Source organism: Papio anubis, chromosome 1 (genome assembly GCF_008728515.1).
Source record: "Papio anubis isolate 15944 chromosome 1, Panubis1.0, whole genome shotgun sequence".
Classification (NCBI taxonomy): Eukaryota; Metazoa; Chordata; class Mammalia; order Primates; family Cercopithecidae; genus Papio; species Papio anubis.
Window position 1 is genome coordinate 45,050,709 of NC_044976.1, and position 61,375 is coordinate 45,112,083.

Genomic DNA, 61,375 nt, shown 5'->3' on the forward strand with positions numbered 1-61,375 from the left:
GTTGGAGGTGGGGTCGCCCTCTCCCACGCGGCTGGGTTTCCGGGCGGGCCGGGGGGTGGTCCTGGACCGAGCAGCTTGGAGACTCTGGATCAGCAGGTGGATGGGAGAGGGCACCCCGTCCTGGACCCCTAGCCGGTGCGCGCAGGGCAGAGACGCGCAGACCCGCTCCCACTCGGCTCGGCTCCCCTGGCGCAGCCCCCGCAGCGGCGGCGGTGGACTGGGAGGGGCCAGCGCGCTGGCCTGTGCAGGTCCCCAGCCGCCTCCCGCCACCCGGAGCCCCTCTCCTCCAAGCGTTGGCCGCCGACCCTCAGCTCCCCTTCAACCCTGGGCGAGCGGGGTTCTTACCATACACCTCCCCTCTCCACTCCGTTCCGTCCTCCCCTTCTCCTCCAGGCTTCGCGGTCTGCAAGCACCCTTGCAAACAACTCCTAGCCCACCCACACCGTCTCGTCCGCACTTTCCGAGAGCCAGGCACGGATATATTGCAACTCACTCTAGGGCACGGGTACAAGTCGAAGTGGCTCTGCCTTCAACTTCAAATAGATTCTCCACCTTTGCAGGAGCGGGCTGGAGCTGTGGGGCGGGGGAGAGGTGGAATTTTTCCGGGGATGGGCTTGTTTCCAGCATCCCTTCCAATCAACCACCAATCCTGCACCCTAGAAAGGGGTGTGGCCACGAGCCTGTCTAGCGGGTGACTCTGTCTCCTGGTGGTGTGTGTAGGAGCTTTTTGGTTTGAGGGCTGGGGAGGGAGTGCTGGGCAGCAGGCCCACCTCCAGGCTGGGTTGTGTGGGAGGGAAGACTGAGGTGCTGACTTTTCAGACCCTGGAGGAGTTCAGCTGAAAGAACATCTCTCCAACCTCTGCCTTCATTCATTCACTTATCCATTCATAAACCCTACTGCAGCCTTCATGCTGACAGTGGCCCTGTGGGGAAGGGCTACCGTATCCTCCCTTTGCATCCGGGGAAAGCCAGGCTCAAGGCCCCACAGCCTCTTGCCCCAGCCCCTGGGAACCAGGATGTGAGTCTTATCTCCAAACTCCAGCCCCAGCCTAGGCAGTCCTCTTCCAGGTTGGCCCAGCAGGCATGCGACTTCAAGGAAGCTGCTTGGACCAAGCACTCTCCACCTTTGGGTCACTTGTGTGTTCTCAGCACCCAGCCCAGGGCCAGGCACAGTCATAGTCACAGTCCTGGTGTGAGAATGGCTATTGGAAAGAACCAATTTCTTTTCTTGAACAGACTACTGGAAGAGCTTGGTTCAAAGACCTGTCCCTGTCCACGCCCCTGTCCCATGCTGAAACATTGGAGGGTTCTACTTCTCCCTAATGCTACCGTACTACCCATGCCAGCTGGGCCTGACCTCACCTTTTCTCAAAGTGTGAGGGGGAGAAGCCACATGTCTCCACATTGACTATTCCTGTGACTATGGGAGTGGGGAGGTTGAGGCTGGGGATGTACTTGAGGAAAATGTATTGGGACATTCACCTGGGCTGGAGGGAACATGTTTCAGGAAGCCCACAGCAAGGAAAAAGAGGAACTAGAGGACCAGGCTCAAGAATGTCCACTCAGTTTAAGGGTCCTTTGAAGCCTCACCCAGTTCTTCCCTGGTGGACATAGCTCTTGCTGTTGTATGTTTTCATTCCTTGATTTACTGCACCTGGCCCCCAGCATCTGTCTGTGCCTGGCCCCGCCAGGCACTGGGGATTCCGTAGCCCCATCCTGGGGAGAGCTTGGCTGAGAGGGGTTGATGGGCAGGGGGTAGGGAACCACCCTCTCCACAGCTCAGGCTCCACATCCCCCACTCCCATCCCCTCCACCCTGGGGCATCTCTAGGGCACTGAGGTGAGGATCGAAAAGATGGATAGGAGGAAGGGTCACCTCCTCATTGATTGAGTAGGGACCAGCAGCCTGAGCTATTGTTGAGGATAATGAAGGAAAAGAGAAGGGGCAGGGAATAGGCAGCAATTGGGTGGAGAGGAGAGAAATTCAAGGAGAGAAAGTTGCTTCTCTCAGCTGAAGGAACCGAAGTCTCTACACCTGGCCAGCATTTGTGGAAGGCAGCCCCTTCGTGGAGGTCTGTCACACTGTGGTCAGAGAGCTGATCCCTGCCGCCCGTGCAGAGGACAGCAGAAGATAGAGCCTTGGATAGGGAGAGATAGACCTGGCTGCAGGCCTGGCCCCGTGACCTTTCACCATGGGACTCGATGAGTCCTTTTTCCAGTGGGGCCTCAGCTTTCCCATCTGAGATGGACTCTGCTGCTTCAGAAAACTTCGGTTTTCCCACATCCACTGGGGTGTCTTCTGGGTGCCTGGCCCTCTGCTCCCACTCTCAGGAGGGGAAACAGAAAAAGGCCACTCAGAGTGATTGGGCTGTGAAGGAGGGAAACCCTGGGGCTGGGAAGCACAGTAAAGTCAGGGGAGGCGTCTAAGAGGAAGTGCCACCTCCACTGATCCTGGGAGAAGGACACTATTTCTAGCTTGTCTTCTGCTCACTAAAGCAGGCCAGAGGCCATATGGACAGGGCGTCTCTGTAGAGGTCACACAACTCTGCCTGGAGGGTGCAGGTGTGGAGGGAGGAGCAGGGTTTTCTGTGAGGCCACACCTGGGCCTCCTTGCTCCACACTTGCTCTACCCATGGTAGATGGGACTTTGAAGTGGCTTCCCGGGGAAAGCCTAGGGAATTGTTTTTACATTAAATTGAAGCCGTTGGCATTTATTAAGCACCTACTGGTCTGGTGCTAGGCACTAGAGCAGGGGCAATGTTCAGTAGACTTAAGTTGGCTTAATAGTTGTTTTGTGAAAAGGAAGACTTCAGCCCTGCCTGAAAGGTGGCAGCAAGACAGAGACATTGGCAGAAGAGAATGAGGAGAGCACGTGGGTAGGAGATTTTTTGAATGGGGCCTTTAAAAGTGGGGAGTCTGATAGGCAGAGAGAAGCAGGGAGGGCCCTGGAGAACACAGGGCAAAACTTGGAGACAGGAATATGTTTCGCTTCTTCAGGGAGCAGTGAGAAGATCGGGGGAAGAGAGAAGTCAGATCACAAAAAGTCTTGAGTGGTGGAGTTAGACACCAGGGGTCACAGGGCCGGGCTCAGCTGAGAAGTCGCCTCCTCTGACCCCCAGGCAAGGTTGTTTGTACCTGTGCCTTTGTGAGCCCCCCAGAATCCCCCATCTGATTTGCTGCTGCTCAGAGCCTGCCCCTGAGGAACTGCCAGGAGATTTGATATTTGAAAAAGAATCTTGTCTAGCCCCTCTATTGGGCTAGTGAGCTCTAGAGCTCCTGGGCTAGACCGTGGGGGTGGAGGGTCCTTGTCTGTGGTTCTTGTGGGCCTGTGGTTCACTTCTGAAGCCAGGTTAGAGCAAGGGACTGGGGCATCCTGGTCATAGTCAGGGCCTTGGACCCCAAATTCCAGAGAAACCAATTAGTAGATCGAACAGGCAACAAAGCTGAGCTGTAGTCCAGAAAGAAAGGTCAGGGCAGGAGCCTGAAACACGGGAACCCTGTGGGGGCATCCAGCAACACCTTGCTCCAGGCCCCAGCCCACACCAGTGGAATCCATTTTCGAGAGCCTTGGCCAGGCGAGTGCAAAAGGCTCCATTCCAGACGCTGTTCCCAGCTGCTCTGGGGTCTGCAGGGCCTGGCGTGTCTCCAGTTCGGGTTTTCTAACGCAGGAGGGCACTGAGATGGGGCAGCAGGCAGGACGGGAGGGCAGGGAAGGGGCAGCCCCTCAGACTTTGCCTCAGCATTCCTCAGCCCCCCGGGTCCCTGGCTTCAGCTTCTCCAGGGTCCTGCTCACGGTAGACAGGCTGCTGCGGGCTCCTGGGGGAGAGACCAGGGACAAGAACTGCCTCAGTAGACAGGTGCCCATGGAATTGTCAAGGTCAGAGGAACTCAAAGGGACCCAAGGCGGGGGTGCCCAGTGAACCTAGGCAAAGCTGGGATAGAATGGGGAGAGGGGAACATCCCAGGTGACAGCTTCAGCCCAGTTTAAAGAGGTACCTCCAGTCAGGATGGCTTTGAAGAGGACAGCAGCATGGGCTGGGGGTAGAGGCAGGACCCTGGAGCCCACTGCCTGGTTTGAGCTTCGGCTGCAGAACTTCCTGGCTGTGTGGTCTTGGGCATGTCATTTAATCTCCCTGTGCCTCGGTTACCCCATATGTAAAATGAAACTAATGACAGTACCGCCCTCATGTGGTTGTTGTGAGACTTAAAAGAGTGAATAATAGATGAACATGGCTCAGAGCAGTGTCTGGAATGGGTCCTTTTGCTGAGTATTAGCCATCCTGCCACTGGTAGCAGAGACTGGGCTGGGGCCATCATTGAGAAACTCCTGCCCTGGAATTTTTCCAGGTGTGGGGTGGAGGAACAAGGAGATGCCCAGTTTGGGGTACGAACTTTAAACTGGGGTGGTTAAAACTAGTACCCAAAGCTGGTATGCATGGGTGCCTCTTTAAACTGGGCTGAAACTGTCCCCTGGCACATCCACCCCTCCCCATTCTATCCCAGCTCTGCCCTGGGCACTGGGCACCCCAGCCTTGGGTTCCTTTGAGCTCCTCTGACCCTGGGGGAGTTGGGAGAGGGGAGTGGGAAAATAAATTGAGGCATGGGACCTGGGGGAGGGGGAGGGGAGGGAGGGGAAGCAGCAGGGAGGTGCCCTCATCCCAGTGTCCATGCTGGGCAAGACAGAAGCCCTCAGGATAAGCAAGAGAAGATCAGTTCAGCTTGGAGCAGCAAGGGTCTGACTGCGCACATGGGGAAACTGCCAGCAGTACCATCCCCCTGCACTGACGAAGCCCTTTCAGGACGCCGCTCAAGGCTCCCAGGCCCCACAGAGCTGCTCAGTCAGGGAGGGGAGATGAAAGACAGACTCAGGCTGGGTGCGGTGGCTCACGCCTGTAATCCCAGCACTTTAGGAGGCTGAGGCGGGTGGATCACCTGAGGTCGGGAGTTCAAGACCAGCCTGACCAACATGGAGAAACCCCGTCTCTACTACAAATACAAAAATTAGCCAGGTGTGGTGGCACATGCCTATAATCCCAGCTACTTGGGAGGCTGAGGCAAGAGAATCGCTTGAACCCGGGAGGCAGAGGTTACAGTGAGCTGAGATTGTGACATTGCACGCCAGCCTGGGCAACAAGAGCAAAACTCTGTCTCAAAAAAGAAAGATGGACTTGGGAATTTCTGAAACTTACCTTCCTTGTTGCCATTGGTGCTGGATCTTCCTTCTCCATGGTCTGGCCCTGGATGGGGATGGATTCTTAGGCTTCCTGCAGGATGAGAACACCCCAAGCCCTCCCTGGTTACTGAGCCATTCCCCAAATCAAGCCCAGGTTGGGAAGGGAAGTCCTTCTTGCTGTCTAGTTTCCATCCCTGATGCTGTCTTTGCTCCACTGCATTCCTTGAGGTCTCACATGATCTGGGCTGATTTGGGCAGGAGAAAAAGAACTGGGCCCTTGAAGGAGAAAATGGCAGATCTTTTAGGGAAGTGAGGTCCTGGGGAGAACTGGGGCCATGGAAAGCCCCATAGGATTGGTGGAGATGGCAGCCTGTATTTGGGGAGCTGAAATGAGGTGGGAGCTATGCAGAAGCCATGGGGTCTTAGGGGAAATAGAGGATCTTTCATGGGGGCTCAGGGATGAAGAGGGAGTTATTTAGAGATGTTGGACGCTTTGGGGAGTCATAAAATCTCTCAAGGGAGATGGACTTCCCGGCTCTGAGCTGGTTCAGGCACCTTTGTTGCAGGCACCGGGCTGGATTCTGCTGTGCTGTAGTCATGGCAACGCCTGCACAACACACACACACACACACACACAGCAGCTCTAACACAGACAACTAGAGCGGTCTCATATATGGGCTCAGCCCAGCCGCACAGTGGATCACAGACGAACACACAAAGGGTCTGGAACAGTCCTTGGCAGAGGGGTCTGCTGGGGTCAGGGAGAGGCCTCACCTATGGTAGGCAGGATGTGGTCCAGGTTGAACCGAGCCTTCAGGAAGGGGTAGGCCAAGATGAGGAACCCTGAGAAGAGACACAGGGGGTTCTGTGATGGGGAGGGTCTGGTGAATGTTGAGGCTGTGGGTGGGCTGGGAGCCTGAGGGGTGGTTTGTGAGACATGGGTGTGCACAGGAGGAGCACAGTGTGCAGAGTTGGGACTGTGAGTGTGTAAATGTGAGCCCGTGGGTGTGTGCATCTGGATTGTGGGGGGCAGTGCCTGTCTGGGGAAGGGGCTACAGTCTGTGAAGGCCCCAGCTGCCTGGCTCCACCGTGCCTAGGTGAAGAGCAGGTTGCTGGAATGAGCCTGGCTGACAGCACCACTGCCTCTCTGCCGTCCCCATGCTCCCCCAGGGCCCCCAGGGCCAGACTGGGCGCTTGTCCTCAGCATGCTGCTCTCTACCCAGACCTGGGGAGCAGGAGCAGCAGAGCCAGTCCTGCCTTGCCTGCCCCGACTCCATCCCCCGATGAGCATCTGTGCCAGAACCTGCAGGTGTAGACACCCAAAGTCCCCTAGCCTGGTGCTTCTGGTCCTGCTTTTGGCCTGGGAGGGAGGGGTGGGGTAAGGGATGGCATTCAGCATCACTGAGGGGCCATCAGTGTGCCTCGCCCACACAGACAGATAGATGGACACAGCTGCTGTGGAGGCAAACAGGGAAAGAAGAGGAAACCCTTTTTCTGAGCTGGAGCCTGTCTTGGCTCAGAGTCCTCAGGAGCTCTGTCCTTTTACCTGCCACCATCAACCCCCTGTTCTGCCCAGATAGGCTGATGAATCCCACCACAAATCCAAGAGCCTAGAACTTGGGGCTGGAGAGCCAGTGGGAGCAGCCAGAAAGGAGTGTGACAGCCAGCTCCCCTTCTTGTCTCCTCCCCGTGGCTGGAAGGAGCCCCAGCGCATCCTTCCTCTCCCACCTGTGCCCCTGATGGCGGTCTTGCTCACACCTCTAGCTTCCATTCTCCCCAACTGATTCCTGCTGACCCAGCCCTTCCCTGTTCCTTGTTTACCTGACCATGCCCCTGCCCCCACCTCCAGAATCTCCCCTCCTTATCCTAACCCAGCCCCTGCTCACCCAGAACAGCAGCGCCGATAAAGACACCGCCCATGGCAGCTGCAGCCTTGGATACGGAGATGCCGATGATGACGCTGCCAGCCACCAGCCCGAGAGCCACGCAGGCCAGCTGCAGGCAGTGGAAATCTCTGCTGCTGATGGGGATGTCCATGCAGGCCCACAGGGGCACTGCCTCCAGCAGGTGCAGTCTGGACCCAGAAAAATCCTGGAAGTTTCTGGGCTCTTGGATGTCCCCTTGTTGGCGCTCCAACTTCAGGGTGGGAGTTTCTGGGCAGTAAGATTATGGGCGGGGAACCCTGGGATTTATCTGAAGTCCTATCCCACTGCTCCACTAGGGGCCCCCCAGTCCCACCTTGACCAGGGATCTGTACCAGGTCACCCAGCTTACTCTTCCTCTCTTAAAGCCCTCTGAAGCTGAAGCCCACCCTTGGGACTCCTGTCTGGCTACATTTCTGCTTTGGCTGCCAGAGTTCTAGGGAGCTGGGCCTGCTCCATAGGATCCTTCCCTGCCAGCTTCCACCCAGGAGAGTTCAAGCTCCCCTGCCCAGGACATCCTGCCCCATCTTCCTAGAGCCACTCACTTGCCACTGGGCCTCAGCCTATGAAAATTTAAAGCAATGAGAGGCGGGGTGAAGGGGGAGTTGGTCCAGGGGCCACAGGCTCCTCAGAGATGTAGGCAGCAGGGAGGTGCTGAGTTATTCATGAGGTTGCAATGTGAGCGGCTGTCTGGGTCCCAGGGCCCAGCAGGCAGTCAGCCCAGGTTCCACTGCTGGTTCCTGAGGGAGAAGAATGAGCTGGTGACTTTGCATGTCATTCAGAAGCCAGGGATGTGAGGAGACTCCTGGTCACATACTCAAGGCCCACTCTGCTGTGCTCTGCCCTTTGGCCTGGAGGTGCACCTGGGGTCTCTGCTTGGAGTCTGAGATAGACACACGGCAGGAGGCTCAAGAGACAGGAACTGCACCTGGGACAGAAAGCAGGCAGGGAGAGGCATCTCTCCAAGTCTGCTCCCTACCCCTGCCCATCACATCCCTATCCTGTTCACCTCTGGGCTCCCAGGCAGGGCTGAGGGCATTCTAGTTTGAAGCTTGATCTCACGGGACTTCCTTGTCCTCAGGTGTGGGCTTGGTACCCACCCCCCTTTTAGTGGCCAGTGGAATGGAGGGTGAACCCTTCTAGCCACCTTGGGGATCCCTGACTGGGAGTGACAGGGAAGAGCAGTGGTGGCACTGGTGTGGGCAGGAGGAAAACACCTAAGGGGTAGGGTAGGGAAGAGGACTTGGTAGGGGCTGGGTCATGGTTGGTGCCTTCCCACCCGCTGAACTGAGCATCTGCACCCAGCCCGTCTGAGCTACTTGCAGGATCCCCCAACCCAAGGCTGGGCAGTGGTCACCAACCCAGCCCAGCCCTGAGCCCTGCCCCAGCCCCTAATTCCAGCCTTCATCATTCATTGCATTATTTGACTCTTTATGGATCGGGGCCTTCCCAATCCCAGAATATGCCCCAGCCTGGTCCTGCACCTGGGCACAATTCCTAGGGTCCCATAATCCTGCTCAGAGTCCCGTCACCAGCCTCCCTGGTGTCTCTTTGGATGCCCCCTCTCTGCACCGCATATGCAGTCTCATGTCACCAGGCTCAACTTCTCGTCCCTCCACCTGCCTCCATGGCTGCCCTGTTCTTGTTCTATCTCTTCTGTAGACTGACAGCCCCTTGAGGGCAGGTTCCAGGAGTGAGCTCCCCAGAATGCTGTGGCTGGGAGGGAGCTGAGCTAGTCTTCTGGACACAAGGACAGAGTTCAGGGAGAGGCCTTGGACTGCACGACCACCTCCAGTCATCAAACAGGAGGGCTGTGGACACATGGGAACCTCTGTCTCTAGCGAGAGGCATTCCTTGTATGTGGAGAAGGGGGCCTGAGAAGGCCCAGGGTCACCTAAACGGAGCTTCAGCTCACCATGAGTCTGTAGAGAGGGGTGACTGCAGCACAAAGATGGGCCTGGACTGTGTTCCTGGCCCCCACAGAAGGAAAGCCCCTGGAGCTGGGCACTCCCCAGCCACAGAGCTGCTGCCAGCATCTGCTGTGCCTCCTGCCTGGATGAGATCTGATTATTCCTCTAATTGGCATCAAATCATAGCCCATGTCTCTGTCACACATAATTGATCCCCCACTGACTTAGTTTTAGAAGGAGCCTCCAAAATAATTGTCCATGAAACGTGTTTCTGGCTCCTTTCAAAGTCTAAGGCTGAGGGCGACTCTCTCACACCCTCACCAAGACAGAAGCTCCTGGGGCCGTGTTTTCTACCTTGCACTATGGGGCTCGGGCCAGCCATTCCACTTCCCTGAGCCCACTGCCTTGTCTGGTGATGGGGACGGGGGTGGCAGAGGCACCTGTGCACTGCTTCAGATCTCAGAAAACACTCTGACCTCAAAGGAGAGGCACGTTGAGCCTTTATCAGTTCCAAGATCACAGAACCAGGGCCGTCCCAGCTCTTTATAAAACAGGTGGGGAATCTAAGACATGGGGAGACAGGAGAATTGCCCCAGAGTCCTCATGGATCCTGCCCCGCTGGGAAGTACTCTGGCCTATCTGCCCCTGAATTTCAACACTGTTTTAGTTGAGGTGGGAGGAATTGGCAGCCCCACCTTCAGAGGGAGACATTGTGTTAAAAAATTAGCCAAGGGACCAGGCATGGTGGGGTTACAGTCCCAGCACTTTGGGACGCTGAGGCAGGGGATTGCTTGAGGCCAGCAGTGTAAGACCAACCTGGGCAACATGGCAAAACCCTGTCTCTACAAAAACAAAAATTATCCGGGCACAGTGGTGCATGCTTGTAGTCCCAGCTACTTGGGAGGCTGAGGTGGGAGGATCGATTGAGCCCAAGGAGGCGCAAGGCTGAGGTGGCAGGATCGCTTGAGGAGGAAGTTGCAGTGAGTCGAGATCACACCACTGCACTCCAGCCTGGGCGATGGGTGTGAAATCCAGTCTCAAAACAAGCAAGCAGAAAACAAAACAAAACAAAAACAACAAAAATCAGTCAAGGCCTGCCTCTTTCCCTCAGGACCAGGAGTGTGTCATTGAAGGCTTCCAAAACAGTTGTGATGTAGAGAGGGAGGTCTGCCAATTCTTCCTTCAATTTGGGCTCTGAAAAAGTAAAGGTAAGTGTGTCCTTGAGTGATGTGCTCACAGCAATAGGTAAATGAGTTCAGGAACCTCTCTGTGAGTCATGCTGAGAGGGAGGCCCAAGGCACCAGGGCTCCATCTCCCCACCAACCCTCCACCCCTCCCAAGCATCGGAGCCTCCCCGCTGAACCTGGGTGCTCTTGGAGGCCACAGTTCTCAGGCATGGCAAGGCCACGGGCACACTGCTGAATTCCATCACCCAGTCTCTTCTCTCTGTCTCCTGCTGAGGCAAGGGCTGGAGAGCGTCTGCCCATGCTCCTTCCTTCTCAGTGCACCAAGTCCAAGTGTGGCGTGGGGGTGGGGAGGAACAGTGGGCGAAAAGGCCCCAGTCTGGTTTGGTTCTGTTTATTTTCCTTGAGGGGTGAGAACCCTGGAAAAGAGCATGATTAATTCACCAATACCCCAGAGGACGGGTAGCTTTCTTGGACCATTTGGAAGCTGAAGTCAGGGAAGCGGCTTCCAAGGCAACGGCTACCATGGCAACAAGAGTGCCAGCCTTGGGGGGACCTTGCTCCTCAGCCCCTTCCAGACCTGAAGCAGCTGGAGTGCTGGCATGGGACCAAGGTACCACTGTTCATGGAGCTGGGTCTGGGAGGGGCAGTCGGCCAGGAGGGAGGAGGGGCCCCCAGAGCCCAGGCAGGTAGACATACAGAGGGACAAAGACTGGACGGTCCCTGTGCCCAGAGGCCCTCAGACAGGAGTCCTCAGGGTCCAGCTGAATGAGGGCTGGGGCTGGGGCCAAGGCCTGATCATTAGGTTTTAGAAGAGAGGTCTGAGGCTTGAGACGCTCCAACTGGCTGGGACCAGCTCTCTCCTTCTAGGCCCTGCCCACGCGAGAGCTCTGGAGCTGGGGAGCTGCCTTCCATCATCGCAGGTCCCATGCCTGGAAGGGGCTCTGTGGTCTCAGAGCCTCCTCAGTGCGTCTGCCGGATCTGCCTCTGTCCAGCAGAGCCAGAACTTCCAAGGTCACCAGTGAATAGTGGCAGTACTGGAACCCAGGGCTCTGGTCCCCACTTCAGGCTCTTCCCCTTGTGCCACAGCTGCCCCTCTGGGCCAGGGACTGCATCCCGGAGGGACGGAGCAGCCTGTCCGCAGGAGGATCCCACAGAGGGACAGAGGCCTGGCTCATCTGAAGAGGCCTAGATCTATCTCCACAGCACACAGTGCTTCTGTAGAGTGCTCCCGGAGCCAAAGACCAGGGAGGGCTCGTCTCCCGCACTGGGACCGTGAGTTGTGTAATTCTGCCCTGGCAGACAACAGTAAATACAGGAGTCCCCCATTATCCCTAGGGGACACGTTCTAAGACCCTTGGTGGATGTCTCAAACCATGGACAGTACCAAACTCTATATATTACGATTTTTCCTATACATACATATCTGTGATAAAGCTTAATTTCTAAATTAAGTATAGTAAGACATTAACAAAATAGAATAATTGTAATAATATATTGTAATAAAAGTTATATGGATGTGGTCTCTCTCTCAAAATATCCTATTGTGTTGTACTCATCTATTTTGACCACAGGTAACTGAAATTATGGAATTAAGCGAAACTGTGGATCAATGGGGACTACTCGATTAGCTAAAACTATAATAGCTAACATTTATGGAGCACTTACTATGTGGGCCTGGAACTGCTCTCAATGCTTCACATTTATTAATTTGTAACTTTCACAACAGTTCCATGAAGTAAGCACTATCATCCCCATTTATAGTTGAAGAAACTCTCAGAGATGAAGTAACTGGCCCAAGCCCCAGAGCTAGTAAGTGGCAGAGCAGGGATTTGAATGCAGGCAGCACAGCGCTGGGTCCCCAGCCTTCCTGGAGGGAATTCCAGTTCCACCATTCCTAGCTGTATAGCCCTGGGCAAGCTATTTTTCCTTTCTCTGCTTGGTTTTTCATGTCAAGTGGGATAAAATAATAGTACCTACCTCATAGGACTGCTGAGAATTAAATGCTAATGCCCGTAAACTTCTTAGAAAGTACCTGTTACTTAGTAAGTGGACGACAATGCTGGCAAAACCAAGGTCAGCCAAAACCAAGGTCATGGCATTTAAGCAGAGCCATGCAGGATGAGAGGGGCCCTGCCAGGTGGGCCAGGCTGGGGAGGTGGGCTGGGACAGGGCACAGCTTGAGCCAAGGCACAAAGGCTTGAGAGTCTGGGGGATTTGCAGCTGGGCAGGGTGTGTGCCAGGGGTGGAGAGTGCTTGACCTAGGAAGCCCCCTTGAAGTCACATTCCTGTTGGGCCTCCCACTAGGCCGGGCTGGAGTTCAGGGATAGAACTCGTATCCTGGTTCTGGGTCTCCAGGGGCTGGGAGTCTGTGGGCCAAAAGGGTCAGATTTTGCAGGTCTGTTTTCCTCACCAAGCCCACTCCAGGTAGATGAAAAAGGGATGTGAGGGTGTCAGGGTTACTGTCAAGGGAAGACTGTCAACAAACAGTATGTATTGTCAACGGGGAGGCATTCATGGCACAGGACAGCTGGGAGCGTGGCCTGTGTCACCTGTCCCAAGTGAAGAGCCCTAATCCCATCTCCCCTCTCTGCCCTCCCGAGGGAAAGCAGCTGTCACCAGCACCCAGGCCACCGCCCAGACTCTCAGACCTCCCTTGCCACCTCCTTGGGAACTTATAAAGGTCCTTTCCACCCCAGTCCTCTCCTGTCCGGCTCTGAGGATCACCTGGGACAATGGACAACAAGGTCCTTTGCATGATGTACATGAGGGCTGTGGATGGGAGGCGCCATTTTTCTTTGTTGCATAGTCCTGGGTACATGACACCCCCTTGATAAAGGCTTAGTAATGCTTTAGACAGAGGGGAAATCTGTTTCCTGCTTATGGGCTGCTGGGCACAGAGGACATCTATCAAAGTACATTCTGAAGTCTCCTGTGTCATGGTCGCTAACACCACCTCTACCACTTGATGGGGAGCTCCTAGAAAGCAGAGGCTGTTTCTTACTCATTTCTGGGTCCTGGCACAGAAGAAGCAATTGATAAATGTTTGATGAATTTCATTTCCTCACCTAGGAAAAAAAAAAAAGCAATTTCTCCTTCACCTTGTTTTTTGGGTCCAATGTGGTTTTTATTCAGGGGTCCTGGTAAGAGATACCTTCTCCCCACCTGGCTGGACTTAGCCCCAGTTTAGAAGGCCAGTCTCCTTCTCAGGTCTGCAGGTAAAAAAAGGACCCCCAAATAGGCCACAGCTAGAATTTCAGTTTTATTAAAATAAGCACAATGTATAAAAGCACCATGGTGTTGTATAAACGTCTGCCTGACAAATGCAAATCTATTTTCTTTATGTAACTCAACAGTTCAGCTTATCTGAATGGCTGTACCTTCACGAACTCGGGCAGCAGGCACTGCGTCGCTCGAACAGGGCAGTGAGGCTTCACCCCAGTGTGGCTTCACCTCAGGCACAGAGCTCCATCTAACTGCCCAGATCTGTGCCACCCACACAAGACCTGGGGACACAGCAGCAGACACCGACGCTGTCTCTAAGCTTGTCATAGGAACAGCTTAAAATCAGTTAGAATAGGGCACTGCTGATTAAAACCCAAATGCATGGACATTCCAGAAAGAGCAAGCCGTTACACTCTGGGAAGTTCATGGGCTTGCAGTGGGAGATGAAGGTCCCATCTTTGCTGGAACAGCATGGTTAAAAAAAAACCAAACTTTTTTTTTAAAAAAAAACAAAATACAACTGACTTTAGCAGCAATCACAATCAAAGGGGATGATAAATGAGGGACACATTTCAGTCACGGCAAAGAAAGATTATGTGCTTCTCCGTGCTGCAGACCGGAAGACTGATCTGATTTCCTGAAGGAGGAAGGCTCCTTGCCCTTCCCTGAATTGAGGGGATGGCTTTGCTCAGCCAAGGGAGAAGACGGGCAAAGAGGACATCCGGAGGACAGAGGAAGGTGGAAGGACCGCTAGAGGAGGGTGACAGAGCTGAGAGGGAAGAGGCACGTGTCAGCAGCCTCTGTCAACTGATGCTTCTTGCTTCTCCCTGCAGGCTGCAGCCGCAGCCGCCGCTACAGCGGTGAGAGCAGGCCGGATCCCAGATCTGCAGGCGGTGAGCAGGTGGAGCCCAGCGAAGAGCTGTTCCTGCTGCAGGCAATTATGCAAAGTGACAAGTGATTGCTTTCCTTTTCAAAGACAACCCCTTTGGAAAAAGCTTTTTCCTCCAGGACCCTAGGGAAATGGGGGTTGGTGGGAACTTTAGGGCCTTCTAGATGAAAAAGCCTGAGTGGAGCCACAGAGCAGACGCTGTCACCTGCTCAGCAGACTTTAGCCACACAGGTTTCCAGGGGGACAACGCCTGGCCAGGCCTAGGGTCTATAAGGTGTGACTGGAGCATTTCAGAGTGCTGTGGGCGGGCTCCTGTCTTCACCACGGCCTGCCTGGGCCTGGGCCCGCCTCCGGGCCAGGCGTGACTTGCAGGGAGGGGAAAGCTTCATGGAGCAGAGGCCATCGGCCAGCGCCTCTGGCTCCTCCGCTAGTTCATTCTCTTCGTGCTGAGATAGCTGGCGGTTAAGGGCGATGGCCTCAGCTGCGAAGAGCGTCAGGTCCATTGTGCTGCTGTTCCTGCAGGGCCGGGGCAAAGCGCAGAAAAGAGGATCAGGACTCTGGGGTCAGCCAGGCCAGCTCCGGGACACTCCCACTCGCTGCCGTGGTGCTGCACTCCCACCAGATTTCCCAGAACCGGGACGGGCTGCTCTCTCCAAAGTAGTTCTTGCCTAGGTTTGGAATCTGGCTTGACTGAGGGATTGTAATTTGAGCCCCAAGTACCATCCCTGGACTTGATGGTTAAGGGCAAGCTCCCCCTTCTCCTCAGGGCACCCTCCTCTGAGCTCCCACAACGCTACATACAGGTCTACCAGGGGCAGAGACCGGGCACATTAAACGCACCTGTCCCTCCCTCGCCCGGCCCGGGTGGGGAAAAAGCTCCCCGAGCAAGGCCTGCGCTGCTTATGTCACGTCCCCAGCACCTAGCTCAGGACTAGCAGGGACAGGCACTTCGGGTTTGCAGAATAAATCTTCTAAGGTGGATCTGAGGTTTGGCACCTAAAGGCATCTGGAGGCTGCTCTAGAGAGTCAGGTAGGAACTCAAATTGGGCAATAGCAACTGGGTCACACGAATTGAGATTACGGAGGTGCACGACTTCCTTGTGTAGCTCCTAAAAGCTGGCCATGAGGCTGGTGCCAAAACGGTTTCCCACACTGCTTAGCCCTGGCTCTTTGGGAACAGGGCAATCCAGCTGTGAAAGGGCTCCAGAGTCAAACAGCCCAGGGCTGCTGTGTGGCCTTAAGCAAGTTAACTTGATTGCCACTCCTCACCTCTCTCATCCGGAACACCTCTCTTAAATTCATCGTGAAGATTATGGATATAATTGTATCCAGCCCTTAGCACCACGTCTGACATGTGGTAAGGACTTATTATTTTTTTGAGACGGATTATTGCTCTGTCGCCCAGGCTGGAGTGCAGTGGCGCGATCGCGGCTCACTGCAACCTCCGCCTCCTGGGTTCAAGCGATTCTCCTGCCTCAGCCTCCCAAGTAGGTGGCATTACAGGCACCTGCCACCATGCCTGGCCATGGTAAGGCCTTAATCCTAGTGGCCACTATTATCACCGTCCGTCTAGTACTGTACGTGCCCCTCACTCCTGCTCCTTTCACCACATGCAAGGGCAGAGGGAAGCCGCATGTGAATAACCCATGGGTAAGGTCTGTCTTTGGGCTGTAAGTTACATTTCAATGGGAAAAACAGATTTTTTTTTTTTTTCCTGCCAACAGTGCTAGGAGGAGCCTTTAAGGTGCTGGAGGGCAGAGGAAGCAATCTAGGTGAAGGCAGGGAAGGGTAAGAGATAGATCCAGAGTAGAGGAGAAGAGAGTGAGGAGGGGAAATGGGCAGGGAGCCCCTTTGGAGAAGGCTACTTGAGCCTAGAGATAGGCTCCCCGGGCCCCACCTCCACCCCCATGGTGGCGGAGAGCTTGAGGAAGAGCAGGGCGTGGGGGTGGTCAGAGCATTTACCTCTGGAGGACTTGCGGCGTGGGGAGTCCCTTTTCTGGAGCTTGCTAGAATGGGAAGGACAAATGTGTAGGTAAAGCACTGCTCCCTCCTTCCAAGAGCTGCCCCGCCCAAGCCAGCAGTGGGGAGGTGACTCTAGGCTGCTGGCCTGGCACAGGGACTCGGCTCTGCTTGCTTGCAGAGTCAGGCCTTCCAAGCAGAGCAAGGAAGGTACGATCTGCAGGCACAGCCCCCAGCACAGCTGCTTCTGCATGGAAAGCCCCTCTTTCCCTTTGCCTGGCAAAGTCCTAACCACCCCCAGGACCCAGCTCAAGGGTCACTTCACCTGTGACGCACATTTCCCCTTCCCTGCCACCTTCCTGCCTCAGTCTCAGGCTTGGGGTGGGGAGTGGGGTCCTGCTCCCTTTGTGCCCTAGCACTTTTTAGAAGCCTTTATCACGCTGTAACTTATCCCCTTGTCTATTCTCTCCACTAGAGCGTCGACACAGGGACTGGGTCTCACTTGTCCCTCTGGCATGTGGTAGGTGCTCACTTATGGGTCTGGGAATGAGCCACTTAGACACTCCAACTGGGTCCCCGACTGTAACACAGGCTGCCAATGCTTTCCTCCTTCCACTGGTAGGGTCGCTGAGGCTGGCCAGGGCCTGGCACACCAAGGAGACCAGTAAGTCATGGGAGCATCTGGCAGACCCCTTGGAGGGCAGAGGTCAGGTATTGTGAGTAGCCAAGGAGGATTCTAAAAAATGTTTTCTAGTGAAAACATGAATTCTAAGCTTAGGGAAAAAATACCATCATTTGCCTTTCAGGCCAGCTGTACCCAGACTCCCAGACCATGAGGAGAACCTATATGCCCCAACTCGGCCACACACCAATCAGCGCAGCAAGGCCTTGCTCGATTCTGGGTGCTCTCAGCTAATGATGCTTCTATATAAGGGGAGGATGCTACAGACTTCAAATGACAACAGGATGCTTGCAGGTAACAAATCCCCAGAGGACTCTGTTGGGGCTCAGTCTGTGGCCAAGGTTAGAGCCAAGTCTACGGCCTATAAGGGGCTCAGTCTGGGGTAACAGGAGGAGTTGATTCGCTCTACACACACAGGGATAGACGCTGTCCTCTTCAGCTGTACCACCCACAAGGCTGGTGCTCAGCACTCGCTGGCATGACAGCTTCCTTGTGGCCACGCCACAGCCTGGAACGGTGGAAAACACCCCTCCCAGAGTCACTCACCCCCTGCACCCATGGGTGCTGCAGAACTTGGGCGGCGCTAAGTCTCTGCTTCGCATCTCGCACCAGGAGCTTGGAGATGAGGTCTTTGGCCTCACTGGAGATGTGTGCCCAGTCCTTGTCAGGAAACTCATACTTGCCTTCCTGGATGCTTTCAAACAGCTTGTTCTAGGTACAAAAGATTCCTCCTGAGGCCACACTGCCAGGGATGGGCAGGATGTGCCTGTCATTGTTTTGATCAACCAGCTTCAGTTGAGCTCAGCTGTAGCTGCAGCTCATGGCTTGGGGATGCCACAGACTGGGGCCTCTTCCCAGACTCACCCCGCACTATCCCCTAGATGAGCAAACTATACAGAATGCCCTTGGCAGGCCAGGATGGCTATACCCTTGGTGGGCTGGACGGGTGATGAGTGGAGATCGCCCACAAAACAAAGCCCAAATTCCTTGGCTCTTCCTAGAGGACTCTCTGTGAACCTCTCAGGCCTCATCTCCCACTACCACCAACCTACTACTCCACTTTTCCTTCCTAGACACTCCAGCTATTTCATGTGTCCACGTCTGTGTCTGTGCTGTTCCTTCTACTTGTGATTCTTGTCCCTCTTCCCCAGGGCAGGATGCACCCTTTAAGAGTCAGTTCAGGGCCGGGCGTGGTGGCTCACGCCTGTAATGCCAGCACTTTGGGAGGCCGAGGCAGGCGGATTACAAGGTCAGGAGATTGAGACCATCCTGGCTAACACAGCGAAACCCTGTCTCTACCGAAAATACCAAAAATTAGCCAGATGTGGTGGCAGACACCTGTAGTCCCAGCTACTCAGGAGGCTGAGACAGGAGAATCGCTTGAACCCAGGAGGCAGAGGTTGCAGTGAGTCAAGATCGTGCCATTGCACCCCAGCCTGGGCGACAGAGTGAGACTCTGTCTCAGAGGAAAAAAAAAAAAAAAGAGTCAGTTCAGGCATGATCTTCTCTAACAATCCTGCCCTGAGCTCCCAGCTGGGCAGAGTGTCTGATTATCTCTACTTTACCTCGTGGCCACCCTGACAAGATGGGGAGAGGGCACTATGAGCCCCCATCCTGATCAGGAACGCTCTCCCAGCCCAGTCCTGCTTGGCATCCCCCAACCACACTGACCCCAAGCAGGGTCTACGCAGTGCTTTCTGGGGCCGCACTCACCTGGCACACCCTGCAGACCTCGCCCCGATCCCAGCCACAGTCGGCCCCGCAGTGGCCCACGAAGGGTGGGTAGCCGCTCAGCATGATGTAGAGGACCACGCCCAGGCTCCACAGGTCGCAGCGCTTGTCGTAGAATGTGGCCTGGTCCGTGAAGACCTCCACCACCTCAGGGGCCATGTATTCTGCTGAGCCACACTGTGGGGGCCAGGGTTGGGGGAGAGGGAGATGGCAGAGAACAGAGAGGCTTAGTTACAGCAGAGGCATGGATGGCAGAGAGCAGACTGTGATGGGACTGGAGCAGGAGGCTGGAAGGATGGGAGACAGAGCAGAAAGTCATCAGGAAGGCCAGCCAGTGAGCCGCCTGATGCCACCAAGGCACCTGCAGACTGAGCCCCATCATTCCCCAGTATCCAGAGGAGCAGTTCAGGTCACCTTATCCTTCCAGCTCCTCCTCCAGTAGGCAAAGACCCTTGGCCAAGAAGTTCCAGGAATCTCTCCCTGCCTCAGCTTCCTATAAACAGATATTTCATGTACAGGTACTTAAATGCACCAAGAATATGGCTCTGGGAGGGAGATCCAGTTCCACACAGCATGATTTCTTAAAGTGAATCCTGTCAAGCTCCCCTGCTAGCTCAGAGCAGGAAGTGTAAGAATTTAGAATTAAGAGACCATCAAAGCTAGAAAAGCTCTTAGAACAAATCCAACCTTCCCACCCCTCCCATTTATAGATGGCAAAGGCGAGGCCGAGAACAGGACAGGGATTTGTTTGAGTACATCAATGGCACACCTAGGACCAGAGTCCAATATTCCTTTCTCTCACCCTTGTGTAGAAAACGGCTGATAGGAATCAAACACATTCTTTTTGCTCCACTCTTCATTATTTCAGGCTCACCAAGAAAGAACCACCTCCCCGCTCCACATACCCTGCAAAACTAATTTGACTGAAAGACGGTAAGTGTTCTCAAGAAAGGATATTTTCTTTGTTATTGGCATTTAGAGTTAATGACTTTGAAAACAAGGTAGCCCGGTGTGTTAGAAACTAATAAAGATTCCTGATAATGTTGTTTAGAATAAGATACAACACAGGCATATTAAGGGCATGTCTTAAAAGGGTTATTAGGAAAATTTACTTGTGAAGCATACAAATCTCAAAAGAATCAGAAGAGATGTCTTGGGAAGAAGTAGCTCCAAGCAGCACCATCTGGTCATGAAATGTGAAATCAGAGAAGCAAACAGGCTAACTTGGCCAAGCGATCCCACGTGCATATAGACTGAGACCTCACAGTTCCCACCACAGAGAGACTATCCTGTCCAGTCAGGGAGGACTGCTCCCCATCCCCCATCACAAGGGGGCTGCACTGTGCCTTCAGCAGTGGGAATGGGGCTTACAGAACTACCAAATGCTCATAGGCAAAAGGGCTGGCCTGGGAGTAGGGTCTGTCTTCACCTGGGTCAGGAGTCAGGGTTCAGCCTGTGCTTTTTTTTTTTTTTTTTGAGACGGAGTTTCGCTCTTGTTGCCCAGGCTGGAGTGCAATGGTGTGATCTCGGCTCACCGCAACCTCCGCCCCTCGGGTTCAAGCGATTCTCCTGCCTCAGCTGCCCAAGTAGCTGGGATTATAGGTATACACTACCACGCCTGGCTAATTTTGCATTTTTAGTAGAAACAGGGTTTCTCCATGTTGGTCAGGCTGGTCTCAAACTCCCGACCTCAGGTGATCCACCCACCTCAGCCTCCCAAAGTGCTAGGATTACAGGCATGAGCCACTGCAAATGGCCAGCCTGTGCTTATAGATATAATTTGTCTCTTCATCAGCAGAGAGGACTCACCCCAAACTAACAGTCCAAGTGTCAGTTTCATTAGCAACTAAGGGATCAGGGGAGGCTTGAGAGCCACGAACACAGAGCAGTAAGCAAAATGACCACTCAGGCAGCAGGAAGATAGGTCCAGTTGGTTTGCCATCCTTAACCCTCTGTTCTGGACCTCCCAGCTCTGGGTCAGGGAAACACTCCAAATACTTAGGAGCCCAGAGGAAGCATACATACTGGCGTGGTCAGCTCCGGTGTGGTTATGGGGGTGCAGGAGTTGTTCAGTTTCACCCCACTGCCCAAGTCAAAGTCACAGATTTTCACTGGAGACACCTGAAAAGGAAAACAGAAGCCAGCGTCACAGACATAAGAAACTACAGGGCAAGAGGAGCCAGGCATGGCTGTATGGGTGCATGGCTGAGTGGCTGTCACGCCGCAGCTGGTTTTATTAGGTCATGTTTGCTCTCCGGAGGTTAACAAGAAGTCCCCTGAGGATTTCTTCCCAAGTGTCTTATTCCCTGTGCTCTCTTATTTCCCAACTAAGGGAAAAATGGGTGGACTATTTGGTGTCGGATTATTGTGAACTCAGACCAAAGTAAGAATGGAACTCTTGCTGGCAAACGATGGTACAGGTTGCAGCACAGCAGCTAGGGAAGTTACTATGTACTCCTGAGAGACAGACTTCTTGCAGCCCATTCAGTGGAGTGCAAAGGAGCTTGCAGTAAAACCCCTGACCGCCTCAGGTCGCTTAGGGTGACCAACTTGTCTGGGGTGGCTTGCTTGGGACTTGATCAGTTTAAACACAGAAAGTCCCATGTTCCAGGAAACCCCTCAAACCTGGGAAAACTGGGATGGTTGGTCACTGTAGGTGGCATCAACACAGTAACCAAGTCCACCAGAACTGGATGCTGCGCCTGAGACCACAGACAGGTGCCTCATCTCTGGAGCCAACCAGGAGGGCAGTTTGGGTGCATACATGAGAATGGATGAGAATGGCCTACATGGTGTGTAAGCAGCACAGCGAGTGAACTAAATGGTTGTTCTCTGAGACCCATGTCCTCGCCGGGAAGCCTGGGCAAGTCCCTCGACTTCTTTCTCTCCTTCCTTCCTCCCTCCCCTGTTCTCTATTTTTCTTCTTTTCTTTTTCATTTAGCCTCTTTCTCATTAGTGGTAAAATATAAAGCATAAAATATGAGATTTTAGCCATTTTTAAGTAGACAGTTTAGTGGCATTAACTACGTACATTCACACGGTTGTGCAACCATCACCACGATCTGTTGCTAAAACTTTTCCATCACTCCAAACAGAAACTCTATACGCATTAAGCCATAACTCCCATTCTTTCTTCCCCTAGCCCTAGGTAACTTCCAATCTGACTTTATTAATTAATAAAGACTTTCTGTCTTTATTAATTTGCCAATTCAAGATATTTCATATAAGTAGATGTACACAATATTTGTCCTTTTATGTTTGGCTTATTTCACTTAGCATAATGTTTTCGAGGTTCATTCATGTATCAAAACCTCATTCCATTTTATGGCTGACTAGTATTCCATTGAATGTATGTACCACATTTTGTTTATCTGTTCAGCTGCTGATGACCACTTGAGTTGTTTCTACCTTTTGGCTGTTGTGAATAATACTGTAATGAATACTGGTATACAAGTATCTGTTTTCAATTGTTTTGGGTAATACCTAGGAGTGGAATTGCTGGGTCATATGGTAATTCTGTGTTTAGCCTTTGAGGAACCGCCAAACTTTTCCACAGAAGTTGCACCATTATATAATCTCACCAGCAATGTATAAGGGTTACAATTTTTCCATATCCTCAACAACACTTACTATTTTCCATTTTTTAAATTACAGCCTACCTAGTAGTATGTGGTGGTATCTCATTGTGGTTTTGACTTGCATTTCCCTAATGACTAAGGATGTTGAGCATCTTTTCATGTACTTGTTGGACATTTGTGTACCTTATTTGGAGAAATGTCTGTTTAAGTCCCGTGTCCATTTCTAAATTGGTTTGTCTTTTTGTTGTAGCGTTTTAGGAATCCTTTATATATTTTGGATATTAAACCTCGACCAGATATATGATCTGCAAATATTTTCTTGCATTCTGTAGATTGTCTTTTCACTTTCTTGATAGATAATGTCCTTTGAAACTAAACCTCTCTTTTTCTTAAGAGACAGGGCTCTCACTATATCACCCAGGCTGGCCTCAAACTCCAGGCTCAAGCAATTCTCCTACCTCAGCCTCCTGAGTAGCTGCGACTACAGGCATGCAACCACTGTGACCAGCTATTTTTTTGTGGAGATGGGGTCTCGCTTTGTTGCCCAGGTTCTTAAGCTCCTGGCCTCAAGTGATACTCCCGCCTCAGCCTTCCAAAGTGTTGGGATTACAGGCGTGAGCCACTGCCTGGCCCCAATTATTCCTCTCTTTCTCCTTCCCCCCTTTTGCCTTTCCTTTCCTCACTTTCTTGTTTTGAGACAGGGTCTCTGCTGTACAGGCTGGAGTGCAGTGGTGTGATCATGGCTCACTGGCTATACATGTTTCCTAAGTTTCAGTTTCCTTGTCCATAAAATGAAGGTAATAATAGTAACTACCTCATGATATTTTATAAACACTAAATAAATATAAGTGCCTGGCACAATGTAAACACTCAAGAAGTGTTCACTGTAATTATCAGTAGTAATCATAATAATAAATTATAAAGTTCTATGACAGAACCAATGATAGGAAGTCACAAGATCTTATTTGAGCGAATCCATTATTATTCCCCATAAAAGAGTTGTGAGTAGCAGACTGACTCATTCATTCAAGGCCACCTCTTATTTATGAGCCATGGCTTCATCCAGACCACAATATATATGCTCTTGAATACACACATGTATATACACGCAGAGCTGTGAACATGGGCCCCAGCACCACCAGGGCCTAAATCTCTCCTAATAAACACAGAATTTGTCAAATTCACACACTTCCGTTTACTTAAAGAGATCTGCTTCATATAAGATTAAGTTGTTTGGCTGGGCGTGTTGGCTCACATTTGTAATCCCAGTACTCTGGAAAGCCGAGGCAGGTGGACTGCTTGAGCTCAGGAGTTTGAGACCAGCCTGGTCAACATGGTGAAACCCCCGTCTCTACTAAAAATACAAAAATTAGCCAGGTGTGGTGGCACATGCCTGTTGTCTCAGCTACTTGGGAGGCAGAGGCGGGAGGACCACTTGAGCTTGGGAAGTCGAGGCTGCAGTGAGCTGTGATCATGCTGCTGCATTCCAGCCTGGGTGACAAAGTGAGACCCCATCTCAAAACAAAACAAAACAAAACAAAGGTCTTCACGACTTATATCAACTGAATAAAAGTAGGTGCATTGGACTAGAAAATATTAATTTTGTGTAGGTCTCATATATTTTCCAAACTCTCAGGCTTACATCAATCACACTGATGATCAAGAGCGAAGAAAGGATGAGGATGGGCAGAAACATCACACAGCAAGTGTAACATTCTCACATGTCCAGGATGATCAGTTCAAGTTGGTGCCTGAGGCCAACGGAACTGCTAACAATCCATCCTGAAAGCAAGGATGGCTTCCTCGGTAGGTATAAACTATAACACTCCAAACCAGGCCCAAAGTACCTTTTCTGGAGATTCACACAATATATTTTCTGGTTTCAGATCACGATGAGCAATGCCTGACATGACAAAGAGCAAAAAAGTGGTTAACATATGCACATAATTATCCAACATTCCACACACAATTAATTTTTTCCAAATGCTGTTGTTCGCAGATTAATTCCCAATTATGGTACATTAAAAAATCAACGAGCTGCAGGAGGCAGAAGTAACCAGAGACACAAACCAAAAGCACAGTTGATTCTGAAGGTTCTTTTGAAGAGGTTTAGAAGTCTGGCAGGGATAAGAAGGGCTAAATGAATCCCAGCCAGCCTACCCCTCAGCACCACAGTGACCACCAAGAAGAAGGCCTAATGCAGAGCAGAGAGCTCTGCAAACGGCAATGCTTGGAACAGCAATGCAGAAATAATTAGTGCCTTGTTTAAGAGCATCTCAGGGGCTTAACTGCTCTACCTCATTTCTTCTTGTGTGGCCGATTAAAAAAAAAAAAATTCCTTCAGTGTGAGTCTCTGAATGTTCAGAGGAGCAAGTATTAGTTACCAAATCTCCCAAAGTGACCGATTCCCTTCTCACCTGCTTTGCATGTCCAAGGCAGCCCTGCCAGCAGCACAGCAAAGACTGCTTTGTCCCCAGGATGCTGTTATTTTTGTTTTTTAAAATAGAGATGGGGTCTCGCTATAGCCCAGGCTGTTCTTGAAATCCTGGCCTCAAGCAGTCCTCCTGCCTTGGCCTCCCTAAGCATGGGGATTACAGGTGTGAGCCGCCACGCTGGGCCCACCGGGGTTGCTGTTTTTAAGAGAAAACCCCTGCACTTTGGCCAGGACTCCTGAAGGAGACTGGAGATAGCAGCTTAGTCCATGAGGGGTTAACCTGCTGACCTGGCCAAGAAGGCACCTGGGGGAGAGCCCTCTTCCAACCACAGAAAGGGACAAAGAACTAACTAAGGGCCATGGTGTTTTGGTGGAGGACACAGAAACCCCCCTTTCCTCTTTCCTTCCACAGCACATGCAGCACAGAGACAGGGCTGGAAGGCTCAGCAAGAGTCAGAGCTACAGCTTGGAAGTACTGGAAAGCGGCAGCGGATTCTCGGGGTGATGGGAAAAGCAAATTCTACTTCACTAAAACTCCCTCAGTGATCAACTTTTTCAGCAGTCCTCCAGCTCCCGACTAGAAGGCAAAGGCCTGGCCCAGGCCACGGGAGGCACTTCACTAAAGAAGAAAAACCTGAGCTCCAGCAAGCTCAGTAACTTCATCAGTCACCTAATTGAACGAGAACCCAGAGCAACTCAGTCCAGGCTGCACAAATTGAGTAGCACTGCTCTGCAGCTCGCCGTACTAAAAGTGAAAGATATTTTCCATTACAGCAAGTGCTCCCACAGAAGGATCACGAGCCGCACATGGAGCCTTACTCTCCAAATAGGCGCCCATGGCCCAGTCGTCCCTCAGCCTGAGAACTCAGAGACCGTAATAATGGGGCTGCCGTGTGAGCACAGCAGTCATCGAGCTGCTCCGGTTCATTTCCCAGAGGTTGAGCTGCAATGTGTCCAGTATTTAAAAGTATGGAACTTGTTTCAGGGCTGACCCATTCTTGCCCAATTCATCTTCCCCATGTGAAGTTATTTAGCAAACAGCCAAGTTCAGCTGGAAATCGTTTTTCATCCCCTCCAACTTCGAGTCACATGGGCAGCTGGCCAGCTACATGTTAACAAGCGCCTCAGAACTCCAAAGACACCACCGGCCTCTGTTCCCTTCAGTGCATTCTTGTAAATAAATAAATAAATAAATAATAAAACCTGCCTTTACCACCCCCTCCAAGGGGTGGATCTTGTAAAAAGCATGACCCAGTTTTGCAGTCTACAGAGGCAGCTTGGGGAGCAGCTGTAAATCTTTGTCAGGCAGGTGTTACCTCTATGCATCCCAGCTTTCAGAAACAGAGCTGCTGCTATTCATCATGCTGCGGAAGGCACAGACACCCCCTTCTAGTTTTCATCCTAGGTGCAAGTCAGGGCCCCAACATGGGCACTGTTGGTATGCAGACCTCCTTCAGCCACTGGAGGAGGGAGGTGGGCTCCATGAACCTGAACCTCCTGGACACACGCCACACTCGTCTGCACCGGATTGTGGGCACCAGGTGGAACGTGTGAGTAGCATGCCTCCCACTGGTCCCGGGCACCCACAACCAATGTGGTTGGCCAACATCCACAACAGACAGGGGGCAGACCTAAGTCACAAGTTATTCACTTCACTCCCACCCCCACCAGGCAGAATGCTTTAACGGAATATTAGGAATAAAAATGCTTTCTTCCTGGTGGGGGGGTGAGGATGGAGGAAATAAATCGTATTTATTGAAGAACTACGACATACCAGGAACTATACTCCATCTATGCTGCACATATACAATACAAACACAAGGTACACATTTTTCATCTAGAAAAGGCTTAGAATAGTGCCTAGCACATACCAAGTGCTATACAGTGTTAACTACAGTCTATGACGCTATTATCTCAAATTCTCACCATAGGGTAGGCATTATTACTGATAGAACACATAGCTAGAAGACACGTGAAACCAGAATTCATTTTTTCCAGGGTACTGCTGTTAGGCAAATTTAAAAAAAAGGTATGGAATAGTCAAACGGATTTATGGAAATGTAAAAACAATGTGTGGAAAGATTTAAGTCACTACAAAAGTTCCTAAATAATCAGTCATAGGAAAGGGACTGTAACCTGAAGTGTAAATCAAATCTAGTAACCTGTGAGTTACCAATGTGCTCTTCAACAGATACCTCAAATGTACATGTTAATAGAAAGGTATAAGATAGGCACCGTGACTCACACCTGTAATCCCAGCAATTTGGGAGGTTGAGGCAGGAGGATTGCTTGAGCCTAGGAGTTTGAGACCAGCCTGGGCAACATAGGGAAACTCCATCTCTACAAAAAATTACAAAAATTAGCTGGTCGTGGTGGCACACACCTGTAGTCCCAGCTACTTGGAAGGCTGAGGTGGGAGGATTACTGGAGCCCAGGGAGGCTGGGGCTGCAGTGAGCCCTGATGGCGCCCCTGCACTCCAGCCTAGGTGACAGACTGAGACCTTGTCTAAAAAAGAAAAAAAGGAAAAAGAAAAATATATTTTTCATTTACTGTGAACAAGATATATTAAACTATGTATATCCTATCGTGCCAATTTTGAAAAGAGACAGAGGTGATGTATTTTAAAAGACTAGAAAGAGTAACACCAAGATATTCACATTAAGAAGGTCATATTGTGTATGAGCTTTATATTCCTCACATGGTAAGAATCTAAGAAAAGAAACATCATCCACACACAGTCACACATACCCTGTTCAATGTGAAATTTATGCTTTCTCCTCCCTGCTCTTTCTCCTGTATCCCTATGCTGCTCAGCAGCTCCACCACCCACCCACCGTTCACAGCAGAAGCCTCGGAGCCATCTTGGACTGTTTCTCCCCCAACTCCCATGGGTGAGCGTGTTCAAACCTCAAGCTGCCTTCCAGCCACACCATCTCCTGCACCAGCCCTCTGCCTGGCCTACCACCTCCCTTGGTACCTAGAGGCTGGCCAGCCCAACCCACCCACCAAGGCAAAGGCTGGGTTCACCTTTGGTATGCAGGAAGTCAAGGGCAGCAGCAACGTCCCGCACCACTCGGCTGGCTTCTCGCTCATTGAAGTGCTTCTGCTTCTGGATGTGGGCTAAGATGGAACCTGGGGAGCAGAGGGGATACAGAAGAATGCCTTTTTGGGCTCTAGTAAGTATAACTTCTTTTTTTTTTTTTGAGACAAAGTCTCGCTCTGTCACCCAGGCTGGAGTGCAGTGGTGCAATCTCGGCTCACTCTCGAACTCCTGACCAAGGGATCCGCCCGCCTCAGCCTCCCACACTGCTGGGATTACAGGCGTGAGCCATTGCATCTGGCCGTATAACTTCTTAGAGGCCATGTTTTCCCAAGTTTGGAAAACTTGGCGTGGGGACATGGGGATTCATCGCTTATTCATCACTACCTGTCCAGCTCCAAGTGTGGGGCCTGGCACAGAGGAGGTACCAGCTTGTATGTCTGTTAAACAAAACTGCACTGCTCTCTTCTGTACCTGTCTATGAGGAGCTCAGAAGTGAGAGCCAAAAAATATTAACAATGCTGGGGCTGATTTGGCTTCTGCAATCAAAAGGAATAAAACTGAAGGCACTTGGAGCTGAGGGGGACTCTCTGTAGCAGCATTTTCTCCCCTGCATCTGATCTCTGATCCAAACAAGAGCACAAACTTTCAAATGGAAATGCCACACCCTTGCCAGACATGTAAAGGCCTGGGAAAAGGGGGAGAAATGGGTTTTCCTCCTGAGTGTTCCCATTTATTATTGTTTTGTTGGCAATGGCTAACATTTACTGAGTAGTTACTAGTGCCATGTGCTATGGAATACTCTTGAAATAAACTGTCTTATTCTCACAATTGGACAAAACGGGTAGTATACTTATCCTCGTTTTACAGAGGGGGATCCTGAAGCCAAAAAGAAAAACGGTCGCGGAACGTGCCCAAGATTACGCACCAGTAAGGGGTGACGCCAGGACTTAGGCCCAGGGCAGTTAGGCTTCAGAGTCTGTGCAGACAGCCCCCAGCAGGACTTGTGGTCTGACTGCTGCAGGGATGGACTCTCTTGAGCCAACCACACTGGGTCTGGCCTCAATAAGCTACATTAAGTTTACTGATATGGCGACGGAGGATCCCATCTGCATGCAGCATTTCAAACATGTACTTAACAGTCAGTCATGTGTTGTTGGGTGGTGCAGGGGCAGACACAGGCAGGAACATGCGGCTTGGCTTCATGTGGTCTACGTTTACTACTAGAAGCCAGTATTTCTGGGCTGCAGGTATTATCTCTGTGTCCTAAAGATGGCACGTGTCTACTGTTTTTTTGGGGGGGGATGGGGAGAGCATGAGAGAAGGGGAAGAACTGCCAAAGACTGTTCATTTGCCAGATTAAACAACGGATCCCAATGTGCTAGGGAACATTCCCAGAAAACCGGCTCCTGACTAGGTCCTAGCTTGCTCTGCTATACTGAGCCTCGTTTTCAAATTTGCTAAAAGGAAAAGCAGAGAGTAATGCTCTACATTCTTTTTCTTTTTTTTGAGACGGAGTCTCGCGCTGTTGCCCAGGTTGGAGTGCAGCGGTGTGATCTCGGCTCACTGCAACCTCTGCCTCCCAGGTTCAAGCGATTCTCCTGCCTCAGCCTCCTGAGTAGCTGGGATTATAGGCATGTGCCAGCACGCCCAGCTAATTTTTGTATTTTTAGTAGAGACGGGTTTCACCATGTTGGCCAGGCTGGTCTTGAACTCCTGACCTCAAGTGATCTGCCCGCCTTGGCATCCCAAGGTGCTGGGATTACAGGTGTGAGCCACCGCACCTGGTCTACTCTACATAATTCTAAGACAGCCTCCAGCATACCAAATTGTTTTAATAATATTAGCAGCCAACATTTATTGGGCCCTCGGTGCCTACCAGACACTGTGCTAAGCATTTCACATGAATTATCTCATTTAATATTCATAGCAACCCAGTGAGGTAGGTGCTATCAATATCTCTATTTTATAGAAGGGGATATTGTTTGGAAAAGGTTAAGTGACTTGCCCAGGATCACATATGGCTGGTAAGTGATGGAGCGAGACTTAAGCCATAGCTGTGTTGGTTTCTAAAGCATGCTCCCTCAGCCACCAAGTCCCTCCATGTGGCCCTCCATGCAGCTCCAGACATCCTTGCAAGTGTGCCCTAAGATTGGGGGAGTGCTGGGAAGGGAAAGGGCTTCTCTGCCCCACCTCATTATGTCAGAAAAGCAACTGAAGTATACACCCCAGTGATTGTGTGTGATGGCATCTTTCTATCTGAAGGATGGCACATTCTCAGGCTTCCCTTCTATCCTGGGTCTGTGTCCCAAACAACAGGACCCTCCTCTCCTCTGTTTTAGCCTTTCTAGACTTCACAATGTATTTGAGAGCTTCCACCCCATAATTAATGTAGTTAAATAGTGAACATGTCAAAATGGGATTGATAAATCGATGACTAAGTGTATCTATATATGACTCCTATTATAATGAAAAGGCATTTATAAAATACCCACACAGGTGACATTCTAAGCTCTGCAAAATGCTAATTATCATCCTTCCCTCCGGCCTCCCTTCTCCCAAATCAAGGGCAGTTTTTAAGTCCTTCATCCTTTTTATTAGCTTGACTCGTTTTGGAAGTCTCTGGGATTCATGATGGATGATCACCACCCTGGGTCTTAATCAGAAGTCCACACACATACTCAACGGTAAGTACCTCCTTGCAATTTCTCAAAGACCAAGTAAAACCTTGTGTCATCTTCAAAGAACTCAATCAGCTCCAAAATGTTCCTTAAATAGGGAAAATAGGAGGAGAGGGAAAAGGGGGGAAATGGTATTATATATTAAAGTCTACTTACAAATATACAATGAAAAAAATATACAACACCTGGCAGTGGGGCAGAAATCAACTTGAAATCAGAATGCTTATTAAAGACCCGCGTGTGGAAGCAGCCAATGGTGTTAGCAAGATTCGGGTCACCTTATCTTTCCATAATGTTTAGTCTCTGGTGTTTTCACCAAGTCTGTGCTGTCAAACCCCAGCCCTAAAACCCACTAGGTAGAGTTATAAAAAAGTCCCGGTCACATTAAACTGAATAAAATCTGCAGCCGACTGGAAGCAATTGCGGCTAATAACACTGAATAGTAGGTGTGTGTCCTGGAGGCAAGCAGCAAATAATTACTTGCCCTCCCTCTTGCCCATAAATCACGGGGCAGTATTTACATTGCCTGGAGAAAATGGAAACATCTGTCAAATAGACTTGGGGCCTAACGTGGGCACCGCTAGACCCTAACTGCTAAGCGCTGCTTAATGAAACGGCCGCGTTCCCGGCCACCGTAGCACTTGTGGCCTTCCCCGGTGAGCACTCTCTGTCTGCCCGAGTATTTCAGTGCTCCGCCAACAAGGTCGTCTTGTAACTCAGTAGGGAAGCCACCAGCCTGGATATTGGAGGTGTTGGGGGCTTTTTTTCTTTTAAAGAATAAAATAAACCAAGTAGAGTCTCTAATGCTGAACTAAGAAGCTGCAGGGCTGAAAATAAAAATCTGTCCCTCATAAAAAAAATGCTGACTACTTTGGGAGATACCAGGCTTTTACTAGTGTGAAGGCGTCCAAATAAGATGGGCAAAATGGCCTCATTTGAAAGAAGATTGTGAAGGCAGTGCCTGGAGTTAAATCAACAGCAGCCCCCATCCTCCAAGCTTAATGACAAAGCCATCAATACCAGGCCACTGGCTCCCTGCTGACCCTGCCATGGAGGGAGAGAGGGGGAAGTGGAGTCTTAGAGGTGACCCTGATTTAAAGCCACGCTGAGAGAGCTGCTCATTTGGAGCTGGTGGTGGGCAGAATGAACTGAGGCTAGAGATGACCTGGACCCAGCTATCTAGAAGGAGTGCTAGATAAGGTTCCAGAATCTTAGTGGTATCTGCACATACGTAAATATTCTGGGAGTAGAAACTGCAGCAAATATTCTTAACAGTTCTCCTCATCTTGGTATTAAGGGCAAGTCCTTAAAGATTTCTACCAGGCAACACTCAGTCAACCTAGTTTCCACAGGTACCAAAAGAAATAAAACCCCATTTCCCCCCAACAACCACTGATTCAGATGGTTCGTTCTTCTAACTTGCCCGAACTGCTGATTATTTACAGTATTTCAGAAGACACAACAGCTCCTTAGATGTTACTGCTGCTTTTCCTTTCTCTCCCTAATACTGAAAGGTGGAAGGAGGTACCTGCCTTGTGGGGACAGGAGAGCTAAATGCTGGGGTCAGGAGATAGTAAGAAATAGCCTCCGCTTCTGTGGCCAAGCGTCCCCCCAGCGAAGCAGCGAGAATCACACGATACTCACTTGTTTCCCTGACACTGATACAGCGTCTCCACCTCTCGAAACACCCTACTTCGACTGTGCCCTGCTTGTTTTTCAATGATCTGTGGGAAGAATAAAATCTGTCATGTACACCCACCTGACTTCAAAACAGCCCACTGGCAGGAGCCCTCTGGGAGAATGCAAGGTCATCCCCAGGCCAAATCCAGTGTCCAGCAGAAGTCTGGCCTAGGCCATGGTGACACCAGCACTGTGGCTCTGTTGGCAAAGCAGCAGACTGGCCTCAGGGCTTTCCAGCCCAGCTGAGCCCGTTCCACTCTGGCCAAGCACAACACCAAGGAAGTGAATGAGGCTGCCGCCCCCAGCTGCCCAGGGGAGACTGAGGCAGCCGGCTAGACAAAGAGCTACCTTACTCAGCTCCTCCTCCTGTGGGCATCTCTTATCCGCCTTAAGGGTAAGCATTTACTGCGTCTACTGAAGGATCTTCTCATGCTGGAGGGAGAAAGGTTGATGGAGGACACCATGGGGAGGAGCTAAAGCTTTGACACCCAGCTCAGAGGCTGCCTCCATGATCCCCCTGGCAGAAGTAGGCTCTTCCTCTTCTGAGAACTTACTCTTTGGCAGACACTGTGTTAAATGATTTATTTATGGCTGGGTGCGGAGGCTCACGCCTGTAATCCCAGCACTTTGGGAGGCCGAGGTGGGTGGATCACCTGAGGTCAGGAGTTCTAGACCAGCCTGGCCAACACGGCGAAACCCCGTCTCTACTAAAAATACAAAAAAATTAGCGGGACATGGTGGTGGGTGCTTGTAATCCCAGTTACTCAGGAGGCTGAGGCAGGAGAATCACTTGAACTAGGGAGGTGGAAGTTGCCGTGAGCCGAGATTGTGCCATTGCACTCCAGCCTGAGTAACAGAGTGAGACTCCATCTCAAAATAAATAAATAAATAAATAAATAACAATAATAATAATTCATTAACACAATCTCAGTTGACCTTTATGACAACATCAAAAGATAGGGAGGTATGAAATATTTGCCCTTAGTCCAGAGCTGACTCCGAAGCCCTTGCTATCCCACACCTGCTCAGATGCTCTAACTTCTTCGAGGACCTGGAGGCTTTGTCTCTCCTGTGACACCGTGGGCTGCTCCCCCTCCACACCTTTACCTGAGATGCTTGGCAAATGCTGACTGAAGGAACAGATAAGCCAACAGATGGGAGGGTGGTTTCCAAAGGGACTGGCTGCCTCTGCAAAGCTCTCTGGACCCATCTGGAGCCTCAAACCACTGCACACCGAGCCTGTGGGCAAATCTGCAGAGCCTAGCCCTGCCTTACAGCTCCAACGTGCACAGTGGGCAGCACAATGACATCCTCTTGAGACTTCAGACTTCTCCAAAACGATGTGGCACAGACATCCATGATTAACTATACTTTTCTAAAAAAGTCTTTGACTGTAAACCACAGTGGGCCCATTTTCTGGGTAGAGAGGTGTAGTGCTGGGGAACAGAAGTGATTCAACTTCATTCCCCAAGCATTTCAGATCAAAGTTATGAAGAACTTTCTAGCAGGCAAGTTTTCCACAGCAGTCTTCTCTGAGGAGGTAATGGGCTCTTGCTACTAGAGATGGGAGAGTGAAACATGGACAACTATCTGGGCAGTCATAGAGGAAATTCAGGGTTAGGTTATCTTGAAATTCCATTCCAACCCTGAGACTCTAGGATCAGTTGGGTGCCTGTAGGAAAAGCTGTAATAAGCTAAGTATTGTAGAGCCGTGTTGGGAGAAGTAGCCCATCTCTAGGGAACTTTGAAAGAGTAGGGGAGAGAAGAAACATGGGCAGAACTGCTGAAACCAAGGAATTGCCAAGCCAGAGTCCAGTGTTTGCCCCAAAGATGCTGGGGGGACGTGGAGGAAGGGCCAGGTTTTCCTCCCATTATCCAACCTTGAAGAAATAAACCTCTCATCCATAAACGTATTTAAACCTTTGAAAATCAGTTTATGTTTGTGGTTTTTACCACATTTAGACAGATATATCAATTTTTTTTTTTGGAGACAGAGTCTCCCTCTGTTGTCCAGAGTGGAGTGCAGTGGCGCAATCCTGGCTCACCTTTGCCTCCTGGGCTCAGGTGATCAGCCCGCCTCAGCCTCCCAAAGTGCTGGGATTACAAGTGTGAGCCACCACGCCTGTCCTAATTTTTCTATTTACACTTAGGCATATGTTTTAAAAATCACTTGTAATTTATACTGATCTGTTTCCCAAAAGAAATTGAGATAGTGCTCTTGTTACCATGTGAAGCAATACTCCAGCTGGAAGGAACGTGGCTTAGCAGACTTGCTCACCCTTCTAACCCGCAGCTGGGACTGTGGAAAGTTGGTTCAAAGAAGAGAAAACATTTCCTTCAGGATCCCATTGGGCTGGGATTGCCAGTGTGAGGTGGCACTTGACCTGGTGGCTCAGGTGGGTGATTTGAAATCAGCTTGGATTTAAAAAGACCCTTTCTCTAGGTGAGTAGTCCTCAAACTTTGGTGGCTATGAGACTCACATGGGGAAGCTGGTCAAGCCACAGAGATCCAGGCCCTATCCTACATCTGGAAACCTGGATCTCTGTGTGCTTTGTTAGAGCTCTAAGGGCTTCTAATACACAGTAGCGTTCACAGCTGCCCTTCCTACATCAGTAGTCCTCAAGGGTTAGTGAGTGTCAGAGTCACTAGGGGAGTTTGTTAACATGTGTATTGCTGGGCCCACCCCTGTTTCTGAGTTGGTACTTCTCAGGTGGGGCCAGGTAGCTTCTATTTCTAACAAGTTTCCAAGTGATGCTGAGGCTGGTCCAGGGCACACATTTTGAGAACCAATGCTCAAGATCCAGCTGTTCTTCCATGTGGACAGGGCAAGCGGAGGCACAGAGGGGTGACACGAGCCACTCCAAGGCCTTGCAGCTAATTAAAGGCAGCAATGAGGCCAGAGGCCACTTCTCCTGCCCCAAAACTGAGCGCTCAGTCACTTTAGGTTTTTTTTCTTTTCATTATTTTTTCTGAGATAACATTCAGATGTTACCAAATCAGTCACCTTAGTTTTTAATTCTCACTATCATGCTAACATCTAACACTTGTATAGCATTTTGTGATGTGTAAAGTGTTTCCACCTCTCCCAGAATATTTTAATTTTCATCTTCATAACTGCCTCAGGAGACAGAAGGGAAGGTATCATCATTTAGAGATGTAGGAACTGAGGCTTACAGACATTTGATGACTCACCCAAAGTCAAACAGTTATAGTTTGTCAAAATAGAAATTCAGGTAGGCCTTCTAATTCCAAATCTGATTGTCCACTCCCTGAAGTTGACTTCATTTGTCAGAATAATGAGAAACTTACTATAAGCCAAGCATTGTGCTAAGCACTTTACCTGTATTAACTTATTTAATCCTCACAACAATTCTACATAGGTTCTAGTGTTACACCCATTTTACAGATGAGAAAACTGAAGGACACAGAGGTTAAGTAACTTGCCCAAGGTAACACAGTAAGTAAGTAGAGAAACCAAGATTTGAATCCAGTGAATACAGCTTCAGAGCCCCCATTCTTATGGAAAATAACATTTATTTGGTTCAGGATGAGCTAGAAATGACTATTTGCAAAGTAAAGCCTGGCATTTAGCTGAGACACTCACTTTGACGGCATACTCTTTGCCATTCTGTAGGCTCACGGCACCTTGAACTTTGGCATAGGCTCCCTCTCCAAGCAATTCAGAGGTCAGCTTGTACATATCTAGAGGTGAAATGGATGAGAGGAATAACAAGATGAGTCACCCTACTGCAAGCTCAGATGGGAAGAACTTCTGTGGCTCAGCTTCCCTGATCAGACGACACAGGCACCCGATGACTCTAGCACTCAGTGACAAGGAAGACAAGTAGCTTTCCCAACCACCTCAGGACCCATTTTCTCAACAACAAGACCACGTACAAGGCATCCTGTTCCTCATTTTAGAAATGAGGTCAGCAAAAGGGTCTCAATTCAGCACATACTTCCTGAACATCTACTATGTGCCAGACAGCATAACAGAGTAAGGAATAAAATAAAGGCCAGGTGCAGGGGCTTACACCCGTAATCTGAGCATTTTGGGAGGCCAAGGCGGGAGGATTGCTTGAGGCCAGGAGTTCAGAACCAATCTGGCCAAACACAGCAAGACCCCATCTCTAAAATATATATATTTATGATCTCTCTCCTCTAAGGGTTGCAGTCCAGTGGGGAAGACAGACACATACACAGGTGACCCCAGAATAAACCAGGCATTGGTAAACACTATCACAGAGGGACAAGGTACAGTAAAAAAAAAAAAAAAAAGTTGAGGGAGGAAAGGGTTAAATACATTCAGAGAGGCTGGGCACGGTGGCTCACGCCTGTAATCCCAGCACTTTGGGAGGCCAAGGTGGGCGGATCAAGAGGTGAAGAGATCGAGACCATCCTGGCCAACGTGGTGAAACCCTGTCTCTACAAAATACAAAATTAGCTGGGTGTAGTGGCACATGCCTAAAGTCCCAGCTACTTAGGGGGGCTGAGGCAGGAGAATCACTTGAAGCTGAGAGGTGGAGGTTGTAGTGAGCCAAGTTAGCGCCACTCCACTCCAGCCTGGCAACAGAGCGAGACTCCATCTCAAAAAAAAAAAAAAAAAAAAAAAATTTGTTCAGAGAATCTGGAGGATCCTCAGAGAAGGGGTATGATTTGAATGAATATTCATGTACTCATTTACTGACCACCTATTATGTGCCAAGCTCTGTGTAAGCACTGGCTATACAAAGGAGAATAAAACACTGTTCTATTTTATACCCCATACAATGGAAGTCACTGGAGGCTTCTGAGAAGTCTGCAGAAGTCACCCACAGGAAATAGACAGAAGTAGGATGCAAAGGATGCCTTGAGGTTTTTAGGGTACTGAGTCATAGCTGTTCTAACAGAGTAATAGATCTGGGTTAAAGGAATATCTAGATGACCTGCCCAAGCTTACAAAGGGCACAGCTCTTTGAGCCGCTTCCAAAGGACGCCACATCTCCATCATAGCACTAGCTGCCTGACCTCACCCCACTCAGCCTCCACTCTTCAGCCTTTTCCTCTTGAGGCACCTAGCATTGAAACCACAGCCAGAGCTGAAGACATTGCACCCATGAATTAGATTTTATCACTTTCAGTCAGGAGAAGTCCTGTCATTGCACAAACTGTCCTTAAAAAACAGGAAGTACTCTCTCGTGTTAACTGAAAGAGCAAAAGAGCTGTTGATTAGGAAACTATTTGAAAACCCTTGGGATCTTTGTCTCTCCCCGATCCCCATCCCCGACACATACAAACACACACACACACACACCCCTGCTGTTTGAGTTAAAGGCAAACAAAAAAACCCTGCTGAAAGTACCTTCTTGGTTCCACCATAGTTTGGTCTTTCAGTTGTTTATAAGAGCAGATGGCACACTGTTATTTGTAAGTGTTTTAAATGATGTGCTTCTCACAATGGACACGTTGGCATTAGCCCTTTACACATACCAGGATAGGTGGGTGACTGGAGGTCCCATATTCCCAACCCATAAAGTGCTTGTTATTGGAACTACTCTGCAGAACAGCCAATTCACTAGTGTGTCTGGAAGGCTGGAAGGAGGGACCATGAGGGGAAGCTACTTCAGACCTCACAATGAAAGAAAACAAAACAGATGAAGTGGGGCATGTTACTCCTAGGAGTAGCTACTGATGCTTTTGGTGCTTTGCACAAGTGTCCAATCACCCCATCACATGGCCATTGATAACAGGACCCACACTGAGCCTAGTGCCTTGCACATAGAGAGTGTCAAAAAATGTCTGATGACCCAGTATCGTGTCTACGGAACACAATATGTACTCTATAAAATGTAGTCAAACACATACAGCATAAGTAGCTATAATCTGAGAGACAAACTCTCTGCTTATAGGAGACTCAAGTTTCATTTGCGGCCATGGCCTTTGGTATTTCTCTCTTCCTCTTACATGGTTCTATCTCTCAGCAGCCCCTCCAGGAATAGCTGAGGGAAGAATCACACCTGAAAAAAGGGTGGAAGACCCCAGGCAATGTCACTGATAGATAGGTCTTCCTGTTCCCTGAAAAGGAAGCAGTACCTGAGCCATTCACAGGAGGCCAGTGCATCATCTGAGAGCTTTTTCCATCCCCGCTCTCTTTCTGTAATGCCCTGTGTAAATTCCCTCATCCCCATCTTATCTCCCTACCACACAGATAACCACCAGCCGGCTCTAACTTGACACATTCTGTGATCTGGATCTGTGGCTCCCGGAATGCTCCTCCCATACTTGGGGAGCTGCAGGCCCAGACATAGGGGAGTTGTGTGACCAACCTTCAAACTTTCCTGGCAAGCAGTCAGTGGCCCGGGCCCTCCGCTTCTTCTTCCTCCTCCTGTCACCATCTGCGATGGGAAGGGGTTCGCTGCTGCCCATCTCTGGGAGATATGAGGAGAAGGAAGGGAAACATCACTGTACTGATCAAGCTGTAAATTTACCCAGAAGGAAAAAAAAAAAGGTAGTCGGGGGAGGACCCAGGAGGCTTACACTGATGGTTTTTAAATATCTGTGAAGACTATTGATTTGTTTTGACCTAGGAGGAAAAACTAAAGGCAAAGCCATTATGGGAGATCATTAACTGTGGAAAGGAGCTCAGACAGGCAGGCTAGATTAAAAGAAGCCAGCGGAAGCCTGCTTTAACCAAGCTCATTAGCGCATGGATTTAGATCTGCCACCGGTCAAACCATATTTTCCAAACAGAACAATGATTCCATAGGCAGAACATGACCTGTGACATCCTCCAGCCTCAGCATCAGAAAGGCAAAACTGAGGGAGCTAGGCAAGAAGGGGGTTGCGAGCAGGGGTCCATGCAGATGAGTCACAGGCTCAGCAACATCGCTATGGATGCGCACAGGGCACAAATGGCCTGGAGTGGAGACAGCCTCTGTGAAGGTAGCAATAGGGTTGGGGTTCAAAATGGCCCCAAATTACTTCATGTCCAAGAGCACGGACTTGAGTGCCTATGGAGCCTACGGCATCCTCTCCTCCCATAGCTCCTCCACCAGAAGGGCTGCAGGTAAGGCCCATTCAGAAGTCGGCAGTTGACAGGTCTGCGCCAGGCTGCTGGATGAGGTCACTTATTGCAAAAAACCTTATTATCTCTCATTGGCAAGCACCTGGCTCCCCATCTTAAAGGGAGGATTTGTCAGGCAGGCATTCAGACACTGCACAGATTGGGCAGAAACAGGTCAGATGGAAAGAAGAAGCAGGACACTGAGATGGGAAAGAGAAAAGGAGGAACAGTGAACCAGTGCCCAATCGCAGTCCTGTTTCTAAGACACTCTAGTATGGGCCTTTCCCTGTTAAAGATAAATTACTTATAGAACATGTCATGCCCCTGATCCAGAGTGGAGCCTTAATACTCTTTGCCTGCAGTTAGAAATAATAAGATTTCTCTGAAGTCTCTGGGTCTAAATCCCCACCAGGGTGATTAAACCTTTACATCCTTCTAAAATAGAGGCACTCGAGTGCTGATGGGGTATACGACGTGAGAGACTTTTAGACCAACCTTCAATAAACACAGGCTCTCGGTTGTTGGTGTTGTTTTTTTTTTTTTCCTTCTTTTTTTTTTCTGAGAGCTTTTAAAATGGAAGCTGGCTCTTCGCCCATTGAGGGGAAAGGCCCACTCTCTTCTCAGAGGATCCGGCGGCATACGACCAGAGAAAGAGCAAGTCTGCTAGGAAGACTGGTTAGTGCCCAGGCAGGTCCATACACTGTTCTCAGAGGCAAGTACATGCCAGCCATCAGGAGAAAGCACACAGGACGGCACTTTCAACACCACAATCCAGACAGCACAGTTACGCAGCCAAGTGTCTGATAGCTCAATTTAGGCGCATTCTTCCATCCATTTTGGGGATCTGATGACAGCACATTTTTAATTATAGTTTAGAATGGGGAACAGATAAACACATGGATAAAAGAAATCCACAGAGGATCTCAAAATATAACCGTAGCCAAGAGCTTCAAACACAAGATATATCTGGGGACGGCAACACCCTATGAATTCAAAGAATTAAACATCTGGCTAGGCACCGTGGCTCACGCCTGTAATCCCAGCACTTTGGGAGGCCAATGCGGGCAGATCACTTGAGGTCAGAACTTCGAAACCATCCTGGCCAACATGGTGAAACCCTGTCTCTACTAAAAATACAAAAATTAGCCAGGCATGGTGGCGGGTGCCTGTACAGTGCCAGCTACTTGGGAGGCTGAGGCAGGAGAATCGCTTGAACCTGGGACGCAGAGGTTGCAGTGAGCCAAGATCACGCCATTGCACCCCAGCCTGGGTGACAGAGCGAGATTCTGTCTCAAAAAAAAAAAATCAGCACCTCAACACCCACCCTCACCAAGGTAAATTAAAAGGAAAAAAGCTGCCCAAATGTATGACACAGTGGGAAATTCAGCAGAAATAAAACGCAGGGTCACTTATTTCAGGAGCTCAGGGAGGGGGTGCTGGCCATCGGGGCAGCAGGCTGAGAAGGAGGAACCACTGTCTCTCTCTCTTGCCCTGACCTTGAGTGCAGTCCAGAGGCAACCCGTGTCCGCATCTATTTTCTCATCAGCACCGCAGGCCCAGTGCAGAGGAAACAGATTTGGGTTTCAGCTCTTTCTCCTTCCCCTGTCCACACTCTGATGGAGGGCCCCAGGACAAGCAAAACAGCCGAAAGGCAGGCAGAGCAGAGGAGCAGCAAGAGGACTGGAGGCATCATAATTCACAGGGGACACTCAGGCACATGACTTTAATGAGAAAACCCTGTTAGCGACAATTTATACTTGGTCTTTACCACAGCAGGGCTGAGGGAGCCTCTTGTGCGAGAAGCATACCTCAGAGCACTGCCACACACGTAATATTAGATTTTATGGCTTCACACACACACAAAGATAGAGTACCTGGTATATTCTGCATGGATTTCAATGAAAGAGGGTACGCCAGAAGGGACAAATGGTTAAGACTTTCCTTGGAAACGGAACTTGGAGAGTTGTTTCTGAAACTAGGAAGGAAAAAATGTAGGAAGATGGGTGAAGTGAAAGAAACATGCTTAGTTTCCCTGGTTACAAAGGGGGAAGAGAGAGGTGTCATAATCTCACCAAAGCGTTGCTAGTTGCCCATGTGGAGCCTGGCCACACACTGTTTTCATCACAGAGTCCACTAGCAGGTTTGTGGGGCCTTCATTCACCAGGCACACACTCACGGGATAAATGCTGCCTCAGGGAGTGGGACCCCCCCACAGTAAAGCTGCACCTCGGCTCACCTGCTTCCCTTGGCCTAGGAATTCTTCTTGGTCACCAAAACCCAGCTCAATAGTCCCCACCCTTTTGCAGCTCCCTGATAACCCCAGATGAGTTAAGGTTTCTACAAAGACTTTGGAAGTCTGTTAGGCGCTATGCAAATGGAGGGTGTTACTGAGCAGAACTAGTAGTTGGTGCTCCATCCTCTGTTCCCAAACACCCTGCGAGAAGCTCCATGAGGGCACTGATTTTATTTGGTCTTGAGTGCTCCCCTGTGTTCCTAAAGGCCGAGATTGTCCCCTGTTCACTTGTTTCTCCTACAGATCATGGCACAGTGTCAGACACATAGCAGCCATCAGAAATTGCACTGAAATGGAAATGATATGAAATGACGTGCATACTGTTAGGTGCGGGGTATGTCACACTGGCCCTTTAGGTACCAAGTGCACATCCTGAAAGAAACATGGGTACAACTTTGCCCTGCAGACAATGCAGAGTAAGGCTACTTAGTTCTATGAATCCAGTTCAGGAATTCTACTAATTCCTGGATAAACCCCCTTTCAAAAAAGGGTCTAGAACACAAAAGGTCCTTCACTTTCTTTTCTTTTTTTTTTTTTTTTTGAGATAGAATCTTGCTCTGTCATCCAGGCTGGAGTGCAGTGGCACGATTTTGACTTACTGCAACCTCCACTTTCCGGGTTCAAGTGATTCTCCTGCCTCAGCCTCCCGAGGAGCTGGGACTACAGGCGGGTGCCACCATGGTGCCTGTCTAATTTTTTGTATTTTTTAGTAGAGATGGGGTTTCGCCATGTTGCCCAGGCTGGTCTTGAACTCCTGACCTCAGGTGATCCACCTGCCTTGGCCTCCCAAAGTGCTGGGATTACAGACATGAGCCACTGCACCCGGCCAGGTCCTTCACTTTCTAAACAGAAGCCTGGTTCTTGCTACAGGATTGAGCAATGTGTCTGTTATGATAGAGGAGGAAGTGGGCACTTCTCAGTTTTCAGGCAGATCCCAGCTGGTCTGGAGGCTCCCAGCACTTCCGCTGCCTCCAGCCCTTGCCTTCCTCTTGGGAATGGCTCAGCGGTCCACCACGTGTCTATTAGTGGAGGTGGAAGTGGAACTGAAGCAGCAGCAGGCTGCTTGCTGACAGGGAAGGCACACAGGCTTGGCATCAGGAGAGCAAGGCAGAAGCCCTGGTTCAGATATTACAACAGAACCAAGGCCAAGTTACTCTGCCTCTTAGAGTCTCAGTTTCCTCATCTATCAAATAGGTTTAAAAACACACCCACCCTGTCTATCTCACAGGTTGTTGTAAAGACCCAATGATGGCCAGGTGCGGTGGCTCACACCTGTAATCCCAGCACTTTGGGAGGCCGAGGTGGGCGGATCACCTGAGGTCGTGACCAGCCTGACCAACATGGAGAAACCCCGTCTCTACTAAAAGTATAAAATTAGCCAGGCATGGTGGTGTATGCCTGTAATCCCAGGTACTTGGGAGGCTGAGGCAGGAGAATCACTTGAACCCAGGAGGCGGAGGTTGAGGTGAACCGAGATCACGCCTTTGCACTCCAGCCTGGGCAACAAGAGCGAAACTCTGTCTCAAACAACAACGACAACGACAAAAATACCCAAAGATATACTTCATATGTTTCCAAAAACATATGCACATGCACAGGTATGTATGCATCTACCAATAGAGTAGAAAGACTAGACGGAAATACACAAAACTGCTAATACACATACAATTTTAAAAAGCGCCAACTATGTGGATATTTTGTACACATTATCTCTAATTCTTATCATAATCTCAAAAGGTAAATATTTTTGCCATATTTCAGGTAAGGAAAGCTCAGAGCAGGCAGCTGGTAGATTAAATAACCTACCCAATGCCAAACATCTAGTTAGTGGTTTAATTGGGATTCAAACTCAATGCTGCTCTTTCAAGTCCAGACCATTTCTAATATATAATAGTTTTCTCTATGTGATGGGGTGATTTTTATTTTCTTCTTCTTTATATTTGCAATATTCTCTTAACTTGTATACAGTGAAATTTATTTTTTACGCAATTCTTGTTTAACTCACGTTTTATTTTTAAAAAAAGTACACCATAATCTTTCTCTAACACATATTGAATTTGGTATCTGATTTTAGTTTTTAAAAATGTGTCTGGATTTCTCTGTATTAAAATTCAACATTCAGTGATGAAAGAAACATTTTAGGAATAATGGTGCCTTGAAGATACTAATTTCACAATCATTCAAAACAACCAATGTTATTTTTTTAAAAATGCTACTTCTTAAAAGTAAATATTTTATAAAAACAAATGAAAAAATGTGCTGAACATTGGAGCCTGAGAGCTACAGCTCTCCTCCACTGCACGAACTGCAGCAAGCTGCTTAGCTTCTCTGAGGATCAGTTTCCTTGTATATGAAACGAGGTAAGCAGAAGGCCTGGGCTGTCCACGTCACAAGGCTGCTGTGAGGATCGAATACGAGACTAGAAGTGAAAGCGCCACTGACTTACTCTTCAGTAATACTCTATTTATTGGACACCTACTGATCATCTGCTGCTAGACAATGAGAGTACAAGAGAAGACCCAGTCTCTTCCCTGATGGGCGTTTAAATCTGCTGCTGACACTTAAAACAATTTCAACACAGTAGGACAAGTGCTGGGACAGGGAGGCACCAGGTGCTGTGGAGCAGGCGAGAGGAAGCTAACCCAGTTGGGTAACTACAGGAAGAGACAGGTAAGCCTCAATACCTGAGGGATGAGTGGGCTGGTCAGACTGGGGCCTGGGAGAGAGTGTCCCAGACCAAGGAAGGGCTGGTCAGGCTGAGGCCCTCCTGGAGGAGGGACAGAGGGTCAGTGGGGGCCACTGGTGATCGCTGTGGCTGGCAGGGGCACAGAGCACATGGGAAGAGCGATGACATTAGCTCACAAGCAGTCTTATCGTCATCGATGACAATGTCTCCATTCCTAGGCATATGTTTATCTTGTTTTCTCCATTAAAATAGGAATGCATATTTCATTTCTTTGTAAAACCTGTTAGTGAACAAGCACTGATGGAACTGAAAGGATGTTAAGTGTTAAGGATACAGATCCAAGAATCATCCTGGTTCCTGCAGGGGAGAGGTACAGAGAACTCACAGAGCAGATGAGGAGGGGTTGGGGAGGCTTCCTAGAAGGACTACTACAGCACGGACATTCCTGACATGCAAGTACCCATCCACCATTCTGCCCCGGAAGGTGACCTCGAGGCCCACCTTCTGAAAGAACTGTGTTACTTCTCCACAGTCTTACGAGCCACACTGTCCCCAGAGGAACCAGATCTGTACTCCAAATTTTGAAGAGCCTGCAGAGAACTCATCAGCTTTCATATCTGTGCGTGAAACCAGAGACGATCCTCTCCCCACTAAGAACCTGACTTTGCTGGCTAGCTCAGCTCTGCAAACTTAGCTCACACTCCTCTCCCAAGCACTTCAGAATTCTTTTCAAGGTCTCCCCAACCTTTAAGAGCGATTTCCCTCAGCCAAAAGAGCTTTCTTGAGAAGAAATAGTGGTGAGAGCAAGCAGAGGAGTGTAATTACCGACCCTTCTCGGGCATCAGCTAGCTGAGCATTCCACAACAAATGGAGAATGCAGAAAACGATCAGGAACTGAGGGACGCTGAAAGGAAGTGTCATGGGCACTCTAAGGAAGTGGCCAAGACCAAGAAATGTGAAACAGAGGAGGCAATGAGGGGGTGCCTGGAGAGACTGACCCCAGAATACTTACATCTTTGAAGTAGCAGCCGGAGCAGTATTAGAGTCCACATGACTACTCCTAGTAGTGACATTACTCACACGCACACACGCTGCTTACTGTAGGCCAGGCAGCATTCTTTTTTTTTTTTTTAAAATTACTATTATACTTTAAGTTCTAGGGTACACGTGCATAACGTGCAGGTTTGTTACATATGTATACTTGTGCCATGTTGGTGTGCTGCACCCATCAACTTGTCAGCACCCATCAACTTCACCAATGCTACACTTTACATATACTAACTTACTTAATTATCACAACTTTATGAGCTAAGTATCCAGATTTTACAGATGAAGAAACTGAAGTACAAAGAGATTTAATGATTTGTTCAAGGTTACATACATCGTAAGTGGCAGAGCTGAGATCTAAATCTAGTCTGGCTCAGAATTCAAGCTTTTAACCATTACACTGTATTTAAATCTTAATGCTGAAAGGCAGAAGGGGGTAGCTAGTAAAAGTAGCCAGGCACCAATGAGAATGCTTTTGTTTATAAACCTTAGCACAGAGCTTCCCTGCTGATGTGCTGTGAATGAGATGTTGATCCCCTCATCAGGCCTCCAGTCACTCGCTGTTACTCAGGTATGCAGAACAGTATCATTTTCAGCATGTGCTATGATGTGAAAAGGTTGGGCAGCACTGCCCCAGCTTCCAGAAATATGAAGGCATTTATTACCACATTATTATCATCCTATTCATCGAAAACCTCATTCATCAGAAGTTTCTTCTTCCTGTTCTGAGCTTGCCTTGTATTTTGTGTTTTGTCATCTTATGAAAGATGAGTTACCAACCAAAGTCCACCCACGTTATTTCATGGCAGTTCTGGTGTCAGGTACAGGCTACGTTCTTCTGCCTGACCCATTAGTGGGAAGATTGGTTTTGTGGCATCATTATTATGCGGGGACAAGGAGAGGGTACACTCAAACACTAGTCAGATTTAACACATGATGGATGAAAGGAGTCACTTGTAAAGTCAGCTCAATCAAAGGACAGTCTGTTCACGGTGATACTGCAAGGGGCTAAGGTATTCTTCCCCAAGAGTCTGGTGTGAGGGGAGGCTGGGCCGCAGCATGCAGGTGGCAGCGTCTCACTTCGCTGCAATGAAACTGGGAGGTGAGGCCTGCTAGGGTGCCAGCAAGGAATCCCCCACAGGCCTCAGACAGGACTGGGGGCCTGAGAATCCCAGAGACAAAAGGTCACAACTCTAGTCCATCTTCTCCCTCTGTTCTGATTCTGGGATCACAAGCAGCCTTCAGAGCTGTCACTGCATCTCCTGGTGGAAGGAACGGCAAGAGGAAGGACATGGAAGGGGAGAAGGAAGTGTGTGCTGAAGAAACAGCAAGCAGGAGGAAAGGGCTGGATGCAAGTGGGGAGCAGCGTGTAAAAAGCTGACGAAGGTGGGCTGCGCTTAGGCCCCCAGGCACAAACACAGCCCACGAGGCTCTCCAACCCCCAGCCCCTGTCTACCTTCCAGCCTCAGCACCCAACACAGCCATTGTTTCACGGAAAAATGAAACTAGCGGCTAGTTCCGCTTGCAATTCAAGGGATCCCACACGTGCTTTTCCTTGAGTCAAGTGCTGTACTTCGGTTTGCCGCAGAAGTGCTTTATGAGTATTTCAATTTTGTTACACAGAATATTAAAGAGATCTGTACTCAGGGTTGGAATTCAATAAAACTGATAATTTTTGCTACTTCATCAAGGACATTCTTGTGTGAAAATGGCATTTAAAAAAAGCCAGGTGCGGTGGCTCATGCCTGTAATCCCAGCACTTTGGGAGGCTGAGGTGGGCATACCACCTGAGGTCAGGAGTTCGAGACCAGCCTGGCCAACATGGCAAAACTCTGTCTCTATTAAAAATACAAAAATTAGCCGGGTGTGGTGGCAGGTGTCTCTAATCTCAGTTACTCAGGAGGCTGAGGTAGGAGAATCACTTGAACCTGGGAGGCGGAGGTTGCAGTGAGCCGAAGTCGTGCTGCTGCCCTCCAGCCTGGGCGACAAAGTGAGACTCCATCTCAAAACAGAAACAAAAACAAAAAACTGGGAGTACAGAGCAGTGGAGAATACAATGGCTACTAGCACAGTTCAGCATCACCACCTGGACCAAGGCACCAATAGTATTACCCATTGTTGCTCTGCAACAACAGAGAACATCTTAGTACTATTACAAAAATCATTTTGACTGCACAGATTCCTGGAAGAGTTTTGGGGACCCCCCATGGTCTGCAGTGTATGCTGCGAACCACTGGCCTAGGTGATGGGGAGGGACTGGGTGTGACTGGAGCTGTGCCTGGGGCCACGGAATTGACTGTGATGCGAAGAACAAACTGGAGGCTAGAGAGTGAGGGCTGAAAGAGGCGGCTGTAACAGCCCTGGGCAGGGCGAGAAAGGCCTACAACGGAGACAGGGAGAGCAGGGAGAGCAATGAAGAGGAGGTGAGGTGTGTAACAGAGTGAGGGAATGAAACCATTGAGGCAGAACTGATCCTAGTCCTACCAAATGACTGAAGAAGGTGAAGGGAGCAAAGACCATGGCTCTTCTTGAAGGAAGGGACAGTGTCTAATTCCTCTCCATCCCCACTGCCTAGTATGCAGTCAGGAAGAGGCGGGCCTCATATACTTATGATTACATGTTTATTAACCAAAGTCAGGTCACCATAAGAACAGTAGGACCATCAAAGAGGGGGAGAATTCAGGAAGCGGAGCTGGCTGGGGATGGGGAGCAGGGAAAGACAATGGCACCACTGGGGAGCTTCAGATGAAGAGGGGTGACATAGCCACCAGGGACTACGAAACTCACTGATCAGGCTAAAACCACTCTCACTCAGCCCTCGTCTGACCCAAATCTGCAAGTGAGGCATTATTCACAATCTCCCAGGCATGACAAACCTCCGGTGACAGTGTAACCCAGAACACTTCAAAATGTCATCATATATATCACATATACGTTTAAAAAAAAACCTGAAAAGATACATCTCAAATTATTATTATTTCTTGAGCTAGGGTCTCGCTCTGTCACTCAGGCTGGAGTGCAGTGGCACCATCTTGGCTCACTGCAGCCTCCACCTCCCGGGTTCAAACAATCCTCTTGCCTCAGTCTCCCAAGTAGCTGGGACTACAGGCATGTACCACCATGCTTGGCCAATTTTTGAATTCTTCATAGAGACAGTCTTGCTATGTTGCCCAGGCTGGCCAAATTATTAGCAATGGTTATTTGGGGAGGGACAGTGTCTAATTCCTCTCTATCCCCACTGCTTAGTATGGAGCCAGGCAGAGCGGAGCTTCATATACTTCTGTTGTGTTTTAGCTTGTTTTGTTATGAAGTAGTTTTAATTTCATAATTAAATAGATCTGGCCAGGTGCAGTGGCTCACACCTGTAATCCCAGCACTTTGAGAGGCCGAGGCAGGCAGATCACTTGAGGTCAGGAGTTTGAGGCCAGCCTGGCTAACATGGTGAAACCCCATCTCTACTAAAAACAAAAATTAGCTGGGTGGGGTGGTGCACACCTGTAATCCCAGCTACTCAAGAAGCTGAGGCAGGAGAATCGCTTGAACCCGGGAGGCAGAGGTTGCCATGGGCCGAGATTGCACCACTGCACTCCGGCCTGGGTGACAGAGGGAGGCTGTCACAGAAAAAAAAAAAAAAAAGTAAATAAATATGTTTCAGTTATATGTTTTCCTTATGACCCCTGCCATGTCATTCTGTAGAAATGTGTTCCTCCTACTAAGCGTTATCCGAGTTGTACCAGGGCAGCTCCGCTAATCCTAGCTAACCAACTAAGTGCTGAAAACCACGATCTGCTAGATGGTCTCTTACCTGCCCCTTCCTCTGGATGTATCAGATCATTTCAATTTGAAGTAATCTAAGGATAACTGAAATGTACACCCAATCTTACCTATAGGTTTTTCCAACTTTTGGGAAGATACCGTCTGTAAACTTGAAATCCCAAATGAAATAAAGCCCCTGTCAGGGAGTTGGTGTCTTCCAGCTACACGAAGTGTCTCAATGGCCTTTGTACGTAGCTGGCAATCTTCGGTTCACCACTGGCCTCTGACATGGAAACCTTGAAAAAGCAGAAATAGAAAGGAAATCAAAATGCTGACTTCTTTAAAAGGACCAGAAAAGAGAAAGATCAATCTGAACATGCCCCAAACCTATGAGTTACCCCACTAAGTAGATATACACACGGCAATCACAGATTTCTCATCTTTAAAATCAGACACTTGAATTAAATTTTTTATAGAGATAGAGTCTTGTTATGTTGCCCAGGCTGGCCAAATTATTAACAATGATTATTTGGGAAGGGGCAGCATCTAATTCCTCTCTATCCCCACTACCATTAAGCATTGGAAGATTTAACAAAGGTCTGAGTGAAATTTTTCAGATTCTGTTTCCGTTATGGGATTCCAGACCCAAAAAGATGTAACTGGACCTGGGTGATAGAAATAGACACCTCTGCTCTGAGGAGTCTCAGGCAAAAGGCAAAAGTTGACAGGCCGGGCATGGTGGCTTATGCCTGTAATCCCAGCACTTTGGGAGGCTGAGGCAGATGGATTGACTGAGCTCAGAAGTTCGAGACCAGCCTGGGCAACATGGTGAAACCCATCCCTACAAAAATACTAAAATTAGCCAGGCATGGTGGCACGCACCTGTAGCTACTTGGGAGGTTGAGGCAGGAAGATTGCTTGAGCCCAGGAGGTTGAGGCTACAATAAGCCAAGATCATGCCACTGCACTCCAGCCTGGGTGACAGAGTGAGGCACTCCTCTGCTATCCACATTTTTAGACAAATGAGCTGGGCTCTCTCTCTTAGTGGCCAAGTCCAGGTCTCATAGGCAAGAGGTAACAGAGCCCGAAAGATAAAGTAGACGCTGAGAGCAGCAGGTGGCATGAATGGGAACAAGGTTTTGTGTTGAATACATAATTATTGCTAGTTTTCAATCTGATGACTTCACTTTCTCTATGTTCACTGTTATTTTAATATCATGGCTCTAGCTATCACAAGTCAAAGTTGCTTTGTCAACTTCCCTATGAAATAAATATGCATTTCCCCTTTTCTCAGTGGGAAAGCCCTGAAAATGCAACTTAACTCTGAATTCTGAGCCTTTATGCCAAAATTTCTAAAAAGGCTTTCTAACCGGAAGTTGGGTGTGTTTCACCATGACCTCAACCACATGTCCCAAGCAGGACTTGTGTCCAACCCCCACCCACTGCCTCCTTCCTCCAATTTCTCTTCTTCCCTATCAGATCATGTCATCCTGCCAGTTACTCCTTAAAGGCAAGCACATATCTTTTTCATCTTTGTATTACCAGCATCTAACGTAGTATCTGGCAAAAATGGGCTCTAGTGAATCTGAATGAATTACTTCATACACAAAATATCTCTTTACTGTCCAATAAAGATGTTAGCACAGTGGATAGTCCTTCCTACTATGCTCTTCATTCCCAAACAAATCTGAAACCCAATGAAATTATTTCCGGGGCCTAAGGAAACTCAGGGTATGCTCTCTCTCTTCATTTCTACTACCACACTTCCAGGGACAGCCTTGAACACCTTTCAATGACAGGATCTGGCTCTATCAGCCAGGCTGGAGTGCAGTGGCATGATCTTGGCTCACTGCAGCCTCCACCTGCCAGGCTCAAGCAATCCTCCCACCTCAGTCTCCCAAGTAGCTGAGACTACAGGCACGAGCCACCACGCCTGTCTAATTTTTGTATTTTTTGTAGATACAGGGTCTCGCCATGTTGCCCAGGCTGGTCTTGAGGTCCTGAGCTCAAGTGATTTGCCTGTCTCAGCCTCCCAAAAGTGCTAGGATTATGGGCATGAGCCACCACACCTGGCCTTGAACTTTCATTCTGTCTTTAGTCTTGTCATAGGTTTAGATCTCCACCTGGTCCCTTCTTGTTACCTATGGTAGGAGTTGGCAATTTTTTTTCTGCAAAGGGCCAGAGGGTAAATATTTTAAGCTTTGTGTGTCACATGGTCTTTGTTATGACTCAATTTTGCATTTGTAGAGAGAAAGCAGCAGACAATATATAAATGAATGATTGTAGCTATATGTCAATAAAACTTTATTTTTGGACACTGAAATTTAAATTTCATATGATTTTCATGTGTCATAAAATATTGATCTTTTCTTGATTTCTCCCCAACCATGTAAAAATGTAAAAAGTACTCTTAGTTTGCATCCACACAAAAACAGGCGGTGAGTCAAATATGGCCTGTGGGCCATAGTTTGCCAACCCTTGGCCTATAGTAGAAAAAAAAACCCCTCAGAATTCCTTACGGACTTTGCGTATTTTGCCACATGGAGCCACCTTAGGCTGGGGAAGTAGAAAGCGCAGGGCTTTTGGGCATTAGGTGCTAGGTTCCAGTTCTGGCCCTACCATCTACCATCCTGGTAGCCTTGCACATAAAATTCAACCTCTCTGAGCTTTACTACCATCATCTATAAAATGGGGGAAATAACGCTTACAACACAGAGTTGTCATGGCAATTAAGTGAGCTAATATATATAGAGCTCATGGCACCAGTATCTGGCATACAGTAGGCACTCAATAGTAACTCTTATTCCAGCTTCTGACATGGCTTCCCCAGATCAACTGCGGCTCTGGAAAGCAACCCAGCCACTCTGTGAACCACAATTGGCCGCAGGAGGGAATAAATTGACAGCAAATACAAAGGCAGAGAGAGAATTTGGAGGTTTTCAGATACATGCCACAGGATTCTAAGTGCCTGGTTAGCCCTAATTCCTTCTGGCACCATGTAAAATTTCTCTAGTCCCTTTTTCCTCCTCAAAAATTACTTCTCACAGTCCTTAAAGATTCTTGGCATTCTTTACCAACTACCCAGATGGACCCTGTAGCCCTCTCCTCATTCCTGTACCTTCTGCTGGTATAGGGCTGCGGTGGGGAAGGGTGACCATGGTCAGACCAAACCTACACGGATTGATCGGCCTTCAGCTGGGTCTTAAGTAGGCTGGGCCTGGTGAGGCACCCAATTCTCTCTCAATTGTTCATGAATTTCTTGCTGTACTGGGAATTAAATTTCTTCAGCGCTTAAGAACTAGACTTTCTACAAAAGTTTTAGAGCCAAAAAAAAAAAAAAAAAAATCACCATGTATACCAACAAAAGATCCATCACATTACTTTCAAGTAAGAAAATATCAGTGAGGCACAGGTAAGGCTAAGATTTATGGTATCTCTACCCTTGGTCCAAAAAGCCAGATCTCGGCTTTTTGTCACTTCCTTGCTCTAAAACTTCTAATGGGTGTCCACTGCCCCTGGAGTAACCAAGCTTCTGTGCTGTCACTCAGGGCCTCCACCATCTTGTCCCAGACCAACCCTCTATGGGAGTCTTAACCTGCAGTCTAGTCAAAAGGGACTGAATTTCCACCTGATCGCTCTAACCAATTCCCAGCTTCCCACACTTGTGCATAATTAAATCACCTGTAACATTTTATTACATGTCTTCCCCTAGACTGTGAGCTAGGGACAGGGTACAGACTATGTCTCCTTTATCTCTGGGTCCCCTACACCTAGCAGAGGTTCTGACATGGGGCAACCACTTCATAATTGTTAATGAATGGATGGAAACAGCTGAAGTTACTCTTCCCTTAAGCTGTTTTAGCTGGACTCTTATTAGAAGACCGAGTACAGTCTGGGTCACTGCCACAAAGCAGAAAAACCGAAGAGAAAGAAAAGAGGCATGACCAATGTGATCCAAGCAATGGAAAATAGGTTTTAGGAGTGAGGTTAAAGAGACCAAGGCTGTTTAGCCAGGAGAAGAGAAGATGAGGCCTAATTGGATTCTGACTTTAAGTACAGAAAAGGTTATCATGAGAAAATCTTGATCTCATCCTCCCTTTATAATCAGAAGAAACTTTTCCATATTTATGGAAAATGGAACAAGAAGAAATGACTTAAGTTAAGGCCCGAAGGGTTTAAGCTGGACAGAAAGAAGAACCAAATTAGGCACCACTTTTCCAGAGATACTGTTATTGTACTTTTGGCAAGTGAATTGGAGGAGTCTTGCTTGGCACTTTTGTTGAAGGCTGTGCAAAAAGGAATACATATGCTGCTCTGTTCCTGTTTACTGTGGAGAGAGGTGGGTGAAAACACAAGTCAGGTAAGATTTTCTAAAGAGGCACTGATTTTTATTGACCCATTTCCTACAGGCACTTTCTGCCAGGTTATGCATTGCAACCATGTGCTGGAACAATCTAGTATCTCAAAGGTTCCTGATAGGGCAATGGAAAGAAAGAGAAGGTAACAATGCCGGGGAAGGGAAGATGGCCCTAATAAATACACTTTCTATAAAAACAGTACCAAACTGGGCATTCATATATTTGTTAATATTATTACATTTAAAGCTCACATTCATTGAGCACCTACTATGTGCCAGGCACTGTGCTGTTTTATCTCAATTCTCTTAACAACCCCATGAGGTAAGTAATATTTGTATTCTCATTTTACAGATGAAGAAACAGAAACTCAGGAAGATTAAATAACTTGCCCAAGTCACACAGGTAGCAAGTGGCAGAGCCAGGACTCAAACTCAGGTAGTCTGACTCTAGAGTCCATAAACCTAACTACTGTCTCCCTGTAAGGATGAGACGCTGGAATATAAACTTTAGTCTCTCTGAATCCTGTTCATATTCTCAGCTCTTCCTCATACAGTCCCAAGTCAGGACATTAGCAAGAGTTGAGGCCTCAGAAGTGAACCGAAATACTCTTTTGATTATCAGCATCTATAAAATGGGGGCACTAACACCCACATCACAGAGTTGTCATGGGAATGAAGTGAGCTAATGTATACGGAGCTCATGGCACCAGTGCCTGGCATACAGTAGGCACTCAATAACTAGGAACTGTTATTCCAGCTTCTGACATGGCTTCCCCAGATCAACTGCGGCTCTGGAAAGCAACCCAACCACTCTGTGAACCACAACTGGCTGCAGGAGGGAATAATCTGACAGCAAAAACAAAGGAAAGAAACAGACTGAGGACTCTCAGATGAAAATGAACACATGCAGGACTTGAACGCCAGCCTCTGGACTCCAAGTTAGTGCTCTTTCCTACTTACAGACTCTTGCTGAATTTGAGGGTGAGAAAATGAAGAGCTAGGATGTGCCAAATGGGCTGCCTCCCGCAACAGACCCTTTTGTAATGAACTGTCAATCTCCCATCAGAACCCATGCCTGAAATACCAGGGTCCTGCAGCCTCTGTAAACTGGTTCGAAGATTCTACTAGCTAAGGATGGCAATGCACTGATTTATGGCATTGTGGGTGCTGCCAAAATGCTCACCTATTAAACCTATCAAGCAGACCTAGTCCATGCAGCTTCCAAACTAGGCCAGTGAATTCACCGTTTTAAGCCTCTTCACTGATGTCCCCATTCTGGGACCATCTTTGCTCCAGTCTAACCTCCGTCCGGCTGCCAGAGAAAACAGAGCGCCAGTCAGGGCATTTGGAGTCTCGCAGCATAAGGAAGATAACATGGGCCTTTGAACTCAGCACTGCTAGTTTTGAACCAAGCTGTGCCCTTACCAACTATCTAACCTTGGGGAAGTCACTTTAATCTTTCTGAGGTCTGGTTTCTTCATCTTTAGATTGGAGATAAATAGGCCTATATTACAGAATTAAATATAGTATGTAAAGCATCCAGCATACTGCAAGCCACAAAGCAAAGGAGACACTTGATAAATGCCAGTGCTCTGCTCCCTACTCCGCTCTCTACATTTTAGCCAAAACCTGCCACTTTGGCTTATTTCTTCTCACTAACTCCTCTCCCTTCCCACAACACACACACACACACACACACCCCCACACCCCCTTACACCTGTGCATTTCTGCCTCTCAACCATTGCTCAAGCTGTTCCTTCTCCCAGGAATAAACTCCCTCCAAGGCCCAGCATAAATTCTCCACCTTCAGGAATCCTCTGATCATGCTGGGATTGATTTCTCCTTCTCCCAGACTCCCACTTTGTTTACATTCCTTACTACATTTACCATAGTCAGTCTGATTTCAGTTATTTATGTACTTATCTATCTTCCAAACTACACTGGAGGGAGAAGGTTCTGAGAAGACAATTATTTATAGGAGGGCAGGAAATGTGTTGTTTTCCTCTGTGTGTATTTCTCAATACCAGGGTCTTGTACATAGCAAGAGCTCAATATGTGCTTATTGAATTGAATCTTTCCATCCTATACTGGGAATCTTTACAGAAAGATCCTGGACTGAGTTCATTCTAAAACTGCATTTACTGCCTGACTTGATAAATAGGGAATTTTTGAAGTACATGAATATTCCTAAAGTAAGATCCACTAATACTCATGTGGGCTTGTTTCATTCCTTCATCCATTCTTTCAATACACTCTGGACTCTTCTTGGGATCTCTCTCCAACACACAAGGAGACATTGCTGGGACAACATTTCTCACTCACGGAGATCTGGGAGCAAGCTCTTGGAGAACTGCTCCACCCCACTGCGTAGGAGGTGACTGTCATTAAAACCATACTAAAACCCAGAGTTGTGGAATTGGAAAATAGATCTGAATGATCTGCCTTAGTTTCCAAGCTATAACATAGAGTTAAAAACACTTAAAACAGTGTCTGGAACACAGCAAGTGTACAATAAATGTTAGATGTTGTTTTAACGACGAAGTAGACTGGAAAAAACAGAGTCATGACATTTCACTTCTAGAACTATCTCCACTACTGACTGATTCCTTGTGCAATCTTTTTTTTTTTTTTTTGAGACAGAGTCTTGCTCTGTCGCCCAGGCTGGAGTGCAATGGTGCAATCTCAGCTCACTGCAACCTCTGCCTCCTGGGTTCAAACGATTCTCCTGCCTCAGCCTCCCAAATAGTTGAGATTACAGGTGCTCGCCACCACGCACAGCTAATTTTTGTATTTTTAGTAGAGATGGGGTTTCACCATGCTGGTCAGGCTGGTCTCGAACTTCTGACCTCAGGTGATCCACCTGCCTCGGCCTCTCAAAGTGCTGGGATTACAGGTGTGAGCCACACAGCTGGACTCCTTGTGCAATCTCGATCAAGTCCTTTCCCCATCTATAAAATGGTGGCAGAACCAGATGGTTGGTTCCCAAGCTCCTTCTACCTTCGACCATGTATATTTTTTTCTGTGATCAAGAAATAACTTTCTCTTCCACATGCTGAGGCTGTTGGCAAGGGAAAATGTGCATTTATAGCTGCTGGTCCCCAGATGGGAGGAACCACTGTTTCCCAAGGCCAAGGGCAGAGTAACTGATTAGAAAACCACCTGTGAGTTTTCCCCTGTTTAAACTGTACTATTAATACACCCAGTGCAGGTCTCTGAACAGAGCATTACCTACCTTCCAACAAAACTCACAGTCAAGGCAAGACAAGAGCCTGAAAACAATGGCTGCAATGAAGAATCCTTGCTTGTGCAGAACTATTGTACTTTCCTGCTTTTGATGCCTGTAATTAGGGCATCAATCTAAACTAGGGCCCTCCTTAGGCCCAAAGAGGAGGAAAAACACAAAGTCCCATTCTGAACCTGACAGCTCATAAAACAAGGGCCAAAGCTAGTAAATAAAAAATGTCACTGACTCATTTAACCACAAACACTGCAGAGGCCTACTATGTGCTGGCCCTATTCTGGGCAGAGGAGGAAGGAAAGAGACATGGTGCCTTGCCACCTACCTACTCAGAGTACATATGGAGTGTACATACCCCTAGGTAGACTATGATGAGAGTTACATTAGAGGGTCAGCCTCTGCCACAGAAGACAGAAAGGGGAACAAGTAATCCAGCAGAAGGCTCAGAAAAGCTTCACCATGGAGGCCACATGAGATGTAAACCTTGAAAGATGAGGAGGAGGACGGAAATCCAGGAAGAGGGAATATAAGCAAAAGCTTGAGCAGGAACATGCAGGGAGTGTTTGAGAAGCAGAGACTTGGCTGGGCACGGTGGCTCACACCTGTAATCCCAGCACTTTGGGAGGCACAGGCAGGCAGATCACCTGAGGTCAGAAGTTTGAAACCAGCCTGGCCAACGTGGCGAAACCCCATCTCTACTAAAAATACAAAAATTAGCCAGGTGTGGTGGTTCATGCCTGTAATCTCAGCTACTCAGGAGGCTGAGGCAGAGAATCGCTTGAACCTGGGAAGCAGAGGTTGCAGTGAGCCAAGATTGCGCCGCTACACTCCAGCCTGGGTGACAAAGTGAGACTCCATCTCAAAAAAAGGAGAAACAGAGACAACTAGTTTATTTTGACTGGACCACAGGTTGCAGGTTTGGGAAAACCAGGGGAAACAAGGAGGGGAGAAGTTTGGGAACAAATGGTGGAGGAACTTGTCTGAGGCTGGAGTCTAAACTCTACATCAAGCTTGTCCAACCCACGGCCCTGGATGGCTTTGAATGTGGTCCAACACAAATTCGTAAATGTTCTTAAAACACTGAGATTTTTTTTTTTTTTGCAATTTTTTAAAAAGCTCATCAGCTATTGTTAGTGTTAGCGTATTTTATGTGTGGCCCAAGACAATTCTTCTTCTTCCAATGTGGCCCAGGGAAGCCAAAAGATTGGATACCACTGCTCTATAAAGTAAGCAGTGACGCCCACCAAGGTTTCCGAGCAGTGTCTCAGGAAGAGCGCAGGGGCACCCATGAAGATGATGCAAAAGGAACCAAGTAATTAAATTACTCTGGGACCACATTACAGGAGACCACATGCACTTCCTAAACACATGCTGGGCTCTGACAGCTCCTGCTCACAGAGCTTCCCTCTCCCATGGCTTGGCTTCATGCAATGTGAGCTGCCATCTCCCGCAACTGTCAATATCTGCAAAATACCAGAGTAACAGAACTCCTGACCAACTCTCTGGATTACAGACAGAGAAGCGTTGAGGTGGGAGCAGATGGGCAGAGGGGGCACCAAAGCCTCTAGCTGGCTCAGTTCCATATAAAACCCAACCCTAGACTTCCTCTTCACATCACTTCCAGCCGCCCTCTAATGAAGGGCTGAAGCTAAGGAGAGTGGGCTGAAATCACCCGGCTGATGGGTGGTGATCCAGTGAGACACTACACCTACTGTCCAGCATGTGCCTGGCACATGGACAGTGGTGCCCTTCCCATTCTGCAGGGTCAGTTCCATCTGTAAATCCCACTGAGGCTTCAAGGCCCAGGTCACGTCAACTCTTCTCTCAGAGCCTTTCTAAAGTACCCCAATCCAAAATGACCGAGCTCCTAGAAATCACAGCTACCATGTATTCAGCACCCATTACATAACAGGTGCCATACTAGGTGACTTCCATATAATCCTATTCAACCTCACAATGGACCCTATTATGGCCATTTCCTAGGGAAGAAAGTGAAGCTCTGTGAGGGGAAGCGGACTTGCCCCAGGACACACAGCTAAGAGGTGGAAGAGATGAGATCTGAACCCAGGACTCCCTGACCCTGAAGTTGAGCACTTCTAACAACACTTCATTCCTGTGAGCCTGCCTGCCTCTGATCTGCCACTGACAGGGAGCTTGGAGCTCTCTAGGAAGACAGGGTGCACCTGACACTCTTATTACCTTTCCCTGTGGACAGCCACCCACACAGGCAGGAGCCTTCACATACTGAAAATAAACGAAAACAATTAATTTAAAAATAACGCAGTACACAGATTTCTCAAATTCCTCACGTGAAAAACTTCGTGACACTGGACTGCCTGAGCCCTGTGCCCAGCCATAGCCTCGGTCCTGATCCCTGGGAGAGACTGAGTCTCAAACGGGCCACAGAGTAAGCGCCATCTCGGACACCGGCCGCGCCCCTACCCCAGGCACAGACGGAGCCCCGACAGGTCGTAGACAGCTCGAGACAGTCCTGAAAAGCGTCCCCTTAGGCTGTCCCTCCGCAGCTGAATCGGGTCGTGACCTCGGGCCGCCGTGAAGGCCCTGACTGCCCCCTTCCGGGCACACGAACTCACAGACCCCGGCCCCACTTAGCTCGGAGGAATACCTCGCAGGTCTCGCTTTTACCTTCGCTGGCTCCCGCCGGGGAGCGGTCGCGCGCACCCCTATCTGCTGATCGCTCCTCCGAGAACGCGGAAGAGGCGGTGCTAGATCCAGGGGGTGGGCCCGACCAGAGAGGGGCGTGAGGAGGCGGAGCTGCGCCTGTGCCCTGATGGCTACGCGGGGCCGCCTGGGGGAAGGGGACTCGAGCTGAGCGAACTGCGCAGGCGTGACAGAGAAGAGGCGGGGAGAGGGGAGATTACTCCCAAGTGGGTGGGGCTTAGCTCTTCCGGCGCTTTCTTTTCCGAATGGAGGGTGGAGAAGCCCGGGAACGAAGGAGGCTGCGTGCGGCAGGTGTAATTAACATGCACTGAGCGCTTCTGCAGGCCAGGAAGGAATTTTAAAATGCCTTTTAAATGTAGGGAAACGCTGCTAGTCTTTTCTAAAACGGGGGCCAATTCTGCACAATTTCTTTAAAGGTCTGAGTGCCTAGAATTTCACTATAAGAGTTTCTACTTGAGTACATTATCCCCAGTAGTTCAAAATTTTTTAAACTTTTGAAAGTTCATTTATTGGGGAAAAACAATTGTAAATGGGTTAATGCCTCAACCAGCCTCCCCACATCCCTTTCCCAAGTCTGCAGCTGCGATGAGAAAGGATGAGAGTGTGGACTGGGATTTAATTCAGGTGCTGACTCTGAGTGATGGAGGTAAACATGCCTTCTCCGCCTGTCTCAGGATTATTGTGAGGATTTGGTAAGCAAGGCTAGTTAAAGAGCCCCAGGATTTGCTTCCCATCATCCACCTGACAAACATTTGTTCCCTGTCTTGTCAGGGCTGTCCCGATTGGGAATATTAGCGAACATTCAGGACTTTGCTAGATTTCCCAATCTGGGTGAAGGCTGGAGAGGGGGAAGATCAAGCTTCTGTGTTCACTCCCTTCTGGAATCCTGCGGTCCAACCTGAGGGCCCCTATGTATCCTGACTTCTCCCACTTATCACCTTCCGTGGAGCCCACCCAAGTTTCAAGTCTTCAGAGGCCCTGCTTGCCTGTTCCCTTCCCTGTTCCCTGTCTCAACAGCTTAAGAGACTCAGGACCTATGTTCCAGGTTCTCAAAGTTGCTATGTCCCTCACATGGCAACCAAGTTCAGTTAACACCTTTGAGGACTCTGGAGGTGCTCAGAGAAAGGAGGGCTCTCCCAAAGCAGGTGGAGCTCTAGTCATGCCTGTGGCTCATTTCACCACATATTCCACAGCTTGCTGTGGGATAGGGAGGAGAGTGGCAACAGGAAACCTGAGGCTGCAGTGTTTATGGGAGCCAGGGGTGATGCAGCATCCTTTACTCAATAGGTGGATACTCTGCCCTAGGCTGGAGAGGATGGCTTACTATCTAGGTCCCTGCTCCAAATATTGTTATGGAATTTTTTTTTTTTTTTTGAGATAGGGTCTCGCTGTATTTCCCAGGCTGGAGTGCAGTGGCACCATCTTTGCTCACTGCAACCTCTGCTTCTTGAGCTCAAGTGATCCTCCTGCTTCAGCCTCCCGAGTAGCTGGGACTACAGGCATGCACTACCATGGCTGGCTAATTTTTGCAGTTTTTTTTTTAGAGGCAGTGTTTTGTCATGTTGCCCAGGCTGGTCTCGCACTCCTGAGCTCAATGATCCTCCCACCTTGGCATCCCAAAGTGCTGGGATTACAGGCAAGAGCCACTATGCCCAGCTTTGTTATGGATCTTGAGCCAACAGGAAAACAAAGCCCAGCCTGACTTCTCAACCAAGCTGCCACTCCCAATATGTTACCTCTCCCAGGACCCTTTGTTACCAGGTTTTGCTCCATGGGAGTGTGCTCTTTTCTCTGCAATGTTGAGGCCCCATCTATTCCTTTTCCCCTCTCTTCCTTTCTGTCTATTCTTCTTTAAGCATCCCTCTGTGAATCTCTCAAAGAAATTTTGTGTCAGCTTCCTGATGTATTTACAGATATTCCCATGTAAGGGGCAGGTCTTGGGTCACAGAGTTCTAAGATAAATCTACTCTCACTGCCATGGTCATATTTCAAAATGACTGTGAACCCAAAGCATGGGCCTTGTAACAGTCTGAGCTGTCCAGTGACTGAGGAGGTAGTGAGCGATCTGTCATAGGAGGTGTGCAAACAGCACCCTTTTAGAATGCTGGGATTGGGCCTCCTGTGGTGAGCCAGAGGAAGAGGCAGCAGAATGGAGGGCCTTCCAGATTCTAGAGTGAATAAAGGG

At 49.0% G+C, this 61,375-nt stretch overlaps 2 protein-coding genes across 9 annotated transcripts in view; both read right to left on the reverse strand.

Moving 5' to 3' along the window:
* KNCN (kinocilin) overlaps window positions 1–8,395 on the reverse strand; it is an 8,400-nt gene extending 5 nt beyond the window's left edge. Inside the window, exons 1-4 of one of the 2 annotated variants that reach the window (XM_009207818.4) lie at window positions 7,059–8,395; window positions 5,947–6,015; window positions 5,189–5,263; window positions 1–3,815 (exon numbers count right to left, since the gene is read on the reverse strand). The exon at window positions 1–3,815 is cut by the window's left edge and continues 5 nt beyond it. In XM_009207818.4, coding sequence (XP_009206082.1) covers window positions 3,736–3,815; window positions 5,189–5,263; window positions 5,947–6,015; window positions 7,059–7,209 — 375 coding nt within the window. In that variant the 5' untranslated portion in view covers window positions 7,210–8,395 and the 3' untranslated portion in view covers window positions 1–3,735. Of the gene's footprint in view, window positions 3,816–5,188; window positions 5,264–5,946; window positions 6,296–7,058 lie in introns of those variants that run through there. The other variant, XM_021941159.2, reaches the window with a different exon arrangement.
* Window positions 8,396–13,428: 5,033 nt separating this feature from the next.
* Window positions 13,429–60,578, reverse strand: MKNK1 (MAPK interacting serine/threonine kinase 1). Of its 7 annotated transcripts, none has more exons than XM_021941162.2 (14): window positions 59,155–60,578; window positions 49,042–49,209; window positions 41,006–41,106; window positions 39,627–39,975; window positions 38,395–38,496; window positions 32,053–32,132; window positions 30,423–30,496; window positions 27,715–27,819; window positions 24,100–24,155; window positions 20,700–20,795; window positions 18,657–18,851; window positions 17,490–17,654; window positions 16,265–16,308; window positions 13,429–14,818 (listed from the first exon to the last, which is right to left on the reverse strand). In XM_021941162.2, the coding sequence occupies exons 4-14, from the start codon at window positions 39,768–39,770 to the stop codon at window positions 14,593–14,595; spliced, it is 1,287 nt and encodes a 428-aa protein (XP_021796854.1). In that variant the 5' UTR covers window positions 39,771–39,975; window positions 41,006–41,106; window positions 49,042–49,209; window positions 59,155–60,578; the 3' UTR covers window positions 13,429–14,592. The 7 variants fall into 7 exon arrangements, with proteins under 7 accessions (XP_021796854.1, XP_003891872.1, XP_003891870.1 ...); XM_003891823.5 differs by lacking the exon at window positions 39,627–39,975 and adding an exon at window positions 35,694–35,791 and having other exon boundaries at window positions 59,155–59,271; XM_003891821.5 differs by lacking the exons at window positions 39,627–39,975; window positions 41,006–41,106 and adding an exon at window positions 35,694–35,791 and having other exon boundaries at window positions 59,155–59,271.
* Between the last annotated feature and the right edge of the window lie 797 nt (window positions 60,579–61,375).

Bases quoted from the DNA above. Each gene is read 5' to 3' on its own strand.
- MKNK1 (XM_021941162.2), bottom strand. From the start codon at position 39,770: ATGCCGCCGGATCCTCTGAGAAGAGAGTGGGCCTTTCCCCTCAATGGG. The intron at 24,156-27,714 runs GTGAACCCAGCC...TTGTCATGTCAG, and splicing joins TGACTTCCTGCATACCAAAG to GCATTGCTCATCGTGATCTG. The intron at 17,655-18,656 runs GTGAGTGCGGCC...TTTTGTACCTAG, and splicing joins AGGTCTGCAGGGTGTGCCAG to AACAAGCTGTTTGAAAGCAT.